The sequence below is a fragment of the Rhinoderma darwinii genome, chromosome 1 (genome assembly GCF_050947455.1).
Source record: "Rhinoderma darwinii isolate aRhiDar2 chromosome 1, aRhiDar2.hap1, whole genome shotgun sequence".
Lineage (NCBI taxonomy): Eukaryota > Metazoa > Chordata > Amphibia > Anura > Rhinodermatidae > Rhinoderma > Rhinoderma darwinii.
In genome coordinates, this window is record NC_134687.1 from 232,303,817 (window position 1) to 232,375,905 (window position 72,089).

Below are 72,089 nucleotides of genomic sequence, written 5' to 3' on the forward strand. Positions count from 1 at the left end.
CGGTCATGTGCATGGCCCCATAGGAATGAATGGGGCCGCAGTTCTCCTGTGGATTTTCGGCGGAATTGCAGCCGCAAAAGCACGTTCGTGTGCATGGGGCCTTAGTCTTCCCAGTTAGATCCAGGGCTTTCGCCGATAGCAGAGACATCACGTGTGGAGGATCGGCACTTGACAACACCTGTGCGATGTTTCGGGGGACTGCCCTCTTTCTCAAGCATACCTTTGACTTAGACTTTCAGTACTCATTTAAATAGTGATCGACTAAGGTAAGTGTAATAAACAACTTTTTACAAGAGAGTGAATGTTTAAAAACATATAAGTAGTTAAAGAGACTCTGTCATCACATTATAAGTGCCCTATCTCCTATATAAGGAGATCAGCGCTGTAATGTAGGTGACAGTAATGCTTTTTATTTAAAAAAACGATCTTTTTTCACAACGTTAGGAGCGATTTAGGTTTATGCTAATGAGCTTTCTTAATGCCCAAGTGGGCGTACTTTTACTTTCGACCAAGTGGGCATTGTACAGAGGAGTGCATGACGCTGACCAATCGGCATCATGCACTCCTCTCCATTCATTTACACTGCACTAGCGATATAGTGTTAGCGATATAGTGTTTAAGAAATGGATTATTTGAAAAAAAATATCATAATACTTCGTTATGTTTCAATAATGAAAAATTATGTTTTATGTTTCTTTTTTAAATAGGAAAAAATTTTCTTTTCTTTATGAAGATATAGTTATAAATCCATTAGTTAAATAATCAGCATATAGAATGTAAATACAGAATGATGTCTAAATATTGGAGCATATAGTATTATTTCACATAATAGTAATTCACAGTTAAGTTATTTAATATATTGATAATTTCTAGCTTATATAATATTAAAATAATATTAGAATAATATCTATTTTGACATAATTTAAAGACTATGCAATAGTCTAGAGGAAATATAAGGCACCGATGTTATTACGAGATTTTATTACAAGATTTTATGTCATCGATGAAAAAATTAATTAAAGGTATACCTCAAAATTGCATCTTTTATTCATACCTGTTGGATTAGCGTATTTTTCGGACTATAAGACACAGTTTTTAGCAAGAATAAATCTTGCTAAAAAGTCCCTTTGTCTTATAGTCCGCATTCAAGGGACCCGGCATCGCCGGGCCCTATGACCGCTTCATTACTTAACCCCTTCCCGACCCATGACGTGCTGAGCCCGCTCTGTACACTGCAGGTGTCAGCTGTGTTTTACAGAGGACACGTTGCTCTAACGGCCAGGAACAGCAATTTCACTGTTCCTGGCAGTTAAAAGGGGTTGTACCATAAAATACATATATCGCCTATCCATGCACATGCGCGAACGGCTCTACATTGATCTCTATGGAGCTGCGGAACAGATAAGCCGGACACAGAATCCAGAAGTCCAGGCTTCTCATGTAGCGCTTTGGGTGACTTTCGGTCCCCTGTTCTCCTTATTGCTGGGGGTCCCAGCGGTCGGACCCCAGCGATCTCACATGTAGCCCCTATCCTGTGGATAGGGGATAAATGTGTTTTATGGCAAACTTCTTTAACTAGTTAAATGCCGCGGTCAATAGCGACCGCGGCATTTATAGGGGTTTTTCTATGAAGGACATTTATGACATATCCACAGGATATGTAATAAATGTCAGATAGATGCAGGTCCCACCTCTGGGACCCGCACCTATCTCTAGAACGGGGCCCCCTAAACCCCGTTCTAGCTTTCTGTGCTCTCCCAGCCACTTGATTGCACATGGAGTTACTGAGACAGCGTAACTCGCTGAGCTACGCTGTTTCCGTAACTCCCATAGAACCAAACAGTAGTTATGGAAACAGCATAGCTCGCATGCTACGCTGCTTCCATAAGTGCCATCATTCACTACCATGAGAGTTAGGGAAACAGTGTAGCTCAGCGAGTTACACTGTTTCAGTAACTCCACATGCAACCAAGTGGCTGCCAGTTCAAGTCCCCTAGGGGAACTCATAAAATGCGTAAGAAAAAAAAAGGTAGATACATTTTCAGTACTGTAAAAAAAAAAAAAAAAAATTAAAAGATCAACAAAAAACACTTTTTCCCCAAGCACAATGTAAAAAAATTAAATAATTTGGTATCGCTGCCTTCATAAAAGTCCGATCTATTGCAATATACCATTATTTAACTCGCACGGTGAGTTTAAAAATGTAAAACATCAAAATAGTTTTTTGGTCACCTTAGCGCTTAAAAAATGAAATAAAATAAAAAAGTGATCAAAAGAACCGTATGTACCAAAAAATTGTGCCAATAAAAATACAGCTCGTCCCGCAAAAAATAAGCCCTCACACTACTCAATCGATGAAAAAAATATAAAAAACTTTTTGGCTCAGAATGTGGTGAAACAGAATAAATTATTTTTTAACAAATAATTTTTTTCCTATTTTCTGTTGTCTAAAACCTGGGAGCAGCTTATGGTCAGGTGCGTCTTGTAGTCCGAAAAATACGGTAATACTTTTCATAGTATGTATCCAATATACTTCTCTTTGTAAGAAATTCCTTCTTATAGATTCATTGCCTGTTATTTCCTCTAAAATGCACCATTTTAAGTCATAGACCTTATGCTTTGCCTCAAATAAATGTTTTGCAACTGTTGTTTCTCCATGTTTTCTTTTTACTATTGTAGTGGAGGTACTTTGATCTTTATTTTTTTGTCCAAAAGTTTTAATTTGTGAACGATGTTCGTTTATGCGTGTTTTTATAAGTCGCATAGTCTGACCTATGTATACTTTGCCACAGGGACATTTTAGAAGATAAATTACATTTTTGCAGTTGCAGTTAAAGTACCCTTTAATCTTAATTGGATGGCCTTTGGTTGGATGACAAATAGAGTCGCCTTTGATAATTGAACTACAGTTTTGACAGGAAAGGGATGGGAATGTGCCATTTTTAGATGTATTAAGAAATGTTTGTTTGGATATAGGTTTTTCTTTAATATCGGCTCTTATAAGTTGATTTGAAATAGATTTACCTTTACAATATATAACTTGGGGTTTTTCGGTAAACATTTTTCATACTTGGGTTCATATTTTAAGTTCACCCCTGTTCACCCATATTTTAAGTTATCCCTGTTCACATGGAATTTTGAGGCAGATTTTGATCTGCCTGCACGCCGTTTGCTGCGTTTTTCGCTGAGTTTTTCGCTCGTGCCCATTGAGCGCCACGGGCAAAAACGCTGCGAAATATGCTTTCTCTGCCTCCCATTGATGTCAAAGGGAGGTCAGAAACGTAAACGCCCGAAGATAGGTCATGTCATTTATTTTTCCTGCGAGCGTTTCCTCCGCCTCCCATTGAAATCAATGGGAGGCATTTTCAGACTTTTTTTGGCACATTTTACGATGCGGTTTCCGCGTCAAAAAACTTGTAAAAATACTCAGTGTGAACGGGGCCTAACATTTCCCAATGTTTATGATAGTTACTTTAATAAGTTTGGAATGACTATCATAAGTGGAAATAAAACGGTGTTTCTTTTCCTCTTTTTTATTTATATCTTTCCTTTTCCGTAAATTTTCTATTTTATAATCTTCAATTTCTGATCTTATTTTTTCTAGCTCATTTCTTCAATAGCCTCTCTCAACGAATTTATCAGTAATTATGGTTTTGTGTTTTCGATATTCTCTGTCTTCACTACAGATATGTCTGGCCCTGATGAATTGGCCTTTTGGTATACCTTTAAATGTTTGGGGGCATGAGCGCTATCTCTTCTCAATAGGTTATTCCTGTTTGTTGGTTTGTAACACAAGGTTGTCATCACATGATTATTTGTTGTTTTATTAATTTTAACATGAAGGTAGTGTATACTTTCAAGATTACATTCAATAGAAAATTGGATCAGATTATGACAATTATTAATGTATGACATAAATTTATCTAAATTCTCTTTACTACCTTCCCATAATAAGAAAACATCATCCACATATTTTAGCCATAATTTTATGCATTCGCTGAAGGGGCCATTGTGTACAAATGAGGTTTCAAAAGAGGCCATAAAGATAATAGCATATCCTGGAGTTGCCATTGAGCTCATGGAAGTGCCTTGCAATTGCAAGTAGTAGTCGTTATCGAACCTGAAATATTTTTTTAGTAAGTATTAGATCTAAAAGACACATAATGAACTTAATCGTTTCATTATTTAAAGTAGCATCTTCGCTATGTTTGTGTCTGACTGCAGACATTTCTTCATTATATGGGATGTTAGTATATAAGCTTTTAATATCCAATGTGCAGAGAAGTTTTTCTTTAGTCACAGTCAGTTTTTCAATTCTATTCAAAAATTCAGTAGTATCTTTTTTTTTTTTTTAATTCTTTATTTTGATGACCGAAAAGGTCCATTTTACAACATACGGGGTATAAATGACCAAGTACAGAAAAAGTACAGAAACCAACATAAGAAGTACAGTCAGCCTTCACATACATATTAGCTGAAATAATATAAGCTATCATTCCCATATAGGGAAGTATTCTGAATAAGAACAAGCCTCCGCCACGTAGGTCCGGATCTTGGAATCCATACTGAAGGACTAAGAGAGAAAGAACAGGTCAGAAGAGGAAGGCCAAGGGGGAATGAAGAACAGGGGAGAATATGCGAGAGGGGAGGGGTGGGTGGGGGGCCTCCATTACATCCGACCGACAAAGTGCGCTAGTCAGGTTGCCTAGGGGTATGCGGATCTCGTATAATGTCTTTGTAGGAGTCTGAGTCCTGAAAAACAATCCAAGAAGCCCATGTCTGCCAGAACTTGGTGCTTGAGTCGTAGATAACTGAGGTCAAGTCCTCCATATGCATAATGTCGTTCACCTGTGATACCCAGAGGGACAATGTAGGAGGAGAAGAATCTTTCTATCGTAATGGCATACAATGACGGGCTGCCATCACTAAAAAGTGAAGCAGGGAGCGCTTATATAAATTCACCGGAACGTCGCAGTGATGAAGAAGGAAGAGGGCCGCGTCCAAGGTTATATCTGTGCCTGTGACCTCAGTTATCACCCGTTTGATGCCTTCCCAAAACGGGGTGAGAAGGGTACATGACCAGAAGGTGTGGAGGAGGGTACCATTGTCCTGCCCGCATCTCCAGCACAAAGGGGATGCTGTAGGAAAGATGTGGTGCAATCGAGCTGGGGTCCTGTACCAGCGAGTCAACAGTTTAAAGCCCGCTTCTTGGTATCGTGAACTAATCGAAGTCTTGTGGGCCATAATAAGTATACGCTGGCTTTGTGTGGGGGAGAAGGAGATACCCAGATCCGCTTCCCATTTAGAAAGATAGGCAAGGAGGGGCAGATCCGGGGGGTCTATGAGAAGTTTGTATATTGTGGACAGTGCGTGTCTAGCCAATTCAGAACCAGTACAAAGGACCTCTAGAGGAGTCCTGTCCCTTTGATAGGAAGTAGGGGATGAAATAGAAGAGCAAAAGTAACGTAGTTGGAGGGAACGCCAGTGTCCTAGCGGCGGGAGGTCAGGGACCTGGGCTATGTCCGCCATGGAGAGCCAATCAGAGCCGTTCAGAAATTGGGCTGCTCGAAACCATCCCGAGGACTGCCATGAGCGGAAGGCTGGGTCCGTCATACCGGTGGTGAAAGAGGGGTTGCCCAGTATGGGATACATTGAGGAGTGAACCGGGAGGAGGGATGACCGAACTGAAAGAAGGGAGCAGCACAACAGTGTTGGGCCTATAGTGGGGTGATGGCGGAGGTGTTTAAGTTGGTTACGATGTAGCCAAGGGATAGCCTGTAGGGGTATAGATGAGAAGCTCTGCTCCAGGTCCACCCACGGTTTAAAACCCTCGTGTCTACACCAATCCACCACTCGAGCAAGATGGGATGCAGTATAATAAGAGCGGACGTCAGGGAGTGCCAACCCACCTGATTCCCTAGATCGACAGAGAAGCGTGCGTGACAGTCGAGGGGTTTTACCGTTCCAAACAAAAGAAATCTGGAGAGAGTTGACAGCTTTAAAAAATTTAATAGGTATAGCAATGGGAAGGGTCTGGAAGAGATAAAGGAGTCTTGGAAGCGTGTTCATTTTGAAGATGGTGCACCGGCCCATCCATGTAAAAGTACCTTTAGACCACCGGGCGCAGTCCGCCTTAAGATCAGCAAGGAGTGGAGGGAAGTTCAATTGGAAAAGATCCTTCAGATCTGAGGGAACACGGACACCCAGGTATTTCAAGGCTACTGGAGTCCACTTAAAACTGAAAGATTGTTTCAGGGTCAAGAGGAGGTGGGGAGGGAGGGAAATATTCAGTGCTTCGGATTTTAGAAAAATTAATCTTGAAGTTGGATAAGTTGGAAAAGCGCTGAAATTCCCGCATGAGATTGGGAAGGGAGACGGTTGGGTTAGTCAAGAAGAAGAGTAGGTCATCAGCATATGCAGCTACCTTGTTGACTGAGTTGTGCGTCTCCAAACCCCTCACATCTGGATTAGTGCGAACATGGCGTAGGAAAGGCTCCAATGTCAGTACAAAGATCAAGGGGGACAGGGGGCACCCCTGCCTGGTGCCATTGTAAATGGAGAACCCTTCCGAGAGGATGCCATTCACGCGGACTCTAGCGGATGGGCACGAGTACAGGGACATTATCCATCCCATCATGTGAGATCTAAGGCCAAGGCGTAAGAGGGTTTCTTCCATAAAAGTCCAGTTGACCCTGTCGAACGCCTTTTCAGCGTCCGTGGACAGGAGCATAAGAGGCGTATTGGATATCTTGGCTTTGTGAATAAGGTTGATGGCTTTAGTCGTGTTATCCCGTGCTTCTCTGCCTACCATAAAACCCGCCTGATCTGCATGAACAATCTCCCCAAGCAGCAGTGCAAGACGAACAGCCAGAATCTTAGCGAACAATTTGATGTCGGTGTTAAGGAGGGAGATTGGCCTGTAACTAGCACACTGTAAGGGGTCTTTACCGGGCTTGGGAATCACCGCAATATGCGCTCTAAGAGCGTCGGGAGGGGTGGGAGACGAGGTGGAGAAGGAATTGAAGGAAGTCAAAAAACGCGGTCCCAATGCTGACAGAAATTTTTTGTAATATGGGAGCGTAAATCCATCTGGGCCAGGGGCTTTGCCCAACCGGGAGTGTTTTAGAGCTTAGGAAAGTTCTTGCAGGGTAATCGGTTCTTCCAGGTCAGAGAGACTATCATCTGATAGAGAGGGGAGGCCAGAATCTGCGATGTAAGCAGAAATATTTGACCTGAAGTCTCTGGCTGACGTGGAAGGGTTAGTTGAATCCGTATTATACAGGGAGGCGTAGAATTCCAGAAATGTGGAGGCTATATCCATAGGTAATCGGACACGTGTTTGGGAAGAGGACATAATCGAGGGTATGTAGTTCTGGGCTTGTTGAATGCATAACGCCCTGGCAAGCGATTTGCTGCTTTTGTTGCCGTATTCATAATAGTGGCGTTTACATTTGGAAAGCGTGGCTTTGGCCCTGGACATCAGGAGAGTTCGAAGTTCCTCTCTTTTATGAAGGAGGGCAATCCGGCAATCTGGATCACGGGAGCGTTTATGAGAGATCTCAAGGATTTCAATCTCCGATAACAGACGGACAGTAGCTGCAGCACGTTCCCTCTTTAACCGGGCTCCGTGTTTGATAAACGTACCCCTAATCACGCATTTGTGTGCCTCCCAGACAATACGAGGATTAGTGGCCTCTGTGGCATTATTCGCGAAATAGTCATCTATGGAGCATTGAATATCTGCGTTGACGACTGAATCCGAGAGAATAGACGGGTTCAACTTCCATTGTGATTGGCGGAGGAGGGGGGAGTGTAGCGAGAGGGTCAGGGTGACGAGGGCATGGTCCGCAAAGGAGATCGTATCAATGTCCGCAGAACGGATGGAGTGGAGAGAATGATGTTTGGTAAAAAAGAGTTCAATTCTGGAATAAGTGTCATGCACTGCGGAATAGAAGGAGAAGTCCTTGTCAGCTCGATGAAGGAGTCGCCAGGCGTCTACCAATTGGTGCTCGTGAAAAGACCTCAGAATACGGCGGAGTTGGGACATCGAAAAGGATGACGACCCACTTGACGTATCTATTGTGGGATCTAGAGCTACATTAAAGTCCCCGCCCAGGACTATGGTACCCTCACCAAATTCCTCCAGGGCATTCAAAAAACCAATGAGGGCTGTGCCCTGACCAGAGTTGGGCAGGTAAAAAGAGGCAAAGGTGTATACTTGAGAGTCAATAGATCCCTTAAGTAAGAGCATCCTTCCCATATCATCACTGCGAGATCCCAGGAGTTCCCAGGGGAGGGATCTGGAGATCAAAATACTTGTCCCCCTTGATTTCGTATCAGGAGAGAAACTATGATATGCATTAGGAAACCAAGTGTTAGACAACTTAAAGGGCTTCTGTTGACACAGATGAGTTTCCTGAAGGAACACAAGCTGTAGGTGTTTGCTTTTCAGCATATTGAAGAGTATGGATCGCTTTCCAGGGCTGTGTAGGCCCTTGACATTCAGTGATCCTATTTTCATGTCCACTTGTATATGTTGCGCCATTTTCGCTGTGGGTTGCGATGGGGGGAGGGGGGAAAGGGGAGCAACGGAAAGACGGGGGTAGAGTAAGTGGGAGAGAAAGAGATAAAGAGAGAAAGAGAAAAAGATCAAGACTATACAAAAGAAAGAGGCCCAAGGGCCGGCTCCTCGTAGGTGCGAAACCTGTGGAGAAAGGGTGTTAAATTTGTGGGGACCTGGAAAACCACGGGGGGGGGAACAATTTCTTCCATCACTCGCCATAGGGAGAGCGACGGAGGCACATACATTTATAGAACCGAAATCAGCGTCTCAGTCCCTATCGGACTGGGGCGGGTTACATAGGTCCTGCGAACCATGGCGTTGAGCAACCCAGTAGCCTGTTCCACATATCAGTAAAGTAGTACCCAACTGAACAATAAAAAGAGGCTACCATGACCGCATGTCGAATGCAGATCGGTCCGCATACCTATCATGGTTGCCTGCAGCATAACGAGCAATATACATGGAAATAGCAACAATATAAGCCTGTGAATATGAGCTATAATAATAATAATAATAATAATAACTCCCCCAGTGTCTTAGAGATGATGTGAGATGCGGGGGGTATTGTTACAAGTGGCATATAATAAGCAACAGATAATATCACACCCCAAAATCACCCACGGATATTAATCATACATGTGCTGTTCTACACGATGGAAGCAGACTAATACGTTGCAACCGTTAGTCGGTCCGAAGTGAGTAATTAAATAGCTGGAGCGGCCATAGTTCCTTAATAGGAAATATGGGCACTTATTGGTTTTACTGAGAGGAACATTAGCTGTAAGAAAGCAAATAAGAGAACCAGAGAGATGCATAAACAGGACGTAACATATTAAGTCCTTGTGAGGCCATAATTGTAGGCAACACCATAAAAAAATAAAAGGATATCAGCGCGTGTGGTCCCTCTTAAGCCTCAGGTGGGAGCCTATGGGACAGATCCACTAGCGGTAGATGTGGCGCCCCAGGGATAGATCTGTTGAGGACGGCGTCTTTGAGGTTGGTCGACTCTCTCCAATGCTAACCAGTCGGGAACTGGAAAGGGGTCGATTTGAAGAAATCGAAAGAGGCCATCAAGATCCGAGAAATTACGTAAAAGGTAGAAGCCAGAGTTATTCTTGACGGCAACGTGGAACGGGTGACCCCATCGGTAGGTAGCGCCTGCCGCCTTGATTTTTTCCAGTAAAGGGTGGAGAAGTCGTCTCATATAGTGTTCGTGGCGAGACATCAGGGTATATAGTGATCGTACTACCCTCCACGGACATAGGACCATGTGACCATGCACCCCGGACAATTGCATCTTTGTCAGTGTAGTAGTGTAGATGGCATAAAACGTCTCGTGGTGTGGACGGATCAAGCGGGCCTGGACGAGAGACTCTGTGGATGCGGTCTATGAGGAAAGTCGCCTCTGGCGGCCTGTTGGTGAGCTTGTTGAAAAGAATAGGGACCCTTCCAGATAGCTCATTTCGTGGGCCCATATCTGGGAGGCCTTTCAGGCGGACGTTGTTCCTGCGTCCCCTATTTTCCTGATCATCCAACTGAAGAGCCAGGGACTGTAAGTGTGTTCTAGTGTCAATGGCAGTCCGTTCCAGAGAGGCCACTCTGGAATCAATAGTAGATACAGTTTGCTCAGTAGAAAGAGCCCTAGAATCAATTCTGTCCACTTCCAGGCGTAGCTCTGCTATGTCTTGTTGATGTGCTTGCTCAATTCTGGTAACCAGGGAATTAAGGTCCTGTCTAGTGGGGAGGGCCTGGATCATTTCCCTCAGCAAATGTAAATCAGCGTGTAAGCCCATGGGCCCATTTTGTACCTCAGGACCACGTGGGTGCAGTACAATGGCGGGCGATTCCCTCATGGGAAGTGTGGTGAGTGGGGATGCAGGGCTTACCGCATTCTGAGCACTGCAGGAGAGAGGATCAGCGTCTGTGTTCATGTCATCAGGTGCAAGGCGCGGCCGAGGAGGAGGAAGGAGGAGAGCCGACATCTCAGTGGCCGGAAGCGGTGTCAGTGCGTCCGCCATTGCTGCTGGGGAGGCCGAGGCTGTTTGTGAGGAGGATAGGAATCGTTCCATACTCTTGCAGCGGCCGGAGGAACGGGGTAAGGAACGAGAGGCTCCAGGGCAAGTTCCCCTGCGTTTTCCTGGCATCGCCTGCCGGGTTTACCCGGTGTTAATCACTGTAATGTGCCTGCTTATCCGGAGCTCCCCCAAGACGCGTGCTCACGGTTCCATAGCTAAGCCACGCCCCCCCCCCCAGTAGTATCTTTTAAAGGAACAGTGTCATCACAAATTATTTTTTTATATGTTAAAGATGTTAGTGCTTTATTAAAAACGTTTATATTCATTTGTGTGTTTGTGTTTTACTTTTTCTTATTTTTACACTTTTTCTTCCCTATGGGGGCTGCCATTTTTTGTTCCATTTCTGTGTGTGTCGATTAACGACACATACAGACATGGAATACGGCAGCCACAGTCCCATAGGGACTGCAGTGTACGGCGTCTGTGTGGGAACTGCGCATGCGCCGCTCCCACACAGTCCTATTCGAAATTGGCGCCGTCCGGCGACATTTTCCTGTGGACCGGAAGTCGCGGCCGGACAGTAATATTACTACTTCCGGTCGCGGCTTCCGGATTTGTGCACTTGCACCAGCGGCAGCAAACGGAGCGGACGGGCCGGAGGGAGCCGCGGCGGCAGGAGCAGGTAAGAGATTTCAATGTATGTTCGTGTTTGTGTGTGTTTACTACTGTATGTAAACCTACTACACTGTGGGTTAGCTCAAAAAATGGCGACACACAGTGTAGGAGGTTACATCGTTCAAACCCCTCGTTTATCCCGGCACTAGCCAGGATAAAGGAGGGGGGGAAGCTGAGAGCTCACTAGAGCGAGGGCTTTTAACCCAATGTTGCAATGCTGCAATTTTGGGAACAGCTCCATCTAGTGACCAAAAATGGGTAGTATTATAAATTAGAAATAATTTATAATATTACCTGGACTCGTGCAAAAAAAAAAAAAAAATTTGAACAGTGTTTAATCACCCACACACTAAATGTTTAATTTTTAAAAAAAAAACATGTTTTTCTGGCCACACATTCCCTTTAAACCCTCAAGGACGCAGCCTTGTTTGGGCCTTAAAGAGGCTCTGTCACCACATTATAAGTGGCCTATATTGTACATAATGTGATCGGCGCTGTACTTTAGATTACAGCAGTGTTTTTTTATTTAGAAAAACTATCATTTTTGACGTATGACCTATATTAGCTATATTATGACCTATATTAGCTTTATGCTAATGAGTTTCTCAATGGACAACTGGTAGTTGTCCATTGAAATGGACAATGCTGAAATGGTAGTTTCAGCAGAGGAAGCGTGATCTCGTTGTAACCTGTCATTTACAGCGAGATCACGCTTCCTCTGCTGTAACTACCACAGATAGAGTAACGAAGTGCAGAGATTGTGAATAGACGTCCCGTGGAATGTCTATTCACTGTCTAAACACTTCAGTATTGTTAATGTGTTAGTATAAGACAGCACATAAGGATCTAGCAGGATCCCTATGCGCTGTGTAAATGAATGGAGAGGAGTGCATGAGGCTGATTGGTCAGCGTCATACACTCCCCTGTACAACGCCCACTTGGTCTAAAGTAAAAATACGCCCACTTGGGCATTAAGCAACTCATTAGCATAAATCTAAAATCGCTAATAAAGTGGTAAAAATTTATCTTTTTTTAAATAAAAAGCATTACTGTCATCTACATTATAGCGTCGATCTCCTTATGTAGGAGATAGGGCACTTATAATGTGGTGACAGAGCCTCTTTAACTGAAACTGCAAAAATGTCATTTATCTTCTGAAATGTCCCTGGGGCAAAGTATACATAGGTTAGACTATGCGACTTATAAAAACACGCATAAACGAACATCGTTCAGAAATTAAAACTTTTGGACAAAAAAAATACAGATCAAAGTACCTCCACTATAATAGTAAAAAAGAAAACATGGAGAAACAACAGCTGCAAAACATTTCTTTGAGGCAAAGCATAAGGTCTATGACCTAAAATGGTCTATTTTAGAGGAAATAACAGGCAATGATGATGAATCTATAAGTAGGAATCTCTTGCAAAGAGAAGTATATTGGATACATACTATGAAAAGTATTAATCCAACAGGTATGAATAAAAGATGCAATTTTGGAGTATACCTTTAATTCCCTTTTTTTCATCTATAACATAAAATCTTGTAATAAAATCTCGTAATAACATCGGCGGCTTATATTTCCTCTAGACTATTGCATAGTCTTTAAATGAAGTAAAAATAGATATTATTGTAATATTGTTTTAATATTATATAAGCGAGAAATTATCAATATATTAAATAACTTAAATGTGAAATAATATGTGAAATAATACTATATACTCAAATATTTAGACATCGTTCTGTATTTACATTCTATATACTGACTATTTAACTAATGGATTTATAACTAAATATTTATAAAGAAAAGATAATTTTTCCAATTTAAAAAAGAAACATAAAACATAATGTTTCATTAATGAAACGTAAAACAAATGTTTTTTTAATTAATCTATTTCTTAAATTCTCATTGCGAAACTCAATGCTTGTTTTTAACTACTTATATGTTTTTAAACATTCACTCTTGTAAAAATGTGTTTATTACACTTACCTTAGTCGATCACTATTTAAATGAGCACTGAACGTCCGACAGGTATGCTTGAGAAAGGGGGTGGTCCCCCGAAACGTCACACATGTGTTGTCAGACGCCGATTCTCCACACGTGGTGTCTCTGCTATCGGCGAAAGCCCTGGATCTAACTGGGAAGACTAAGACAGAATTCTAACCAGGAAACTTCCAGGACTCTAACCTTCAGATTGGTGAAATATTTCATACACATTTGGCAATTGTGATGCTTTTGTTTTCTGTCAATTGACATGAAAAAATATTTAATACACTTTTCTACTTTTTGACACTACTGTCTGGAATACTTCTTATTTTTTATATGCTAGAAACACAATATCACAATGCAAGGATTTAAATGTTTGGAATGCTTGTCGCCGTTTAGTCGGGGAGTTGAGACCTTGAACATTGTGAGTGATAATTTTAAACGAGGATGGAGGGTCAGCCATGACCGAAATGTTCACAGAAAGCACAATTCCAAAGACATTCGACCATCATAAGAAGGGGACAGGAAAGGAGGGGAGAGGAGCAAAAGTAAGAAAGAGAAAACAATCAAAACTAATTATTTTGGTACATATAGCAAGATGTAGAGCAATGCCCAAACAGGGCCAAGGGGGATGTTGAGAGATCACCACCACAAGAACAATATAATATCAGTGATGTCTCAAGATCCCAAGGAGGGAATTCCATCACCCAACGGGAGGGCCAGCTCTCAATAGCTCAGCCCATACCTAGCTGAAGAACAACAGCATAAAATACCACAGTAGTAAAGGCTATATTAACCCCTTCCCTCTTTGGCCACTTTTGACCTTCCTGACAGAGCCTCATTTTTCAAATCTGACATGTTTCACTTTATGTGGTAATAACTCCGGAATGCTTTTACCTATCCAAGCGATTCTGAGATTGTTTTCTTGTGACACATTGGACTTTATGTTACTGGCAAAATTTGCCCGATACATTCAGTATTTAATTGTGAAAAACACCAAAATTTAGCGAAAAATTGCAAAAATTAGCATTTTTCTCAATTTAAATGTATCTGCTTGTAAGACAGGCAGTTATACCACACAAAAATGTTGCTAACTAACATCCCCCATATGTCTACTTTGGATTGGCATCGTTTTTTGAACATCATTTTATTTTTCTAGGACGTTACAAGGCTTAGAACTTTAGCAGCAATTTCTCACATTTTCAAGAAAATGTCAAAATGCTATTTTTACAGGGGCCAGTTCAGTTGTGAAGTGGCTTTGAGGTCCTTAGATATTAGAAACCCCCAATAAGTCACCCCATTTTAAAAACTGCACCCCTCAAAGTATTCAAAACAGCATTTAGAAAGTTCCTTAACCCTTTAGACATTGCGCAGGAATTAAAGGAACAGTGTCACCAAAATTTTTTTTTTATATCAGTTTTATGTTAGGGTTTTATTAAAAACGTTTATATTTATTTGTGTGTTTGTGTGTTACTTTTTTCTATTTTTACACTTTTTCTTCCCTATGGGGGCTGCCATTTTTTTTTCCATTTCTGTATGTGTCGATTAATGACACATACAGACATGGAATACGGCAGCTCCAGTCCCATAGGGACTGCGAACGGGGCCCGTTCCATCCACTATGGTGTACGCCGTGTGTGTGGGAACGGCGCATGCGCCGCTCCCACACAGTCCGATTTAAAATACGCGCCGTCCGGCGCCATTTTCCTGTGGACCGGAAGTCGCGGCCGGGCAGTAAGATTACTACTTCCGGTCGCGGCTTCCGGACTTGTGCACATGGAGCAGCGGCAGCAGACGGAGCGGACGGACCGGAGGGAGCGGCGGCGACTGGAGCAGGTAAGTGATTTCTATGTATGTTTGTGTTTCAGTGTGTTTTACTAGTGTATGTAAACCTTCTACACTGTGTGTTAGCTCAAAAAATGGCGACACACAGTGTAGGAGGTTAGAACGTTCAAACCCATCGTTTCTCCCGGCACTAGCCAGGATAAAGGAGGGGGGGATTCTGAGAGCTCACTAGAGTGAGGGATTTTTTCCCAATTTTGCAGCATAAAGCAATGTGGTTGCTTTACCACATGCAATGCTGCAATTTTGGGAATTGCTCCATCTAGTGACCAGTGCTGGGAAATATTATAAATTGAATCCAATTTATAATATTTCCTGACTCGTGAAAAAAATAAAAAAAATTAGAACAATGTTTAATCACCTACACACTAATTGTTTAACTAAAAAAAAAACAACATGTTTTGCTGGCAACACATTCCCTTTAAGGCAAAGTAGAGGTGAAATTTACAAAGTTCATTATTTTTTTCCAGAAATTCATTTTGAATCCATTTTTTTTGTACCACAGAATGTTTTACCAGAGAAATGCAACTCAATATTTATTGCCCAGGTTCTGCAGTTTTAGTAAATATCCCACATGTGGCTTTAGTGTGCTACTGGACTGAAGCACCGGTCTCAGAAGCAAAGGAGCACCTGGTGGATTTTGGGCCTCCTTTTTATTAGAATATATTTTAGGCACCATGTCAGCTTTGAACAGGTCTTGTGGAACTAAAACAGTGGAAACCTCCCAAAAGTGACCCCATTTGGGAAACTACACCCCTCGAGGAATTTATTTAGGGGTGTAGCAAGCATTTTGACAGGCCAGTTTTTTTGCAAAAATTTTTGGAACTAGGCCATGAAAATGAAAATCGACATTTTTTCAAATTACATGTAGGTTTAGCTAATTTTTTTTCATTTCCAAAAGGACTAAAGGAGAAAAAGCACCATAAAATTTGTAAAGAAATTTCTCCCGAGTAAAACAATACCCCACATGTGGTAATAAACGGTTGTTTGGACACACGGCAGGGCTTAGAAGGGAAAGAGCGCCATTTGGCTCTTGGAGCTCAAATTTAGCAGGAATGGTTTGCGGAGGCCATGTCACATTTGCAAAGCCCCAGAGGTGACAAAACAGTGGAAACCCCCAACAAGTGACCCCATTTTGGAAACTATACCCCTTGAGGAAATTATCTATGGGTATAGTGAGCATTTTGACGCCACAGGTTTTTTGCAGAAATTTTTGGAAGTAGGCTGTGAAAATGAAAATCTACATTTTTTTCAAATAAAATGTAGGTTTAGCTAATTTTTTTTTAATTTCCACAAGGACTAAAGGAGAAAAAGCACCATAAAATTTGTAAAGAAATTTCTCCCGAGTAAAACAATACCCCACATGTGGTAATAAACAGTTGTTTGGACATGCGGCAGGGCTTAGAATGGAAAGAGCGCCATTTGGCTCTTGGAGCTCAAATTTAGCAGGAATGGTTTGCGGAGGCCATGTCACATTTACGAAGCCCCTAAGGGGACAAAACAGTGGAAACCCCCAACAAGTGACCCCATTTTGGAAACTATACACCTTGAGGAAATTATCTAGGGGTATAGTGAGCATTTTGACCCCACAGGTTTCTTGCAGAAATTTTTGGAAGTAGGCTGTGAAAATTAAAATCTACATTTTTTCAAATAAAATGTAGGTTTAGCTAATTTTTTTTCATTTCCACAAGGACTAAAGGAGAAAAAGTACCATAAAATTTGTAAAGAAATTTCTCCAGAGTAAAACAGTACCCCACATGTGGTAATAAACGGCTGTTTGGACACACGGCGAGGCTGAGAAGGGAAAGAGCGCCATTTGGCTTTTGGAACTCAAATTTAGCAGGAATGGTTTGCGGAGGCCATGTCGCATTTGCAAAGCCACTGAGGGGACAAAACAGTGGAAACCCCCAACAAGTGATCCCATTTTGGAAACTACACCCCATGAGGAAATTATCTAGGGGTACAGTGAGCAGTTTGACCCCACAGGTGTTTTCAGAACTTATTGGAAGTAAGCCATAAAAATGAAAATGTACATTTTTTCAAAGAAAATGTAGGTTTAGGTATTTTTTTTTCATTTCCACAAGGACTGAAGGAGAAAAAGCACCATAAAATTTGTAAAGCAACTTCTCCCGAGTAAAACAATACCCCACATGTGGTCACAAACATCTGTTTGGACACACGGTAGGGCTCAGAATGGAACTAGCACCATTTGGATTTTGGAATGGTTTCTGGTCGCCATGTCACATTTGCTGAGCCCCTGTAGTACTAATACAGTGGAAACACCCCAAAAGTGACTCCATTTGGGAAACTGCACCCCTTGAGGAATCATCTAGGGGTTTAGTGAAAATTTTGATCCCAAAGGTTTTTTGCTGAATTAATTAGAATTAAGCCATGAAAATGAAAAAGATTTTTTTTTTTCCAACAAGATGTCGTTTTAGATCAACATTTTTCATTTTTACAAGGAATAGAGAAGAAAAAGCACCCCAACATTTGTAAAGTAATTTCTCCCGAGTAGGGTAACACCCCGTATGTGGTTATAATCAGCTGTTTACGTATATGGGAGCATTCAGAAGAAAAGGAGCGGTATTTATCTTTTGGAGCGTAGATTTTGCTGGAATGGTTGGCGGACGCCATGTTGCATTTGCAAAACCACTGATGTACCAAACAAAAGTGACCCCGTTTTAGAAACTACACCCCTAAAGGCATTTATCAAGGGGTGTAGTGAGAATTTAGACTCCACAGGTGTTTTGCTGAAATTAATATGCAGTGGATGGTGCAAAGTGAAAATTGCAATTCCTCCACTGATCTGCCTATTCACCGCACAATATGTTGTGCCCCTAGAGAATCTTACCCCATAAATTGTTAAGCGGGTTCTCCCAGGTATGGTAATGCCTTACTTGTGGCCATAAATTGCTGTTTGGGCACACTGTAGGGCTAAGAAGGGAAAGACCGCCATTTTGAGCATGGATTTTGCTTGGTAGTAGTTCTGTTTGAGGTATTGCTGGTATTTCAGTTTATAATGTGGTGGCATATGTAATCTGTGCGGAGTATATCAGGGGTATATGTAATCTGTGCGGAGAACATCAGGGCATAATAAGAGGGTATAATAATGGGGTAAATAATACAATTATCCATAGAAGTGCGTTACGATGTGAAGCGATCCGTTATGCGCAGGCCGGTGTCACACTGATAAACGGTTTTCTTTCTTATCCCCCTTTTGTAACGCTCTGCACCTTTTGTGGACTTTTTCTCCTTCATGGTTTGGGAAATTTTGCTGGAAAAGTTTTGCGCTGGTATAATACGGGCGCCCTCGCTTCCAGCGGATGTGCTATGTCCCTTCCCTTTCCTAGTTCCTAAATACTAGGGCCCTGAAACTGAAGGAATGTTCCCCTCCGGCCTGCGCATTGAGATGTTTTTCATCACCGCATAACTAGTGCCATAACTTTTTTGTTTTTCAGTTGATTGAGCGGTGTGCGGGCTTGTTTTTTGCGAGACGGGCTGTAGATTTTATTGGTACCATTTTAGAACACATACGACTTTTTGATCGCCTTTTATTTCATTTTTTGGTAAAGGAAATTACCAAAAACAAGCAATTCTGGAATAGTTTTTTATTGGGTTATTTTTCGGCATCCACAGTGCGCCCTAAATTACATGTTAGCTTTATTCTGCGGGTCGATACGATTACCGCGATACCAAATTTTTATAGTTTTTTTTATGTATTGCAGCTTTTGCACAATAAAATCACTTTTTTTATAAAATCATTTGTTTTCTGTGTCGCCATATTCTAAGACCCATAACTTTTTTATTTTTGCGTGCACAAAGCGGTGTCAGGGATTATTTTTTGCGGGACGGATTGTCGTTTTTATTAGTACTATTTTGGAGTAAATGTGACTTTTTGATCACTTTTTATAGCATTTTTTGGAAGGAGATGTGACCTAAAAACAAAGATTCTGGATTTGTTTTTCATGTTTTTTTTTACGGCGTTCACCGTGCGGGATAAATTACATAATTGTTTTGTAGTTTGGGTCGTTACGTACGCGGCGATACCAATTATGTATAGTTTTTTTTATGTATTGCGGCTTTTGCACAATAAAATCACTTTTTTTATAAAATCATTTGTTTTCTGTGTCGCCATATTCTAAGACCCATAACTTTTTTATTTTTGCATGCACAAAGCGGTGTCAGGGATTATTTTTTGCGGGACGGATTGTCGTTTTTATTAGTACTATTTTGGAGTAAATGTGACTTTTTGATCACTTTTTATAGCATTTTTTGGAAGGAGATGTGACCTAAAAACAAAGATTCTGGCGTTGTTTTTCATGTTTTTTTTTACGGCGTTCACCGTGCGGGATAATTTACATAATAATTTTGTAGTTTGGGTCGTTACGGACGCGGCGATACCAATTATGTACAGTTTTTTTTAATTTTTACGGTTTTTCCCATCATAAAAGACTTACTATGGGAAAAAAGTCAGTTTAGCTTTATTTTTATTTGAAATGTGTGTGTTTTTATTGTTTTACCACATTTTTATTAACTTTTTTTAACTTTTTTGACTTCTCCCACTAGGGGACATGAGGGCCTGATGCCCCGATCGCTACTCTAATACACTGCACTACATACGTAGTGCAGTGTATTAGCGCTGTCAGTTATTCACTGACAGCAAGCCCATGAGGACTCGCCGCAGGCTCCCGTACAAGGCAGACTCGGATGCCATTTTCTGGCGTCCGATTGCCACAGCAACCCAGCGATTGCGTCACTGGGTTGCCGGTCGGGTGAAAACCTATCAGATGCTGCGCTCTATTGAGCGCAGCATCTGAGGGGTTAATCTGCCGGATCGGAGAATAGCTCCGGTCCTGGCAGTTACAGGAGGGTGCCAGCTGTATAATACAGCTGTCACCCCGCGCTGATGGTGCCGGCTCTGCTTCTGAGCCCGCACCATCACTGCGCTGTACCTATACGGCGCTTTGCGGGAACACCTTCCCCGCAGCGCCGTATATATACGGCGGATGTCGGGAAGGGGTTAATGTAAAATGAAACGTTAATAGTAAACAATAGAGGGAACTTGTACGTGGAAAAAGTTCCAGTCACATGATTCCTGTGAGAGTTACATCAGGAATGCATCAAGGACTTGCAAGTTCAGGTAGTCGAAGTCGAAGGTCGGGACGAGGATCTGGAGCTCCAGAGCGGTCGAAGACGAGCTGTAGAAGAAGAGGAAGCATGCGGTGGTGATTTCCGCGGCGGAGATCTACCGTCCTTTGAAATAAGTCCCAAACGTTTCATAATGGCCTCTCCTTGCTGGAGATAAGCAAAACTGTGTGGCCGATTGCGATAGGAAAATGTGAGACGAAAAGGGAAGGCCCATCTATATCTAATCTCCTGTCGTTTCAGAACTTGGAGGAGAGGTTTTAATGAATCGTGCCAGGAGCCAGATCAGCGAAGATCTGTATATCGCAGTTACGCAGTTGTAGTTGTTCAGGTCCTGGAAGCTTTCATGACCTGTTCCTTCAAAGAGTAAAAATGAGGCTTCACCAACACATCTCTGGGAAGTCCATCCGTGCGGGGAGCTGTAAGTGCCCTATGCACTCTGTCAATATCAAAGTAGCGGTCAAGTCAGTGGCATAGCTATAGGGGTCGCAACAGTCGCAACTGCGACCAGGCCCATAAGCCTGTCTGTGCCGAGTCACTCACAGCACAGTGCAGAGGAGGAGAAGGATCCTCCACCCGTCATGGGAACGGGGATAGGTAAGTAATTATGTTATTATTTTTCTATTAGGTACATATGGGGGCATTATACTGGGTATGGAATAGGGGGCTCATATGGTAGCTGCTGAGGGGGCATTATACTGTATGGGGGGCATTATACTGTATGAGACAGCTAAGGGAGGTATTATACTGTATGGGAGGGCTATGGGGGGCATTATACTGTATGGGGGCATTATACTGTATGGGGCAGCTATGGGGGGCATTATACTGCATGGTGCATTATACTGTATGTGGCAGCTATGAAGGGCATTATACTATATGGGGCAGCTATGGGGAGCATTACACTGTGGTGGTCAGCTATGGAGGGCATTATACTGTGTGGGGGGCAGCTATGGTGGAAATTATACGGTGTGGTGGCATTATACTGTATGTGCCAGCTATGGAGGGCATGGGGCATTATACTGTATGTGGCAGCTATGGAGGGCATTATACTGTATGTGGGGCATTATACTGTATGTGGCAGCTATGGGGGGCATTATACTATATAGGGTCAGCTATGGGAGCATTACACTGTGGTGGTCAGCTATGGGGGGCATTATACTGTGTAGGGGGGGTAGCTATGGTGGAAATTATACTGTATGGTGACATTATACTGTATGTGGCAGCTATGGAGGGCATTATACTGCATGGGGCATTATACTGTATGTGGCAGCTATGGAGGGCATTATACTGTATGTGGGGCATTATACTGTATGCGGGCATTATACTGTATAGGGCAGCTATGGGGGCATTATACTTTATGGGAGCATTATACTATATGGGGCATATATGGGGGCATTATACTGTATGGGGCAGCTATGGGGGCATTATACTGTATGGGGCAACTATGGGGGCATTATACTGTATGGGGCATTATAGTGTATGGAGCAGCTATGGGGGGCATTATACTGTATGTGGGGCATTATACTGTATGTGGCAGCTATGGGGGGCATTATACTGTGTGGGGGCAGCTATGGGGAGCATTATACTGTGGTGGTCAGCTATGGGGTGCATTATACTGTGTGTGGGACAGCTATGGGGGGCATTATACTGTATAGGGCAGCTATGGGGCATTATACTGTATGGGGCATTATAGTGTATGGGGCAGCTATGGGGGGTATTATACTGTATGAGGGCATTATACTGTATGTGGCAGCTATGGGGGCATTATATTGTGTGGGGGGCAGCTATGGGGGGCATTATACTGTGTGGTGGCATTATACTGTGGGGGCAGCTATGGGGGAATTATACTGTGGGGGCATTCATGGGGTCTGTCGGGCAAAGCAGGGGGACCATGCTGTATTCTTGCACCAGGGCCCATGAGCCTTTAGCTACAGTGAAAGGAAATAAGTATTTGATCCCTTGCTGATTTTGTAAGTTTACCCACTGTCAAAGACATGAACAGTCTAGAATTTTTAGGCTAGGTTAATTTTACCAGTGAGAGATAGATTATATAAAAAAAAACAAAAACTGAAAATCAGATAGTCACAATGATATATATTTATTTGCATTGTGCACAGAGAAATAAGTATTTGATCCCTTTGGCAAACAAGACTTAATACTTGGTGGCAAAACCCTTGTTGGCAAGCACAGCAGTCAGACGTTTTTTGTAGTTGATGATGAGGTCTGCACACATGTTAGATGGAATTTTGGCCCACTCCTCTTTGCAGATCATCTGTAAATCATTAAGATTTCGAGGCTGTCGCTTGGCAACTCGGATATTCAGCTCCCTCCATAAGTTTTCAATGGAATTAAGGTCTGGAGACTAGCTAGGCCACTCCATGACCTTAATGTGCTTCTTTTTGAGCCACTCCTTTGTTGCCTTGGCTGTATGTTTCGGGTCATTGTCGTTCTGGAAGACCCAGTCACGAGCCATTTTTAATGTCCTGGTGGAGGGAAGGAGGTTGTCACTCAGGATTTGACGGTACATGGCTCCATCCATTCTCCCATTGATGCGGTGAAGTAGTCCTGTGGCCTCAGCAGAGAAACACCCCCAAAACATAATGTTTCCACCTCCATGCTTGACAGTGGGGACGGTGTTCTTTGGGTCATAGGCAGCATTTCTCTTCCTCCAAACACGGCGAGTTGAGTTAATGCCAAAGAGCTCAATTTTAGTCTCATCTGACCACAGCACCTTCTCCCAATCACTCTCAGAATCATCCAGATGTTCATTTGCAAACTTCAGACGGGCCTGTACATGTGCCTTCTTGAGCAGGGGGACCTTGCGGGCACTGCAGGATTTTAATCCATTACGGCATAATGTGTTACCAATGGTTTTCTTGGTGACTGTGGTCCCAGCTGCCTTGAGATCATTAACCACTTCCCCCCGTGTAGTTTTCAGCTGAGCTCTCACCTTCCTCAGGATCAAGGATATCCCACGAGGTGTGATTTTGCATGGAGCCCCAGATCGATGTCGATTGACAGTCATTTTGTATGTCTTCCATTTTCTTACTATTGCACCAACAGTTGTCTCCTTCTCACCCAGCGTCTTACTTATGGTTTTGTAGCCCATTCCAGCCTTGTGCAGGTCTATGATTTTGTCCCTGACATCCTTAGAAAGCTCTTTGGTCTTGCCCATGTTGTAGAGGTTAGAGTCAGACTGATTAATTGAGTCTGTGGACAGGAGTCTTTTATACAGGTGACCATTTAAGACAGCTGTCTTTAATGCAGGCATCAAGTTGATTTGGAGCGTGTAACTGGTCTGGAGAAGGCTGAACTCTTAATGGTTGGTAGGAGATCAAATACTTATTTCTCTGTGCACAATGCAAATAAATATATATAATTTTGACTATGTAATTTTCATTTTTTTTTTTTTTATATATAATCTATCACTCACTGGTAAAATTAACCTAGCCTAAAAATTCTAGACTGTTCATGACTTTGACAGTGGGCAAACTTACAAAATCAGCAAGGGATCAAATACTTATTCCCTTCACTGTATGCCCCTGGGTCAGGTAAATTAGGGAGGAGATGTTTGAAAAGATCATGTACCGCAGTTTCTAAATCCAGGATGTTTTCTGACAGACCCCTTATACGGACATTTGCCCGCCTGGATCTATTTTCCATATCTTCAAGCTTAGAGTGGGCCTCCTCAAGCTGTTGGTAAATGTCGTCGATGCAATCAGAGTGCTGGTTAACAGTTGTCACTGTGTTATCAATTTTCGTCTCCATTGCTTCCATTCTAGACCCTAAAGCATGAATGTCAGCCTTGTGTGTAAAGATCACATCTGAACTTGTTTTTCAAGTTCTTGCTGTAAGAGTTGTGAAAAGCGTGCAATAAGAACTTTGTCACCAGAATATGGCCCAGTTTCAGCTTGTAGCTGCGAGGAGGATAATTGAGAAGATCCCTCCTGCCCAGCCTGGCTAATTGAAAACCCCCTTACCGCATGTTCTGCGGAGGAAGCATTGGAGTCATCATCACCAAACAAATCTGAGGCAGGGCTTGGGCTCTGAAAACATGGAGTACCTCCATCCACGCTGTGTATCGGGTCTGATTTAGATGCCTGCAACTGTGTTGAGTGAGGCGGATCCAGCGCCATTATGGCCTGCTCCGCGTGTGCAATCTGCAATGAAGGCTCCGGCTCAGAAGCTGTCAATCTGGTCAGGATTCTGGACTTTTTGGCATTCCCTTTCGCCATCAAAAGATCCGTCAGGGGAAGCAGGAGGAATTCCGTTGGAATGTGAGCGAGGTGAGTGGCTGGAAATAGCTGAAAATAGCTAGATACTCCCGTTGAGGTGCGGAGCTCTAGGGAAATGCGTCCACCATTAGCCCCGCGCGCATGCGCCTCCTCCAGGGCATTGCTATTTAACCCCTTAAGGACAAGGACAATTTTGGCCTTGAGGACAGAAGAATTTTTTATATTTCCCTATTTGCATCCCGACACTCTTAACTCTTTTATATTTTGTACGACGTAGTTGTATGAGACTTTGTTTCTTGCAGGACGAGTTGTACTTTATGTAGGTACCATTTTTTGGTACAAATACATTATCGTGTAATTTCTATAAATTTTTATTTTGGCGAAAATGCAGAAAAAAATCAGTTCCGCAGCAGTTTTAATATTTATTTTTTTTACACCATACACCGATCATCATAAATAATGTTATACATTTATTGTACAGGTTGTTAGGGTCGTGGCGATACCAAATATGTCTATATTATTTCATGTTTTGGGACTTATGTTTGAAAAAGTTTATTTATTATAAAAAAATGTGTGTTTGTGTATTTTTTTTACTTTTTATTTATATATTTATCATTGTTTTTTTTGTTTTTTTAATCCCATAAAGGGATTTATCATTTTGACTTTTATTTTGTAACTGTAATGTACTGGCATAGATCTATATGCTAGTACATTAGCCTGTGTACTGATTGTACATAGGCAGTTGTTAGGGCATACCTCAGTATGCCCTTACAACAGGAAATATGTTCAGACAGCCCTGGGGTCCTTCAATGGAGCCTGGGCTGTCTGGCCGTACAAGTTATGGGCTTTGATCGCGTCACAGTTTTCTTCTGTGACGCGATCAAAGTGCAGTCCCCTCACCTTGAACGCCGCGATCCGCTTTCATCGCGGCATTCAAAGGGTTAACGATGTTTCTCTCCTCTCCCCTATCAGAGCGGGGCCGTGGCTGTGTATTACAGCCATTGCCCCGCTCTCGATCGCGTGCACAGACGGCTGTCATACAGAACGAGAATGCTCGTCCTAATGCGCCAAGTACTCACCGCTCAGGACGAGCATTCTCGTCCTGTTTCGGCAACCAGTTAATGTGTAATTCTTACTTCATTTTACTTTTTTTATTATTATTATGGTCTGTCCCTCAAAGGTCAGAAAAGACCTTTGGGGGACTTTATTTTATTTATTTTTTCTTTTACACCTTGTTTTTCCAGTGTAACTAGGGCTACAGAGGAAATCAGTCCCGTTATAGAGAATATTGTCACTAATAGGGCTGTGGTCTAGTTAGACCCAGCAGCAGCCTCCCAGCAATGGTATCCGGCACATCCCGACCAGTCACATGATCACCGGGAGCAATAGAGGCAGCAGTGCAGCTGCTGCCTGTATTCTAAACACAGCGCTCATTAAAGAGGCTCTGTCACCAGATTCTCAAATCCCTATCTCCTATTGCATGTGATCGGCGCTGCAATGTAGATAACAGTAACGTTTTTTGTTTTTTTTTAAAACGTTCATTTTTGGCCAAATTATGAGCAATTTTATATATATGCAAATGAGCTTTGAAATGGACAACTGGGCGTGTTTTTTTTCGTATGTCCAACTGGGCGTGCATTGTGTTTTTAACAACTGGGCGTGTTTACTTGTTTTACTAACTGGGCGTTGTGAATAGAAGTGTATGATGCTGACAAATCAACATCATACACTTCTCATCGTTCCCACCCAGCTTCTTTCACTAAAGACACATAGCGTGGGCGTGTTTACGTGTATGACGCTGACCAATCAGTGACCAGTCAGCGCCATACACTCCTCTCCATTCATTTACACAGCACATAGTGTTCTTACTAGAACGATGTGCAGCCACATACACAAGTGTCCTGATAATGAATACACATGATCTCCAGCCTGGACGTCATGTGTATTCAGAATCCTGAGACTTCTGAATCTTTTCTGTGAGATTTCCAGCAAGGGAAACGAAATCTCTTTTACCTCGTAATCTCGCGAGATTACGCGTGGCTTGTTGGAATCTCACAGAAAATATTCAGAAGTGTCAGGATTCTGAATACACATGACGTCCAGGCTGGAGGTCATGTGTATTCATTATCAGGACACTTGTGTATGTGGCTGCACATCATTCTAGTAAGAATACTACCGTGTTTCCCCGAAAGTAAGACAGTGTCTTACTTTCTTTTTATCCCCAAAAGCCCCACTATGTCTTACTTTCGGGGTATGTCTTATATTGGAATTACTGCTGCTCCCGCGGCCTCCACATCCCTCCGCTCATCCCGCCCTAACCGTCCGCATCCCGCAGTTAGTTTATATGCATTTTACCTTCTGTGACGGGCGGGGGGGGGGGTGACGTATGGAGAGGGGGGCGGCGCGGAAGTGGGCAGGAGGCGGCAATACGTGTTTCGTGTTTCCCCGAATACATTTCGTGTTTCCCCGAAAGTAAAACATATGTCTTACTTTCGGGGTACGGCTTATATTAGCCGACCCCCCTGAAACCCCCGATACGTATTACAATCGGGGGTGTCTTACTATCGGGGAAACACGGTATGTGCTGTGTAAATGAATGGAGAGGAGTGTATGACGCTGACTGGTCACTGATTGGTCAGCCTCATGCACGTAAACACGCCCAGTTAAAAACACAATACACGCCCAGTTGGACCTACGGAAAAAAACACGCCCAGTTGTCCATTTCAAAGCTCATTTGCATATATATATAAAATAGCTCATAACTTGGCCAAAAATGAACGTTTTAAAAAAAAAAAAAAAAACTTTACTGTTCTCTACATTGCAGCGCCGATCACATGCAATAGGAGATAGGGATTTGAGAATCTGGTGACAGAGCCTCTTTAAGCTCTGTGTCATTGAGCGCTGTGTACAAGCGACCAGAGAAGAAAGAAGCAGTAAAAGCTACTTCTATCTTCTTTTCAGGGTCCCCGGCAGTCACTGACTGTCGGGCACCCGATATTCAGCAACCCGATCACTTGTGCAGCCAGCTAAAACCGGCGCTGTTGATACACTATGGCGTGGGTTTTAACCCCTTCCCACTGTTAGCATTCTGGGCCCTAATGACCAAGCAATTTTTATAGTTTTTCCATCATCACATTCGAAGAGCAGTAACTTTTGTATTTTTGCGTCAACATAGCTGCATAAGGTCACCATTTTGGGGTACATATTATTTATTGATTAACTTTTATTAACTTTTTTTGGGGGGGAATAGAAAAAAAACCTGACATTTTGCCACACTTTTTTGCGTCCTAAATCTACGCCATTTACCGTGTGGTATAAATAACACAATAACTTTATTTAACGGGTTGTTACGATTGCAACGATACCAAATTTGTATGGATTTTGTATGTTTTTTTTGCGGGACGACTTGTAGTTTTTATTGGTACCATTTTGGAGTAGATGCGACTTTTTGATCACTTTTTATCACATTTTGTTTAAGTCAGGATTCACAGAAAAAAGCAATTTTTCCATAGTTTTTTTATTTCATTTTTTACGGCGTTCACCGTGCGGGTTAAATAATGTAATAGCTTTATAGTCGTGGTCATTATGGATGCGGCGATACCAAATATGTGTAACTTTTTTCCTTATTTAGCTTTTTTAATAAGGGGAAAAAGTGTTTTTTTCACTTTTTTTTATTAACTTTATTTAACTTTTTTAACTTTTTTACTAGTCCTACTAGGGGACTTTAATATGCGATCATCCGATCGCTTTTATAATACACTGCAATACTTCTGTATTGCAGTGTATTACTGCCTGTCCGTTTAAAACGGACAGGCATCTGATAGGCCATGCCTCTGGCATGACCTAGCAGGCATTTACTACAGGCAGACCTGAGGGCCTTTATTATGCTATCGGAAACACAGACACTCGGCGATTTTATCGCTGGGTGTCAGTGGGATGAGAGGGAGCTCCCTCCCTCACTCCAAAACCACTCAGATGCGGCGCTCGCTATATGCAATATGTCACATATGTGCATACATACTGTACAATTATTAAATATATATTTCCATCTCTTTACTCTATTTTGGCAGCACTTTGGACAAAAAATAATAATTTTTGAGCAATTTAGAAGACTTTAATAATAATTTTATACATTTTGAAGTATATTTTGTTTTCCTGCACCAAGCCAGGTTTTCAGAGGCTCATAGGTGTTAGGGTATGTGCACACGTAAACTGCATTTACGTCTGAAATTACGGAGCTGTTTTCAGGAGAAAACAGCTCCGTAATTTCAGACGTAATTGCTCGTCCTCAATGTAAAACGGCTCAAATTACGTCCAAAGAAGTGTCCTGCACTTCTTTGACGAGGCAGTCATTTTACGCGTCGTCGTTTGACAGCTGTCAAACGACGACGCGTAAATTACAGGTCGTCGGCCCAGTACGTCAGCAAACCCATTCAAATGAATGGGCAGATGTTTGCCGACGTATTCGAGCCGTATTTTCACGCGTAAATCGAGGCATTATACGCCTCGTTTACGCCTGAAAATAGGCCGTGTGAACCCAGCCTTAGAATGATGGAAACCCCCACAAGTGACCCCATTTTGAAAACTACACCCCTTAAAGGGAAGGTGTCATGATTTTATTTGTTTTTTTATTATATTGCTTTTAAGAAAATATAAACAAAAAAATTTATTTTTTAGTGTTGTGATTTTAAACTTTTTACTGTGTTATTACTTTTACTTCTCTACGGGGGCTGACATTTTTTTTGTTAATCGACACATACAGAGATGGAATACGGCACATACAACCCCATAGAGAATGCGAACGGGAGCCGTTCCATTCTCAGAAGCGTACGCCGCTCCCACACAGACCAAAGCGAAGCTCGTTCGTAGAGTGAAATCCGGTGCCATTTTCATGTGGACCAGAAGCCGCTGCCGGACAGTAAGATGACGACTTCCGGCCGCGGCTTCCGGCCATATGTTCAACGAAGCGAAGGCGCAAGGAGCATAGACCGCAGGCGGCGGCAGGAGCAGGTCATTTATGTTCATGTATGTGATATGTGTATTATGTTCGTGTATGTTCGTGTGATACTGTCTGCTAAGCCCTGTATCTAATCCTCCTACACTGTGCAGTCGCTCAGAAAATGGCGGCACACAGAGTAGGAGGTTTGAAGACCTTCAAACCCCTCGTTCTCCTGGCACTAGCCAGAAGAAGGGAGGGGGGATTATGTGAGGACACTAGAGGACCCCATTTAGAAAACTAGACCCCTTAAGGTATTTATCTATGGGTGTAGTGAGTATTTTGACCCCACAGTTTTATGCTAAATTTAATGCATAGCAGGTGAAAAATAATAAGATTTCACTTTTTTCATAAAAGTATCACTTTGAAGACCGATTTCTTTGTAAAACGAACAAGAGAATGAAGAAACACACCTTAAAATCTATCATTTTATTTCTCCTGTTTTCAAAAATACCCCCATTGTGGCCCTAATGCGTTGCCTGGACACACGGCAGGGCCCGAAAGGAAGGGAGCAACCGGAGGCTTTCAGGACTCATATTTTGCTTGTACATTTGTAGAGGCTTTGAGCTGCCAGAACGATAGAAACTCCCCATAAATTACCCCATCTAGAAAACTAGACCCCTTAAGGTATTTATCTATGGGTGTAGTGAGTATTTTGATCTAAATTTAATAGATAACTGGTGAAAAATAATAAAATTTTACTTTTTTTCATAAAAGTATGGTGGGATTCACACGACCGGGTCGTTCCCGAGCCCAAGTGTCGGCCGGTAAAATCGGCCATTTTGCCCGGCCGGTTTGCATAAAGTTATGCATCCGTGCCGGGCCGGGCAGATCCGGACAGTGACATCAGCGGCAGCTCCTGAAGGGGAATCCCCATGTGTTCGGGGATTCCGCTTCAGGAGTTTCCCCTGATGTCACTGCCCAGATATGCACCGATGAAATACCAACAGAGAAGGACACAGATACAGAGTAATGTTCAATGTAAGGCAACGTTGCTGAACTATATGGAATCTACTGTATTAGGTCCTAGAATAACCAAGATGACCTTGGTGCATCGATCAAAAATTGACATAAGATGAAATCCAAGAAAATATGACCGATTCAAGCACATAAAGTTTATGAAAAAATATACAAAATTTTATTGACATAAAAACATAACAGAATAAAACTGGAACAGGGATGAGTCACTCAATAAAAAGACATCAAATCAATCACGTACCGGATGTAAATATCAAGTGATTATGTGAGTACTAGACATATTGTTAAAGCAGCAGAGATGATGTAGGTATACATGTAGACCTACGTCTAATGGAGCCGAGGTAAACCTATAGCAAAAGAACCAGTCCAATGTGATCAAGCAACGATGTATGTATGTATTAGCCCAACTGTATGAGGGCATACAACAGTAGTTACATGTACATGCAGGTACGCAAATAGTAATTATCTGAGTAAACCTAGGGAGTTGACATAAACCCTAATGTGAATGCTGAGGGATCAACATTGAAAGGGCAGGTATACAATGCACCTGGGCTCAAAAAATGACAGAGGAATAACATGGAAAACTCAATAGCAGCTGTCTAACAAGGAGAAATAGTAAGACATACCGGTAGACATAGAAGAGGCGTGAAAGCGATGTCTGTACCCGACGCGCGTTTCGGCAACTGCCTTCGTCCGGGGTTAAGGTCAGACTGCTGATATCCGCCCATATATACTACATAGCTCAGGTGTTTGAGATATAAAGAAAGAATGAGGAGGAAGCAGATCTGGATGACGAGATTCGGCGTCTGATGCGGGGTACAGAGATGGCGCTGCCCCACTTCCGGGACCGCGTCATCAGAGAGGGTGTGAGGCGGCGGGACGAAGCCACGCCCCCCACATCCTACTCCAATTGCAGACAGCGGTCGGAAGAGGACAGGGCCACTCCCCCCCCGAAGTAAACATCTGATCAGGATGTTATAAACACCAGCGCACAGCCCGACACCAGCATGTGTTGATGAAGCAAAAGACTCCCAATGAAGATGGTTACGAAACAGTGTATATGACTAGGGATGAGGTGATTAGATAAAGTGAGATGCCTACAGTGTTAAAGTGCGTGATATGTGGACTAAAAAGAAACGTGTAATATGATGAGCCACTAAATAAAACAACGAATGTGAAATGAAATGTGGTGGTAATGGGAAGTGAAAATATGAGACAAAGAAAGATCGATCCAAAGGAGAAATGAAACATAAATAATGAAAAATAAATAGAAAATAGATAAAACTTCCAGTGGACAAGTGAAATAAAATGAATGTCGTGATGTGCGAATGAGTGTGCTGATGATATAAAGCAATGATGGATGAATGAAACCACAATAAATGTTAATATATGCAAGAAAAAGGAATAAGAAAATAGTATAAATTCCCTGCATATGTGATTATGTGTGTAAAAGTGAAAGGGCAAGGTAGTGATTATTGTGTAATACAACGTGTTAAGTAAGAATGAGTGTGGGGAACTGAAAATTGAATGTGTGTGAATACACACATAAGTTAATAGTGGCCTATAAATATTTATATAGGTGTTAGTACAGAATGAACATACACGTGTAAAAACTTTATACACATATTGTATTGGGACCAAAAGTAAACATCAGAAAATTATTTTCACATACAAAAGATAGTACAAAATAAAACACACACATTTGATAAGTGTATTGCGAAAATAGATGACTATTGGTGTCAAATCTGATGGAAACACAAACAGAATATGAGTACAATACATTGTGTGTATGTAATGTGATCTCTACTTGTGAAAAATTATGATGATAATGAAGATAATGGTGATGAAAAAATAATAAAAAAGAAATAAATAATGCATGATACAGTGGGATGAAACATGGAACATAATAGATATAAAGACTACGTGCACAACACCATATTCTGTTTCTTATTTCTTCTTTAGAGGGGTAAAGGATGGTCCAGAGAAGCACCTCCTCAGGTAAGCTCAACAGAAAATATCATGGTTCTATGTATATAGATGGAAAGAGAAAAGAGGGTAGTTAGTGATAAAAAAATGACAATGGGGATGAGGGAAGGATAAAAAGCAAAGACCCACAAAGGAGTCAATGGTTACAGAAACGAAACAAAGCTCAAGGATTCATTAAGTCCGTGAGGAGACATTGTCCCAAGGGTCCATATCCAGCGAGACTCGCATTGTGCGAGTTTCTGTTTCCATCAGATTTGACACCAATAGTCATCTATTTTCGCAATACACTTATCAAATGTGTGTGTTTTATTTTGTACTATCTTTTGTATGTGAAAATAATTTTCTGATGTTTACTTTTGGTCCCAATACAATATGTGTATAAAGTTTTTACACGTGTATGTTCATTCTGTACTAACACCTATATAAATATTTATAGGCCACTATTAACTTATGTGTGTATTCACACACATTCAATTTTCAGTTCCCCACACTCATTCTTACTTAACACGTTGTATTACACAATAATCACTACCTTGCCCTTTCACTTTTACACACATAATCACATATGCAGGGAATTTATACTATTTTCTTATTCCTTTTTCTTGCATATATTAACATTTATTGTGGTTTCATTCATCCATCATTGCTTTATATCATCAGCACACTCATTCGCACATCACGACATTCATTTTATTTCACTTGTCCACTGGAAGTTTTATCTATTTTCTATTTATTTTTCATTATTTATGTTTCATTTCTCCTTTGGATCGATCTTTCTTTGTCTCATATTTTCACTTCCCATTACCACCACATTTCATTTCACATTCGTTGTTTTATTTAGTGGCTCATCATATTACACGTTTCTTTTTAGTCCACATATCACGCACTTTAACACTGTAGGCATCTCACTTTATCTAATCACCTCATCCCTAGTCATATACACTGTTTCGTAACCATCTTCATTGGGAGTCTTTTGCTTCATCAACACATGCTGGTGTCGGGCTGTGCGCTGGTGTTTATAACATCCTGATCAGATGTTTACTTCGGGGGGGAGTGGCCCTGTCCTCTTCCGACCGCTGTCTGCAATTGGAGTAGGATGTGGGGGGCGTGGCTTCGTCCCGCCGCCTCACACCCTCTCTGATGACGCGGTCCCGGAAGTGGGGCAGCGCCATCTCTGTACCCCGCATCAGACGCCGAATCTCGTCATCCAGATCTGCTTCCTCCTCATTCTTTCTTTATATCTCAAACACCTGAGCTATGTAGTATATATGGGCGGATATCAGCAGTCTGACCTTAACCCCGGACGAAGGCAGTTGCCGAAACGCGCGTCGGGTACAGACATCGCTTTCACGCCTCTTCTATGTCTACCGGTATGTCTTACTATTTCTCCTTGTTAGACAGCTGCTATTGAGTTTTCCATGTTATTCCTCTGTCATTTTTTGAGCCCAGGTGCATTGTATACCTGCCCTTTCAATGTTGATCCCTCAGCATTCACATTAGGGTTTATGTCAACTCCCTAGGTTTACTCAGATAATTACTATTTGCGTACCTGCATGTACATGTAACTACTGTTGTATGCCCTCATACAGTTGGGCTAATACATACATACATCGTTGCTTGATCACATTGGACTGGTTCTTTTGCTATAGGTTTACCTCGGCTCCATTAGACGTAGGTCTACATGTATACCTACATCATCTCTGCTGCTTTAACAATATGTCTAGTACTCACATAATCACTTGATATTTACATCCGGTACGTGATTGATTTGATGTCTTTTTATTGAGTGACTCATCCCTGTTCCAGTTTTATTCTGTTATGTTTTTATGTCAATAAAATTTTGTATATTTTTTCATAAACTTTATGTGCTTGAATCGGTCATATTTTCTTGGATTTCATCTTATGCCCAGATATGGACAGAGACATCAAGCGCTCTGTCCAGGAGCGGAATCCCCGAAAACACGGGGATTCCGCTCCTTCAAGGAGCTAAAGTGCGGCTAGCACATAGCAGAGCGGGGAGATACCTCCCTGCTCTGCTATAGTGGCGTCGCTACAGTAGTAGCAGCCGCAGCAGCAGCAGCTGCTGCTACTAGCGGCGCCATCGAAGGTGTCGCCGGGCCAGGGTGCTTTTAACAAGCAGGGGAAGGGAGCCAGCGCAGCGCTCCCTCCACCTGCTGTACACCCCGGCCCTGCAACACAGTGTACAGCGATGCCATTCGTCAGAATGGCATCAACTCCTCCTCCTCACATGCACTCTGCGCTGTGAGGAGGAGGAGATAGAGCGCAAGCGCCGGGAAACCCGGCCATCACTCGGAACACATTCCGGTGATGGCCGTGTAATACCCGGCCCCATAGACTTCTATGGGAGCCGGGCGGCCGGGTGCCCGGGCAAAGATAGAGCATGTCCTATTTTTTGACGGCCGGATTTCCCGGCCGTCAAAAAATCGGTCGTGTGAATAGCCCCATTAGGGGTCTATCATTCCTAATGCAGCCGGGTGCCGGCCGATTTATGAACGGCCGGCACCCGGACGGGAAACCCTGCCGTGTGAATGAGGCCTATCACTTTGAAGACTGATTTCTTTGTAAAACAAACATGAGAATTAAGAAACACACCCCAAAATCTATCACCCTGTTTTCAAAAATACCCCCACTGTGGCCCTAATACGCTGCCTGGACACACGGCAGGGCCCGAAAGGAAGGGAGCAGTTTTTTGCTCAATTTAATGCAAAGCAGATGAAAAAAATTAAATTCCACTTTTTCCATAAATGTGTCATTGTAAAGACAGATTTCTTTGTAAAGCGAACATGAGAATGAAGAAACATACCCCAAAATCTATCTCCCCGTTTCTTGTTTTCAAAAATACCCCCACTGTGGCCCTAATACGCTGCATGGACACACAGCAGGCCCCAAAAGGAAGGGAGCACCTGGAGGCTTTCAGGACACAAATTTTTCTAAAGGTGTAGTAAGTATTTAGACCCCATCATTTTTATACAGATTTAATGCAAAACAAGTGGGAAAAATGAAAATGTACATTTTTTTGCAATGGAGACTAAGGAAATTGACTCCGCATTTTATTTTGCTATTTCTTCTATGTTCAGAAATTTCTCCATTGTGGCCCTAATCTGCACACTGGAAATATGGCTGAGCCTAGAATGCAGGAAGCACCCTTTGGCTTTGAGGGCGCAAATTAATAATTGCCAGGGCCCCATTTCATGCATGCAAAGGCATTGAGATGTAAGAATGACAGAAAGCTCCAAGAAGTGACCCCACTTTGAAAATTATACCCCTTGATATTTATCTTGGGTTGTAACGCAGGGGCGTAGCTAGGGGTTGGGGGCAGGCGGGGCATGTGCCCCGGGTGCAACTTAGAGGGGGGCGCCATGGCCACCTCCTCCTGCACTATAATTGTACCTGTGTCTATAGGACACAGGTACAATTAGAAGCAATGAATGACCGGGCACGTTCCGTGCCCGGCTATTCAGCGCTTTTGCACCAGTGAAGCTACTGGTACCTTTTGTACTAGTGAAGCTTCCGTCGATGAAAGGCGCTGATTGACAGGGAAAGCCATCCTACCCAGCCAATCAGCGCCTTTCATAGACGCTTCGTTCAAACCCCAGGAGACCTGCACAGAAGAGAGCAGGTCTCCATTGCTGCCGGCCGGCGTGGGAACGGGATTAAGGTGAGTTTGATTTTTTTTTAATTGTAACAAAAAAGTGTGTGGCTGTATCTACAGGGGGGACTTTATCTACAAGGGGGGCTTTATCTACAGGGGGGACTTTATCTACGGGGGGACTTTGTCTACGGGGGGGATTTTATCTATGGGGGGGACTTTATCTATGGGGGGGATTTATCTACACGCGGGGGGCTTTATCTACGGGGGGGTGTCTCTACAGGGGGGGCTATATACTGGGGTGGGCTATCTATGGAGCACCATATACAGGGGTGGGCTATAGCTACAGGGGGGCTATATACAGGGGTCGGCGATCTATGGTGCACTATATACAGGGGTGGGCTATATCTACAGGGGGGCTATATAGTATATAGCCCCCCTGTAGATATAGCCCACCCCTGTATATAGTGCTCCATAGATCGCCCACGCCTGTATATAGCCCCCCTGTAGATATAGCCCACCCCTGTATATAGTCCCCCTGTAGATATAGCCCACCCCTGTATATAGTATCCCACAAATAGCTCCACCGACAGTGCTCCACAGAAACCCCACCGCTGTATATAGCCCCCTGTACATATAGTCCACCCCTGTATATAGTGCTCCACAGATAGCTCACCCCTATATATAGTATATACAGGGGTGGGCTATCTGTAGAGCACTATATACAGGGGTGGACTATCTAGTGGAGCACTATATACAGGGGTGGACTATATGTACAGGGGGGCTATATACAGGGGTGGGCTATCTGTGAAACACTATATACAGGGGTGGACTATATGTGGAGCACTATATACAGGGGTGGGCTATATCTACAGGGGGCTATATACAGGGGTGGGCTATCTGTGGAGCACTAAATACAGGGGTGGACTATATGTGGAGCACTATATACAGGGGTGGGCTACATCTACAGGGGGCTATATACAGGGGTGGACTATCTGTGGAGCACTATATACAGGGGTGGGCTATATCTACAGGGGGCTATATGCAGGGGTGGGCTATCTGTGGAGCACTATATACAGGGGTGGGCTATATCTACAGGGGGCTATATACAGGGGTGGGCTATCTGTGGAGCACTATATACGGGGGTGGGCTATATCTACAGGGGGGCTATATACAGGGGTGGGCTATCTGTGGAGCACTATATACAGGGATGGGCTATATCTACAGGGGGCTATCTGTAGAGCACTATAGGGGGAGTTATTTGTGGAACACTATATACAGGGGTGGGCTATATGGGGGCACTGTCTACACGGGGCTCTATGGGGGCACTATCTACAGGGGGCTCTATGGCAGACACTATCTACAGGGGGCACAGTGTGTGTGTGGGACACGGTGTATGGTGCTATTATAATTAGAGGTGCAGTGTATGGCGCTATTATATTTAGGGGCGTAGTGTGTGGTATAATGAGAACTTTATCCTTATTTATAGGTGTAGAAATGTTGGAAAAGTGAGAAGCTGAAGACATCTGAGCGGCAAACTGCAGAAATGGGCTGTGACCGAGAGAAGTCATCATAGAGGTCTGGACCAAATGGAGAAAAAGAACTAGAATCTGAGACGTCACCGGTGAGTCACTTAATGTAAATGTTTATTCTGCCTCTAATCAGTAATGTAGTCACAGTATGATCTGCAGCGAGATGATGGGTGGTATGATTATGCTAGGATTTATTTTTTGTGAAACAGCAACTCCCAGCATATCCTTACCATTGTTCGGGCCATGCTGGGAGCTGTAGGTTTTACGCCGTACATACCTATACAGCAGGGGTTGCACTAAATTGAGCTGTATTTGTGCTGGTGCTGTATATATGTAATGAGCTTGGTTCTGGGGCTGTATTTATGTACTGAGCACTATTCTGGTGTTGTGTAGAGAACTATATTGCTTGTAAAATGTACAAATGTTTTTATGCTCGCGTTATATAAAAAGAAATGTGGAAAAGAAATGACAAGTCGATTGGTAGAGAAAACAAACGCGGCGAGGGGGAAGGAGATGTCGGGAAAGAGGTGGGGGGCGCCAAACTGAATCTTTGCCCCGAGTGCTGGAGAACCTAGCTACGCCTCTGTGTAATGCACATCGTGATGGCAAAGTTTCTTTGGCAAGAAGTAATGGAAATTATTGTGCTTGTGGCTATGTCCTACTAACAAAGCTTGTCCCGCTATTGTATTAGTCCGCAGCAATTATTAACAGTCTGAGTTTGGACAGATTGAGCATGTTCACAGGATACAATAAGACTTACAGAGCTATATCATTTTATTTTTTTTCAAAAGGAATTGGTCGCACAACATCTCTTTAGCCCCATCAATCCCTATATGAGAGATAAATGTTGCCAAGTGACGTGGCGCAACATAACAGATTTCTGCCTGGCAAGGTAGGAACCAAAATGTGCTCAAAACAACCAATCACCAGAAAAATAAAGCCCATAATATATTGATAAGTAACAGATTGCTTATTAGAAATTCACGAAATAAAAGAAAAACATCATGCCACAATTCTAGCTTGTTCCAGGCGCCACTTTATTTTGCAGACGCTTTGAGGTGTTATACCTAAGAAAAATAATTTTATTGAATTAAAAAAAACTCAAGATATTCATCTAGGGGTATAATGAATATTTTAATTTTAGCGTGGCCAATATGATAATGGAAATGGGGTGAAAAGGATCAGAAAATCAAATAATGGAAATGTCTGAAGGGATAAAACAGGAGTGCAAATAAAATCTGAAAAAAAAATTTGTAATCTAGTGAGGAATGATATATTCGGAAACACTCGTGTATGCACAGCCCTGGATTGTCTGGGCAGGACTCACATTGGTAGCCCGTGTCTTTCCTAATACCATTTTTAAAACACACACGGCACCTCTTTTGGGGACGTGTTTTTTTAGCGGTTGGGGGCACTTGGGAAAGGAAATGCTGTCCCGGAATCACCCTGCTGGCCTCACTTGAAGTTGTATCCCTGCCATCCCCACCCTGGTTTCCGAAAATTAGTTTTTTTATGACTTTTTCCTGGTAGTTCAGGTAAGGTCCGTTGTTGTCTGCCTTCCGAAAAATAATAAAAGAATTAGAAAGTGCCATTTGCACCAGATGTATTGCCAATTTCTTGTACCAGACCCTTGACTTCCTTACTGCGCTATAGGGCTGCAGCATTTGGTCGGCAATGTCCACCCCTCCCATGTGCTTATTATATTGCTGTATGCAGAGGGGTTTAGAAATGGTGGTATTCCTCCCACGCACAGGAACAGGGCTGCTTTCATCTGCATGAATTGATGTTAAGATAAAGACATCTTTTTTGTCCCGGTATTTAACAACCATTAAGTTTTCCTTACAAAGGGTTTTCTTTTCACCACGTTTTAATTTAAAATTTACCAGGGTTTTTGGAAGCCCTTTTTGTGTCTGTCTAATTCTGCCACAGGCTACAGTTTTTCTGGCCAATAGACATTGGAACACAAGGGCACACTTGTATAAAAATTATCTATATACAAGTGATGACCCTTATCCAACAGCGGGTGAATTAAGTCCCAAACAATTCTGCCACTTACATTAAGCATGGGTGGGCATTATGGGGGGTGGATTAGACTGTACTTTCCCTCGTATATCCTAAAACAATGGGTAAAACCAGTGCTGCTCTCACAAATTTTTTATACCTTCATGCCATATTTGGCCCTCTTGGTGGGTATATACTGCCGAAATTTTGACCTCCCTTTAAATAAAACCAGGGATTCATCCACAGCAACATTATTATCAGGGGTATATGCCTCTGCAAATTTAAAATTGAAATGCTCAATAAAAGGCCTAATTTTAAATAGCCGATCATGGCTGGGGTCACTTGCTGGGGGGCATTGTGCATTATCATTGTAATGGATAAATCTCATTATGGACTCGAAACGCTTGCGCGTCATCACTGCACGATACAGGGACGTATCGTACAGAACATCCTTCGACCAGTACGATCTTATAGTCGGCTTTTTTTACAAGGCCCATGTTCAATAGTAGTCCCCAATATTTAAGCATTTCTGCTTTGTCAACTGGCTTCCAGTTGTTTTCCCTGCCATGAAATGAATCGGGGTGAGTTAAAATAAAATTGTTGGCATATAAATTTGTTTGAATTAGTATTAGATTAATTAAATCTTCTGAAAAGAAGATTTAAACAAAATCTCCCTCGCTATATCCTGTGGTGTTGATGTTAACTCCTGTGGCAGGTATCAAATCAGGAATTTGGGGAACAAATGTGGCGGCGGACTGCCAATCAGGGTCACTAACACTCGGCTGACTTTCACTAGGCCTGCTCCGCTGTGCTTGGGGCTCATCACTGTCGCTACTAGATGATGAGGATGATGACAGTAAAAACTGCTCCTCACTTTCGCTTGCAGTGTCTGTATCAGGGCACATCATCGCATACGCCTCCTCTGCTGTAAACATCCGGCGAGCCATTATTTTATATCAAAGTCTATATATTTATCCAAAAAAGAGAACGTGAAGCAGCACTCAAATAAAGTGAATTTATTCATCCAACATGGAACCACAACGTTTCACCTCCACTATGAAGGCATGGTTCCATGTTGGATGAATAAATTCACTTTATTTGAATGCTACTTCACGTTCTCTTTTTTGGATATCTAACACATAAGGAGAGGTCACTCCTTTATTTTTGAAGCTTTGCACCAGCCTAGTCAGGCATTTGTTCACAGTGCTGCTCCAATCCTCTGCTTTTTTCTATATATATATTTATATATAATTTTATCACACACTACGTAATGTGTAATGACAAAGTATAAACTATGTACCTCACCAACGCTACACCTATCTAACACAAATTAACGCCCAATCCCTAACACTAAACGCTAAACAATTATTTTTTCTTTATACAAGACCTTAAAACGCACCTAATTAGCCCTACACCTAACGCAAATTAACGCCAAATCCCTAACGCTACCTATAACACGAAACAATTATTTTAAAAAAATTGTTAGATTTTTTTAGTTTTTTTTTATAACAAAAATAAAATAAAAGTACGCTAACTAACGTCCTACACCTGGCACTACATAACGCTACCTTAACGATAAATTCTATATATATATATTTTTTTTTACTATTTTTTTTTATAAAACAAAAATAAAAAAAATGTAACAGGGGTGGATAAGGGGAATGGTGGAGTCACAGGGACATTGGGGAGGCAATGTAAGGGTTAAATTTCTCTGCTTTTTAACTTTTAGACGATGACAGGAGGATCAAGAAGCACAGCTCTGATCTCCTCAACACCACTGACAGGACTGAGGAGATCAGAGCCGAACACCGGCTTTTCCTCCTACCCCACTACGTCTAGTAATATGATTGGTCAGTAACTGACCAATCATAGCGATCGTGGGGCCGGGACGTCGCGATTGGTCTCTCGACGCCTGACAAAACTGATCAGCTGTCTGGGACAGCTGTCAGCGCGGGCTTGTCACTCTGTGTTTACACAGAGTGACAGTTTGAAATACTGACGAAAATGAACGTCCTGGTGCGGGAACTAGCACCCGACAATGACGTTCATTTTTGTCATAGGTCGGGAAAGGGTTAAATAAAAACAACTTGAGCAATAAATTAATTTGACTCATACTAATAAAAAGTATCTGAGATCCACAAACCTGCAATTGGATCTTGTCAGTCTTATTTATCAATCACCTTAGATGCCATGATTTGCCTAAAAAGCACACATCTAAATGCAGAATAGGATAAAAAAAAAAAAAAAGATTCTTATAAAAAGGGAATTAATCTGTCATTAGGTTATGAGATAAGGAATACCTTGTTAAAATACTTTAAAACATATAACTAAACATTAATTTACAAGACACTTAGAATTGTCCACTGAAACAGTTAGGGTATGTTCACACGTAGTCAACCAAAACGTCTGAAAATCCAGAGCTGTTTTCAAGGGAAAACAGACCCTGCTTTTCAGACGTTTTTTTTACCAACTCGCATTTTTCGCTGCGTTTTCACGCCGTTTTCGCGGCGTTTTTTACGTCCGTTTTTGGAGCTGTTTTCATTGGAGTCTATGAGAAAACAGCTCCAAAAACGTCCAAAGAAGTGTCCTGCACTTCTTTTGACGAGGCTGTATTTTTACGCGTCGTCGTTTGACAGCTGTCAAACGACGATGCGTAAATAACAGGTCGTCTGCACAGTACGTCGGCAAACCCATTCAAATGAATGGGCAGATGTTTGCCGACGTATTGGAGCCGTATTTTCAGACGTAAAACGAGGCATAATACGCCTCGTATACGTCTGAAATTTGGCCGTGTGAACATACCCTTATACACACAGAATACATAAATACACCCATACTGGAAAGAAAAAGAGTAGCACTATATGATTGCTATATATTTCCTCATATAAAAACAGGTCTTGTAAGGACAATCATATACAAATGCCATCCCTGCAGTTCCTCCCGTTTGGCTGCAGGAAGATATGTGAAATGTCACTATCTGCCCTACTAGGCTGAAACAGATATCTTTAAGCTACTCCGATCCCACTCAAGGATCTAGAAAATTGACTGGCGGAATATACATTTATGTCCTTGCCAAAAGGACTACTTGTCACTTTGTATTATTTGATGTGATTCACAAAATGTGTATGTACAGGACATAATACATGCTGCCTGTGTAGTATAGACAAAATAAGTTATAAGTAAAATAAGTCTATGTCATGCAAAACTCTAAGTGAGGCACCACATATTCTTTAATTTAGATATCTTTTCTTTAAATTTAAATCTCTAAGGCCTCATTTACACGAGCGTAATATACGCGCGTGCATTTCACGCGTGTCGTACGCACCTATATTAGTCTATGGGGCAGTGCAGACGATGCGTGAATTTTGCGCTGCGCGAGTGCGTTGCGTAAAACTCACGAAATGTTCTATAATCGTGCGTTTTTCGCGCATTACGCACCCATTGAAGTCAATGGGTGCGTGAAAAACACGCATGACACACGGACGCTCCTGCGTTGCATGCGCGAAAATCACGCATCACTTGTTATGTCCATGAAAAAGAGTCTATAAAGCTGGACAAAGCAAACAAAAACCAGGAAGTGCTTGCGTTTTGACTGCGAGTGGGCAAGGCTATTGACTGGAGACAGAAGTTAGCTTCCGCTGACATCTGCTGCCATGCCGCGTGGGATGGACGTGGAGCGCCTCATCGCCCTGGTCCAGGGCCATCATGCAATTTGGGACACTCGCGCGGAGGCGTACCACGACCGCACGGTCAAGGAGGACGCCTGAGAGGAGGTCGCGAGGGAGCTTTTTGGCCAGGAGTGGGAGAGTGGCCGAACCCGGGACCGCAGTCGGTTGGGTGAGTACCAGGCTTTTTCTGTCAATGCAATGTCATCCCTATTGAAGAACTGGGGCCCTGTATGTGTCTTCCGCGCATTTGCCCGATGACCTTTTGTGGGGCAGGCGCATCACCGTGTACCACGTAATTGGCAGTGCAGGGCCCCTCATTTAAGTGAGAGGGCATAGTTCTTATGGCGTGATATTTGTTTTTACTCCAACAGTCAAAGACATCAAAACACGGTGGCAGAGCTGCCGTGACCAATTCCGCCGTGAAATGGGGGAAAAGGGATGCAGCGGAGATGGCGGATCGCGTAAGCGCCCTTATATGTACATGAAACAGCTGATGTTCCTGAAGGACATAATGGAGATGCGCACGTAAGAGATTCTGCTTTTGCATGTGTCTAATGTGTGTTCGCCCATGTCCTGTTTGCCATCGTGTTGTTGTGGGCATTGTTCTATATTCTGTTCTAACGTAATTTTCTCATTATAGAACCACCGACAATTTGGAGGATACGACAGAGGAGACGGACATTGGAGAGTCTCTGCCGGAACCTCCTGCTGCCCATGTCCTGCCCCCTAACCCCTGGACCCTGCCCCTGGCCAGTCTGCACGGGCCGTCGCCTCTCCGGCTGAGGATCTCCCCGTGCGTGCCCGCACTCGCCGGCGCCGTGCTCAACAGGCCTCCACAGCTGGGCAAGTCGATACGCGGGTCCTGGAATATCTGAGGCGAGCCGCAGATGAGGACGGGAACGACGCCTTTGGGCGCAGCATCGTTCCCCTACTCCAGCTGGTCCCCATGGACCGTATGGGCCGTCTGCAAGCGTCGATCGTAACGTTGATCGACGCCTCCAGACCGCCCCACAATCCCAACCAGTGCTTCACGGCCATTGAGCAGTGGCGCAGTTTAGCCATGCCAGCCACCACGCCCCAGATGCCGGGCCCATTCCATCCAGGCCCCCAGATGCCACGTCCGCATCCCTATATGCGCCCTATGGCTCCCCACTTCCCTGCCCCAACATACCACGGGCAACATCAGCACCACTATGCTGGCGAGGAACAACCTCCACAGCTCCAGGTCCAGCATAGTGGTGCTGAAATGCCGGCGTATTCGTCCCCGGGCCACCAGTACCAACACCTTTGAGTGTGTTGGAGGACTGAGATTTTGACGCTATAGTTGATTTTGATGCAGGGATGGCAACTCGCCGTCTTATGTATTTTTTGATGTATATTATACACCATGTTGGTGTTTTTGTTGGTTATGCCATATGTTTGTGTGTTTTCCAAACACATTATTAAAAAAATGGATGTTGATTGGTTAGATTTCGTGTTGTTTTTCATTGATACCCCTCAACACAATGTTTGAGCCACATTTACTTTGGCTATACCCTCTCACACTTCTGGCTTTTGGGCCCAATGCATACACACGTGATATGAGGTTTTAGTTCATCTCTCGGGGTTTGACATGGTTTCCAAGAGGTGCGAACGTTTAGGTGCTGTCATGGAAGCAAACTAAGTACACTTGCAATTGGACTTTCCTAACTTTAGGCCCCACATCATTCTATCTCCAGAAAGAAGGTTGCCAACTTTCAAAAGTCCTGCTCAAACCCCGACAGATGTAAGCTCGCAACCCGCGTCAAGGGTCCTCTTGTTTTGCAAGTCCCTAACCCAACACAAACCCCAAAAAAAACAAAAAACCCTGGCCACATGTGACGTGTGTAGTGAAGCCGCCAAACAACAGAGAACCCTTCAAAGGTCATCACGCACCCATGGGGCGGCTCCTGATCGACACTCAAAATATGCCGGCAAAGTATCCCTCACGCGAAGGCCGGATGAGAGAGATCGGCCGAGAGGAATAACCGGGACAGTGTGGCTGCTGCCTGCATGTGTTATGATATATTCAGCATCAAAGGTAGCATCATTAATGCGGCAGAAGTTATGCAGCCCGACACACGCTTCTATAACACGTGTCACATTCTGCATGGACAATTGCATTGTCGTCAGAAATACACGCCACCTGTTCGACATAATGCCAAAGGCACATTCCACACTTCGACGAGCTCGGCAGAGGCGGAGATTAAGGTGCTAAACCTGCTTCTCCCAGCAAACAGGGGTTGGGCCAGCTAGCCTATTTGTAGGCTGGCTTGCCATTAATCCCCTCTGCGTTTTTGACGCGCGTTGCAAACGCTAGTCGTGCGCGCGTTTAAAACGCAACAACGCTGCGTATACGCAGTCAAAACGCAATGCCAACGCGCGCAATACGCTGCGTTTTATGCGCGCGCAAAACGCACACGCTCGTGTAAATGAGGCCTAACAGTAAGAGCTCATTCACGCGAGCTTGATTCTCGTCCGAGTGCTGTGCGTTAAAAACAACGCACAGCCCCATTGATTTCAAGGCTATTCACACATGCGTGTGTTTTCACGTAGCAGGTGTCCGTTGCGTGAAACTCACGGCATGTCCTATATTGGTGCGTTTTCACGCACCTAGCCGCCCATTGAAGTCAATGGGTGCGTGAAAAGCAAGCACAGTACACAGATGTACATTCGTGTGCTGTCCGTGTTTTACGCATTAATTACATTGAAAAAAAAAAAGTGCTTGCCAGTGCGTGAAAAACACATGCCACTCGCAAAGCACACTGATGCATAACGCAACGCACACGGACAGATTTAACATGCGTTTTTTACGCACGTAAATCTGTCACGCTTGTGTGGATGTAGCCTAAGAAAAATAATGGAAAACAATAACAACGTTAAGTACCCACAACTAACCCATATTTAATTTACTATTGCTATATAAGGTCAATAGATCTCAATCTGTCATCTTTCTGATATATACTACATGACCAAAAGTGTCTATGCACCTGAACATCACATCCATGTGCTTGTTTAACATTAAATTATTTGTTAACATTGTGAAATATGTGCTGTATTGCTTCTTTAAAACATTTTATTCTTTCTCTACCTTTTTTTTCTAGTGTTTAGGAATTTTTTAACTGTAGTTCTAAATTTATGCATGAGAGCATCAAGCAAGCTATATACATTTTTTTCTGCAAAACCAAAAATCATGACCTTGTGTTGTAAATAGGAGCTGCACTGAGGTGTTCCATAGGTGTTGGTGTTACTAGTACTAATACTATTGTTACACTAAAGTCCCATACCAGAATATTTGGCTTGTAGCCTAAAATCATATACCTAAAATCATATACTAACAACATGCCAATTTCCATGTAGTCGGTAGTGCTTGCCAACTAAGTTCTATGTTCCAGTGAGAAAAGTGGTATTCCATGGTGGATCAGACACATCTACTGTATGTCATGGTAGCACCCAGGCTCTTTTCTTGCAGGACAGCACATGGTCAAAGGAAGTACAATAAAGTATTCTTCTATAAGTGCTTACAGCATAGAACTACATGTAATTGCAAACTGAAACTACATGAGCTAGAATGCTCAGCCAGAGCAGAGCCACCGTAGGCAAGGGCCTCTTGTGCCAAATGGAAAATACAGCAAGTGCTTTTATACAGGTCATTGAACTTTCTTCTTTCTGGCAGCACAAAGTTAACTTCCTGCAGAAGTGATCTGTGACAGTGAGGGTATGTTCACACGCTAGCTGGCTTTTACGGCTGAAATGACAGCCTGTTTTCAGAAGAAAACAGCTGCGTCGTTTCAGCCGTAAATGCTCCTCCTCGTAATATACGAGGCGTCTGTGACGCTCGTATATCTTGAGCTGCTCTTCATTGAGTTCATTGAAGAACGGCTCAAATTACGTTGCAAAGTGCCCTGCACTTCTTTGCTGAGGCAGTCAATTTACGCGTCGTCGTTTGACGCGTAAATTACAGGTCGTCTGCACAGTACGTCGGCAAACCCATTCAAATGAATGGGTAGATGTTTGCCGATGTATTGTAGCCCTATTTTCAGACGTAAAACGAGGCATAATACGCCTCGTTTACGTCTGAAAATAGGTCGTGTGAACCTAGCCGGAGAGAGAGATGAGGCACACCTATGTACAAATGTGTATAATTCCAAGCAAGAAAATCTGTGGCATATAACAGTAGCAGCTAAGTGAATGAGATGTTGAAAAATCTCATCCAAATACTGCAGATAATTTCTATTCAAAAATTGACCTGCGGTGCAGATTTTGATTTCCGCAGCATGTCATGCTGCGAACTGGTTGCGTATTTGTTGAAAATTTCCCCTATTGTGTTCAATGGGGAAGTAAAGATCTGCAACAAATACCTTCTGTTGCATTTGCTGTGGAAGAGCTGCGAATTTGCAGAAAAAAAATCTCAAGTAAAAAATTAAAAACAAACCTATTTCCAGTTTAAATTTAAAAAAAAAAAGACCATACTAACCTTACCTGAGTTCCCATAGCGATACATCACTGCTTCTCCATCTCATCTCTGTGCTTTCATACAGACATGGACACGAAATAGGTTATAATCAAGACTATTCGCAAAGCTGCTTACTTTTTTATTTAGATGCTTTGGAGCAGGGGCGTTGCTAGGGCCCTAAAAGATCAGGGGCCCGAGACATATATTAACCCCAAAATTGTTTTATTTTTTTTACATATATATTGGAGATAGCATATCTATAGGACTACTGCTCTTATAGGTACACCGCTGTATAGAATTTAATGCATTGTCTCAGCAAATAGTATCATACATGATAGGCCTAGATACAGCGCCCCAGCAGACAGTATCACACATAATAGACTTAGATACATGGGGCAGCAGACAGTATCACACAATAGACTTAGGGCTCATTCGGACGAGCGTGAATCTCAGCCATTTGCTGTGCGTTGAAATAACGCACAGCACACAAACCCATCGATTTCAATGGGGCTATTCACACATACGTGAGTTTTCACGCAGCGAGTGTCTGTTGCGTGAAACTCACTGCATGTCCTATAATAGTCCATTTTCACGTACCCAGTCACTCATTGAAGCCAACATTGGACGACATCCGTGTGCTGTCCGTGTTTCACGCATCAAATACATTGAAAAAAATCACAAACCACACGGTAGGCTAAGATTAAGGACCCCAGCAGACCGTAACGTTACACTAAGGCCTTATTTACACGAGCGTATTTCACATCCGTGAGACGGCCGTTGAAACAACTATGGGGGATGCGTGACATCGCGTCCCGCAGCGCTGAGCACGGATGCAGTTTTTCATGTCCGAGATGCGCAGCGCTCGTGTGAATCAGGCCTTACCCTCCTCTTAGGCTCCGGGTGCAGCGGATGTCCATCAGGCACCAGGACGTCATCCGCGGCGCACAGTGTCGGGACGTCATGACACGAGAAGACATCAGGACTTCCGCTGTGCTTGGGAAGGAAGATGGGTAAGTATGTGTCGTTACTATAGTAACAGGGGCCCATGTATTTTATTTCACAGGCCCCAGTTACTATAGTAACTTTTATAGATGCGGTGTGGGCGGACGCGGCCTGGTCGCAATTGCGACCCCTGCGGCCTGGTCAAAATTTCAACCGCTGCGACCTGAATGTGGCAGTCTCCGGGGATCCGGGGCTTGGGCCCCAAAGGCCCGTTGCTAGCGAAACCTCAGCATTAGAGTAATAATATATATTTTTGAAATTGACAGAGCATATAATTTTACATTAAAAAAGCTATAAAAATATGTAAATAAGAAAACTATAAATAGTTAGCTATTTTGGTTTTGAGTTTAGTTTTCCTTTTACATGCTGATGGGAATATTAAAAATAGGAATTTGGAAGAGGAAATGAGTTCCTAACCACAGTTGACAAACATGACAAACCTATTATCTGCAATTTATCTGCATCACTAAGGAAACAAAAAAGGAGTTAATGAGTAGAGGCTTTTCTGCCCTATAGCAATAAACATATACCGTATATTGACACCAAAAAGCACATAGTATGCAGCTTTCATTTTGACACCACTAAATGACATAGGTGATATTGACTTGAGATGATTCCTGATCTCATTAGAAAATAACTTGTCCTATAAATTTTCTGAATACTAATGTATAACTGATCCCAGTAGAAAACCTCTGGTGAAATAATGAAGCAATGTATATACTAGTTCATTTTATTTCCCAGTTGAATGAAATAAGACAAATAGTAGTAAATCACTTAAGTGCAAAACAGTTTTCACACTATGGCTGGACTGAGCATATGAAAAGAAAAAGCAAATCCTAAAAAATGTGTGGTTATGTAGGTTCCTATGTTTTATATTCATTGTGTGTCCAAAATCTGACAGTTCATGACTAAAGGCCATGTTACTCGGGTCAATGATGGTTGATCGTATCGTTTATACAGCATGAAATATTATCGTTGTCGGCAGTACATCTACCTGTATAAACATCAGAGAAATGTATGGGGACGAGCAATTGAAGTAAAGATCGCTTGTACCCATGCATTGCTCCTTGTGAAAGGAGTAAATGAGCATCAATCCACGAGCTGTCTGACATGCAATAAAAAATCAATACTGACGGAATATGGATATTAGTATTAACGCAATTTTAAAAAAGATATATCCATATATATAGTGTCTGTATTTAGCTCCATATTTTATCCATATTTGAAGACGGTTGTATGAATGAGGCCTAAGCATGATTTCATATAAAATTAAATGCTTTTTAACGCGGTACATAACATAGCGACCGTGCTGCAGATCTGCAGGTCTGCTCCTTTTCACTTGACTAGGAGCAGAGCTGCAGTACTGCAGCTCGGCCGCTATTCCTTGGCCGGAGCAAAGTGCTTCCGGCATGTACGTCCGATGCACGGAGGCACCGGACCAGCTGATCTGTGAGGGTCCCGGCTATCAGACCCAGGGTCGTAGCTAGGGGGGGCAGGCGGGGCATGTGCCCCGGGCGCAACTCTGAGGTAGGGAAGGGGGGGCGCCGCTGAGCAGCCATACCAAACAGCTGATCGCTGCTGACAGGCGCCCTATATGCCGGGCGGCTGCAGCAGAGATCAGTGTTAGGAGGAGGCAGGAGATTTGCGGCGGCGTTGTGACTGGGGTCGGCGCCGGTCCAGGAGTGGACCAGTCCAGTCACCTGACCTGTCACCTGAGCTCACGTCAGTGACATGAGGTCAGGTGACTCAGTTCAGGTAACTGGACTGGTCCACTCCCGGGCCGGCACCGAGCCCAGTCAGAACGTCGCTGCAAGACCCCCTGCCTCCTCCTAAGGGTGAGTCACGTCAGGCTGAGTGGAGAGTGGTAGTGGTAGGCTAACGCTACCGCTTTCTGCTCTGGTGGCAGTATGGCACTAAGCACAAGGGGGAGGGCAGTTCAGTGGCACTAAGCACAAGGGGGGGCAGGGGTTGTGTGTCACTAAGTACAAGGTAGGGCTGTGCGCAATATCTACAAGAGGCGGCTGTGTGTGGCGCTATCTACAGGGGGGCTGTCTGTGGCGCTATCTACAGGGGTTGTGTGTGGCGCTATTTACAGGGGCTGGGTGTGGCGCTATCTACAGGGTGTGTGTGTGGCGCTATCTACAGAGGGCTGTGTGTGGCGCTATCGACAGGGTGGTGGTATGTGGCGCTATCTACAGGGGGCTGTGTGTGGCTCTCTCTACAGGGGGGCTGTGTGGCGCTATCTAAAGAGGGGCTGTGTCTGGGCTATCTACAGGGGGCTGTGTGTGGCGCTATCTACAAGGGGGGCTGTGTGGCATTATCTGCAGGGGCTGTGTGTGGCGCTATCTACAGGGGCTGCATGTGGCGCTATCTACAGGGGGCAGTGTGTGGCACTATCTGCAGGGGGCTGTGTGTGGCACTATCTACAAAGGGGATGTGTGTGGCGCTATCTACAGTGGGCTGTGTGTGGCGCTATCTATAGAGGGTCTGTGTGTGGCGCTATCTACAGGGGGCTGTGTGTGGCACTATCCGCAGGGGGGCTGTGTGTGGCGCTATCTACAGGGGGGCTGTGTGTGGCACTATCTACAGGGGGCTGTGTGTGGCACTCTCTACAGGGGGCTGTGTGTGGTATTATCTACAGGAGGCTGTGTGTGGAGCGATCTACAGGGGGGGTTGTGTGTGGCGCTATCTTCAATGGGGCTGTGTGTGGCGCTATCTACAGGATGGGCTGTGTGTGGTGCTATCTACGGGGGGCTGTGTGTGGCGCTATCTACAGGGTGGGCTGTGTGTGGTGCTTTGTACAGGGGGCTGTGTGTGGCACTATCTACAAGGGGGGTTTGTGTGGCACTAAGTACTTGGGGAGGGGGGTTGTGTGGCACTAAGTACAAGGGGGCAGTGTGGCACTAAGTATAAGGGGGGTGTGGCACTAAGTACAAGGGGGGGCTGTGTGTGGCGCTATCTACAAAAGGGGGCTGTGTGTTGCGCTATCTACAGGGGGCTGTGTATGGCTCTATCTACAAGGGGGGCTGTGTGTGGCCTCTTTAATTTATTTTCTTTTAATTTATTGTTATGGTAGCTCTCTTATAGAACTATATCGCTTGTAAAATGTACAAATGGTTTTATGCTCGAATTACATAAAAAAATTAGTTAAAAAAAATGACACCTCATTTATTGGTAGAGAAAGCAAACATGGCGAGGGCGAAGGAGATGTTGGGAAAGAAGTTGGGGGTCGGGGGCGCCAATCTGAATCTTTGCCCCGGGTGCTGGAGAACCGAGCTACACCTCTGGTCAGACCCCCACAGATCATGTACTGATGACCTATCCTATATATAGGTCATCAGTTGTCAGAAGCTGGAAAACCCCTTTAACCCCTTGAGTACCCAGCTCATTTTGGCCTTGAGGACCAGACCCATTTTTTCAAATCTGACATGTATCACTTTATGTGGTAATAACTCCGGAATGCTTTTACCTATCCAATTGATTCTGAGATTGTTTTCTCGTGACATATTGTACTTTAGTTTAGTGGAAAAATTTGGCCGATAAATTCATTGCTTATTTGTGAAAAACACCAACATTTAGCGAAAATATGAAGAAATTATGATTTTTCCAATTTTAAATGCATCTGCTTGTAAAACAGATGGTAATACCACACAAAATAGTTACCAATTAACATCTCTCATATGTCTACTTTATGTTTGCATCGTTTTTTGAACATCCTTTTATTTTTATAGGACGTTACAAGGCTTAGAACTTTAGCAGCAATTTCTCATATTTTTAAGAAAATTTCAAGGGACGAGTTCAGTTCTGAAGTGGTTTTGAGTGCCCTATATATTAGAAACCCCCATAAAACACCCCATTTTAAAAACTGCACCCCTCAAAGTATCCAAAACAGCATTCAGAAAGTGTTTCAACCCTTTAGGCGTTTTACAGGAATTGAAGGAAAGTAGAGCTGAAATTTTCAAATTTCATTTTTTTTTACAAAATTCATATGTAATACATTTTCTTCTGTACCACAGAAGGTTTTACCTGAGAAACGCAACTCAATATTTATTGCCCAGATTCTGCAGTTTTTAGAAATATCCCACATGTGGCCCTAGTGCGCTAATGGACTGAAACACAGGCCTCAGAAGCAAAAGAGCACCTCTTGGATTTTGGGGCCTCCTTTTTTCAGAATATATTTTAGGCACCATGTCAGGTTTGAAGAGGTCTTGTGGTGCCAAAACAGTGGAAACCCCCAAAAGTGACCCCCATTTTTGAAACTACACCCCTCAGGGAATTTATCTAGGGGTATAGTTAGCATTTTGACCCCACAGGTATTTTGCTATATTTTCTGGAGTTAGTCTGTGAAAATGAAAATCTACTTTTTTTCTGGAAAAACGTAAAAATTTCTAATTTTTGCAAGAAATAAAGGAGAGAAAGCACCCCAACATTTGTAAAGCAATTTCTCGCGATTACGGAAATACCCCATATGTGATAATAAACTGCTGTTTGGACCCATGGCAGGGCTCAGAAGGGACGGAGCACCATTTGGATTTTGCAGCTCAGATTTTGCTGAATTGGTTTCTGGGGGCCATGTCGCATTTGCAGAGTCCCTGAAGTACCAGTACAGTAGAAATTCCCCAGATGTGATCCCAATTTGGAGACTATACCCCTGAAAGAATTCAATTAGAGGTGTAGTGAGCATTTTGAGCCCTCAGGTGTTTTATAGATTTTATTAGAATTGGTCCGTGAAAATGAAAACATTTTTTTTTTCCAATAACCTGTAGCTTTAGCTCAGATTTTTTCATTTCCACAAGGAATACAGGATAAAAGACACCCCAAAATGTGTTACACAATTTCTCCTGATTACGGAAATACCCCATATGTGGTTGTAAACGGCTATTTGGACATACGGCAAGGGTCTAAACGGAAAAAGTGCAATTTCGTTTTTGGAGTGGAGATTTTACAAAATTTTTTTTGACGCCATGTTGCATTGCGCTGAGGTACGAGTACAGTGAAAACTCCCGAGAAGTGACCCCATTTAGGAAACTACACCCCTCAAGGAATTCATCTAGAAGTGTAGTGAGCATTTTGACCCCCAAAGGTTTTTCAGAAATTAGTGCACAGTGGATGTTGCAGATTGAAAATTGACATTTTCCACATATATGCTATTTCAGTGCCCAATGCGTTGGGCCCAGCTTGTACCACTGGAGACATACGCCCCATAAATTGTTAAGCGGTTCTCCAGAGTACGGTAATACCCCATATGTGGTCATAAACCGCTGCTTGGGCACACTGCCAGGCCCAGAAGGAGCGCCATTTGGCTTTTGGAGCGCAGATTTTGCTTGGTAGTAGTTTTGTTTAGTGTTTTACTGGTGTTTCAGCTTATAATGTGGGGGCATATGTAAGCTGGGCGGAGTACATACATTTTTTGCGTGACACACTGTCGTTTTTTTGGTACCATGTTTGGCTACACGCGACTTTTTGATCACTTTTTATTCCATTTTTTTGGAAACAACGTGACCAAAAAAGGAAATTCTGCTATTGTTTTTTATGGTATTTTTTTTACGGTGTTCACCGTGCGGGATAAATAATATGATATTTTTTTAGGTCAGGCCGATACGAACGCGGCGATACCTATTATGTCTAGTTTTTGTGTTTTTTTTTCATTTTTTTTCTAATTATAAAGGGCTTGATCAGGGAAACAAGGCGATTATTGTTTTTATTACGTAAAACTTGGATTTATTTATTTATCTAAAACTTTTTTTTAACTTTTTTTTCACTTTTTATTTTACACATACTAGGGGACTGGAAGATCTGATCTTCTGATCCCCTGTACAATACACTGCACTACTTCTGTATGTACTGATGTAGTGCAGTGTATTGTAACTGTCACTTTACAACTGACAGTTGAGCCTATTACGTCCTGCCTTGGGCAGGACCTAATAGGCTCCCGTACCTGGCAACCAGGAAGCCATTGCTAGGCTTCCTGGTTGCCATTGCAACCATCAGAACCCCGCGATTTTTCGTGGGGGGGCCAATGGGGTGCAGAGGGAGCCCCCTCCCTCTGTATCAATCACTTAAATGCCGCTGTCGCTATTGACAGCGGCATTTAAGGGGTTAAACTACAGCGATCGGAGAGGACAGTGATCGCTGTAGTTGCAGTGGGATGTCGGCTGTATATTACAGCCGACATCCGATGAAGATGGAGCGAGCACAGCTCCTGTGCCCGCTTCATCCTCAGGGCGTTACTATACGCCCATTTTCGGGAAGGGGTTAATAAAAATAGTGGGGTTTTTTTTTACACCGCTTTCTCTGATCTCCTCACGTATCTCACAGAAGTGAGGAGATCAGAGAAAGTGACAGGAGCTTTCTCCTGCAGACGACGTCACAGACGGCTGTGATTGGTCAGTCTTCAGAGACTGACCAATCACAGCAATCGCCGGCATTGGGGACTGCTAATTGGTCCCCAGGCCGGTAGCAGAGACGGTTAGCTGTCAATGACAGCTGCCGCCGCTGTTCTGTCACTATGTGATTTCACATAGTGACAGTTTATTCCTGCGCCGTAATAGTACGTCGAAGGTACGCTGGAATAAGCGGCCAGCGACGTACTATTATGTCGAAGGTACGCAAGGGGTTAACAGAAACCTGTAAAAATGACAATATACTGCCATACGTTAGTATGATCGCTGGTTCAAGTCCTCTAGGGGGGCTAATAAAGTGTGTAATAAAAAAAAAGTGAAAAAAAGTTTTTAGTAGTAAAGAAAAAAATTATAATTAAAGGTTAAAAAAAAATCCTTTTCCCATTTTTCCCCTAAAGTAACGTAAAAAATAAAAAAAGTTAACAAAACTGGTATCACTGCATCGGTAAAAGTCTGAACTATTACAATATAGCATTATTTAATGCACACGGTGAACGCCGTAAAAAAATAAAAATTTAAAACGCCAAAATCGATGTATTTTGGTCAACTTAGCTCTAAAAAAAATGTAATAAAAAGCGATCAAAAAGTTCTACGTACCACAAAATTGTACAGATAAAACCTACAGCTCATCCCGCAAAAATAAGCCCTCACACCGCTCAATCTGTGAAAACATAAAAAAAGTTATAGCTCTCAGAATGTGGCGACACAAAACATTTTTTTTTTAACAAAAAAGTTTTTTTATCAATAAAAGTAGAAAAATATAAAAACCCTATATAAATTTGGTATCACCGTAACCATATTGAGCAACAGAATAAAGATAAGTTGTCATTTTTACCGCACGGCAAAAGCCATAAAAAGGAAACCCAAAAAACAATTGAGGAATCACAGTTTTTTCCAACTTCAGCCCGCAAGAAATTTTTTTCAATTTCCCAGTACATTATATGGAACTATAAATGGTACCAATAGAAACGACAACTCCTCCCGCAAAAAATAAGCCCTCACACCGCTCTATTGACAGTAAAATAAAAAAGTTATCGCTCTTGGAATGCGGGGAGTGAAAAACAAAAATTAATAATAAAAAAATGGCTCAGTCCCGAAGGGATTAAAGTATTTTTTTCCACCATAGTTTTTTATGGCATATTGCCTAGTCTATGACCAGACAGCATCTCTCCTTCCTGAGAAGCCAAGAGAGGTCTACATCCAAATTGGCAAGGATCTATGTTGACCGCAGCAGCCTCTCCGTTCTAATGATCAATAGGGGTCTCGTGTTCTGACCTGTCTGTATGGCATTGTCCTTATTAGGGTATGTTCACGCGCCCTATTTACGGACGTAATTCAGGCGTAAAAAGACGCCCGCCTCAAAGAAGTGCATGTCACTTCTTGGGACGTAATTGGAGCAGTTTTTCATTGACTCCAATGAAAACCAGCTCCAATTACGTCCGTAAAAGACGCCGCGAAAAACGCGTGCACTTGTCAAAACGTCTGAAATTCAGGAACTGTTTTCGCCTGAAAACAGCTCCGTAATTTCAGACATAATTGGCATTGCCGTGTGAACATACCCTAAGGGTATATTCACACGTGGCAGACTTGTGGCAGAAATTTCTGCGACTGAAAATTAGTTATATACATGTGAATGGGGTTGTTTCTGCAGCATGTGCATGGGTTTCTGAAAGCCCTATTCAGATGAATGAAACTGTTGCAGAAATTTCTGACAAATCTGACGCGCGTGAATATACCTTTTATATCAAAGGAGTATGGCAGCATAACTATAAGACAAATCCTTTAACACATGATACTTTTAGTGTGAGTTCACACAGTTTTTTGCAGGAGGAAAATCTGCCTCAAAATTCCATTTGGAATTTAGAGGCAGATTTTCCTCTGCCTTCACGCCGATTTTCGCTGCGTTTTTTGCCCGCGGCCATTGAGCGCCGCGGGCATAAAACGCAGCGAAATACGCTTTCCCTGCCTCCCATTGATGTCAATGGGAGTTCAGAGGTGTAAACGCCCGAAGATAGGGCATGTCCCTTCTTTTTCCCACGAGCCGGTTTTTCCGCTCGCGGGAAAAAAACGCCTCTGCCTCCCATTGAAATCAATGGGAGGCATTTTCGGCAATTTTTTGGCGCGTTTTGCGGCGCGGTTTCAGCGTAAATAACTCAGTGTGAACTCCCCCTTAGATACGCCACCTCAGCAGTACATTTACATTACATTTACATTTACATATTTACATATTACTTTTTGATTAAATTTAGAGGTGTTAGACCTGGAACCTGTATCCATAAATGTTTGTCCCACATCAGCCCTGCCTCTTAACAATTTGCCCCTATCATAAACCCTAATCTATATATGATAATACAGTCACACAGTTACAAAATAATACCTAGCACTATACATGGACCATCACATGTATTAAACTATACTAATCACACACTGTCAGAGGAGGAATAAACATTTACATTCAGTGACTCACAGGTGTCCCAGACCACCATGATGATTTCTCCGCAGAGTTTGCAGCCAGACATCTTCGGCTTATCGCTTTTCTAATACATTCTTACCTTCTCTATACAAACTCGCAATTCTGCTGCCCCTTCAATAGAGCCATCCTGCTGCTGCTCCCACTACTGTGCAGCCAAGTGCCCCCAAATACTGTATTGCAGAAATATTAGTGCTCTACAGATAGTCCCCGCTAAATATACTACCTGATACTGATAGTTCCCCTAAAAAGATTTTTGCCAAATAGTGCTCCTGACAGTCATAGGGCCACATAGTGGCTCCCAAAAAACATTGTGACAAGGTGATCGTGCCCATGACAGTAATAATGTCCACTAATTGATCAGAAAAATATAATATTCTGCCAAGCCAATATAATATTGTGCCAAGCATCACTCCAAACAGTAATAGTGCTCTCCTAGAGTGCTCCAAAAATAACTGAGTGCACACATAGTATTAGTGCTTCCCCAGAGTGCCCTCATATTTATAGTGCTTACCCCACAGTGCTCCCATTAGTAATAAAGCTTCCCCAGAGTACCCCTATCAGTAATAGTGTTTCCACAGAGTGCCCCCATTAGTAATAAAGTACCCAATCAGTATTAAAGCTCCCCAAATGTCCCCATTAAAAATAGTAGAGATTCGGGGCAGTGGGCATAAAATCTGGGGCATATGCCTTGGCTGCCTGGTCCTAGCGATGTCGCTGAAAAGGTGTTTTAACTAAAAAGATGAGGTTGGAAGTATTGGGTTTCACAAGTGCTTTGCCCATTAAATAAAGGCGCAAAAAGCCTGGTTACTAACAAATGTATTTTTCTCAAAGAAGATTGGTTAGTGTGAACCATGCCTTAAGGCAAACAATTTTCAGGAGACCTCAGAAGACGTGTTATAAAACCGCATGAACCTGGAAAATGCTACAAAACATTGTTAAAGACCTGGGTGTCGATTTATCCCCAGTTAGACAAATTTTCTACAAATCGGTTGTTGCAATTATCCCTAGGACTGGGCGTCCTTTTAAGATCACTCTAAAAGCACAACAGGCAATCCTGAAAGAAATGAGAAAGACCCAAGTATAACAGCAAAAGACTTACTGAAGGCTCTAAAAACTGCAAAAACCTCTGTTCATGTGTCCACTAATAGAAAAACAGTGAACAATAACACCAAACCTTTGGATGTGTCGCATTTTTAACAAAAAACATATGTTAGTATGTTAATATAGTACAAGCTTAACTTATAAATCATTTAAAACTATTAAAAGCAAAGAAACAAAATACAAAGTTTCTGCTGTAGACCACCAATCGCCGTAGTTGTATGTCAATTGTATACAACTGTAATTGCATGATCTGTGCAATGATAAGTCGTAAATACAGTATATTAGTGCTACAAGATATCCTTGGGTCTTGTTAAAGCATGTTGAAGTAATTTACTAACACAAGCATAAACTGCTAGCTTCCTGTCACACTAATGAAACGATCCTCCATAGATTTCCCTGATTACTAACGGAAAAATATAGGTTAAAAGAGAAAAGCCTTTCATTTGTAAGAAGGGAGTAGGAACCATATGTTTACTCTATAAATACAGCTAAAAACATTATTATGAGAGTAAGACAGGTTGGTGAAAAGAAAGAATTTTAATTTGTAAATATGTTTCTTATGCTATACCTTTATATGTATTTATGCGACGGCAAAGGAAACTACAAATACACTTGACTTATAGTATGTAAAATGTGTGAGTACCAGAGAGCACTGGAGGATAATGTAAAACCATCTTAACATTCTAGTTCAGTCAATAGTGGCTCTTGCAACATGACAATGACCCAAAACACGCCAGTAAATTCACCCAGTAATGGCTGAAGCAAACAAAAAAATAAATGTTCCTTGTATGGTTAATTAAAAGTTTGGGTCTAAACCCCACCCACTAACTGTGGGAGAATTGGGATGGGCTGTGCATGCAAGAAACCCCCTGAAACATCGTACAACTGAGCAAATTCACCATGGATGAAGGGAAAAACAATGTCAGTTCTATGTCAAAGACTGATAGACAGTTATAAAAAATGCCTGCTGGAGGTCATTTTGCCAATGGGTGCAATACCAGCTTTTATACTTGCTTATATTATTGAGCAATACACACACACACACAAACACATATACACTGTATGGACAAAAGTATTGGGACAACTGCAGGAGTTTTATAATAACCCAGTCTAAATTCATAGGCAATAATATGGAGTTGGTCCCCCCTTTCCAAAAACAGCATCCACTCTTCTGGGAAAACTTTCTACAAAGTGTGTGTGTGTGTGTGTGTGTGTGTGTGTGTGTGTGTGTGTGTGTGTGTGTGCGTGCGTGCGTGCGTGCGTGCGTGCGTGCGTGCGTGCGTGCGTGCGCGCGCGTGCACGCGTGTGTGTGTGTGTGTGTGTGTGCAATTGAGTTAGCATGGTGTTGGCGACTTTTATGTCCTATACGTCTCAAAAGTCGGCGACCACGTTCTGTAACTTTACGTGATCTGCCACTTTGTGGCTGAGTTGCTAAACGCTTCCACTTTGCAATAATACCACTCACAGTGGATCATGGAATATCTAGGAGTGAAATAATTTATAGAACTGATTTGTTGCAACAATGGCATCCTATTACAGTACCATGCTCAAATTCAGTGAGCTCTTTAGAACAGATGCATGGCTAGGTGCTGGATTTTTAGTGCACGCACGCAGGCCTTTAACCCCTTTAGGACACAGTCTGTTTTGGCCTTGTGGACACACCTGATTTTTTCAAATCTGACATGTGTCACTTTATATGGTAATAACTCCGGAACGCTTTTACCTATCCAAGCGATTCTGAGATTTTTTTTCTCGTGACATATTGTACTTTATGTTAGTGAAAAAATTTGGTCGATAAATTCAATATTTATTTGTGAAAAACTTCAAATTTTAGCAAAAATTTGCAAAAATTAAAATTTTTCTACATTTACATGTGTTTTCTTGTTAAACAGATAGTAATACCACATAAAATAGTTACTAGTTAACATCCCCCATATGTCTACTTTATGTTTGCATCATTTTTTTTCACGTACTTTTATTTTTCTAGGACGTTACAAGGCTTAGAACTTTAGCAGCAATTTCTCATATTTTCAAGAAAATTTCAATAGGCCATTTTTTCAGGGACCAGTTCAGTTCTGAAGTGATTTTGAGGGCCTTGTATATTAGAAAGCCCCCATAAATCACCCCATTTTGAAAACTGCACCCCTCAAGGTATTCAAAACCACATTCAGAAAGTATTTGAACCCTTTAGGCGTTTCACAGGAATTAAGGCAAAGTAGAGGTGAAATTTACAAATTTCATTTTTTTTGTCGAAATTAATTTGTAATTAAAAAAAAAAAAGTTTTACCAGAGAAACGCAACTCAATATTTATTGCCCAGATTCTGCAGATTTTAGAAATATCCAACATGTGGCCCTAGTGTCCTAATGGACTGAAGCACAGGTCTCAGAAGCAAAGGAGCACCCAGTGGATTTTGGGGACTCCTATTTTTAGGAATATATTTTAGGCACCATGTCAGGTTTGAGGAGGTCTTGTTGTACCTAAACAGTCGAAACCCCCCAAAAGTGACCCCGTTTTGGAAACTACACCCCTCAAGGCATTTTTCTAGGGGTATAGTTAGCATTTTGACCCCACAGTTTTTTTGCAGAATTTAGTGGAATTAGTCTGTAAAGATGAAAATCACCTATTTTTCTGTGGAAACTGTAAAGGATTTGCCAGACACAGTTCTGTGTCGACGCCCGTGGGCAATCAGTCTGCACCTGCTCCTATGTCTGTGAGACTGACTCCATCTTCCACCACTCAGGATGGCAGGCTTAGGTGTGGGAGAGCCTATCACAGCCTGGCCAGACAGATCTAGTTCCCGCCCACTGTCTATTTATACCTGCCTTTCCTGTTCCTCCTTTGCCTGTGATTCTTCTATGCTTGTTTCCTGGCTTGCTGCTGCTGCTTGTACTACTGATCCTCTGCTTGTACTACTGATCCTCTGCTTGTTATTGACCTTGGCTTTCTGACCACTCTCCTGCTCAGAGTTCTGTACCTCGCTCACTCCTGGTTTGACTCGGCTCGTTCACCACTCTTGTTGCTCACGGTGTCTCCGTGGGCAGCTGCCCCGTTTCCCTAGCTTCTGTGTACCCCTGTATGTTTTGTCTGTCTTGCACTTACTGAGCGTAGGGACCGTCGCCCAGTTGTACCCCGTCGCTTAGGACGGGTCGTTGAAAGTAGGCAGGGACTGAGTGGAGGGTAGATTAGGGCTCATCTGTCTGTCTCCCTCCCTTGTCATTACTTAATCAAAGGCCCATATACCTAGTCTACCCTGGTCCCTGACACATCTATGGACCCCCTTGAGACCCTGGCTCAGCAGATGCAGGGCCTCTCCCTACAGGTCCAGGCCCTGGCTCAGAGGAACAATCTGCGTGATGCTTCCCTGGTAGTGCCCCCCACCTCACCTCTTGAACCCCACCTCAAGTTGCCTGACCGGTTCTCAGGGGACCGGAAGACTTTTTTCTCCTTTCGGGAGAGTTGTAGACTCTATTTTCGCTTAAAGCCCCACTCCTCAGGTTCTGAGAGCCAGCGGGTGGGTATAATTATGTCCCGGCTCCAGGACGGGCCCCAAGAATGGGCCTTCTCCTTGGCTCCTGACGCCCCTGAACTTTCCTCCGTTGATCTTTTCTTTTCTGCTCTCGGGCTCATTTATGACGAGACTGACAAGACTGCCTTTGCCGAGAGTCAGCTGGTGACCTTACGTCAGGGTAAGAGAGACCTGTAGAGGAGTATTGTTCTGACTTTAGGAAGTGGTGTGTAGCTTCTCGGTGGAATGACCCTGCCTTGAGGTGCCAGTTTAGATTGGGTCTGTCGAACACCCTGAGAGACCTGCTAGTTAGCTATACCTCTGCTGACTCCCTAGATCAGGTTATGGCTTTAGCGGTACGACTTGACCGACGTCTCAGGGAACGACGACTTGAACGTTTTTGTGCCTTCTCCTCTGACTCCCCCATGATGGCTCCCGAGGTTCCGTTGCTTCATTCTTCCACGGAAAACTCGGATGAACCTATGCAACTCGGGGCCTCCGTGTCCCCCCAACAACGTAGAGAGTTCCGCAGGAAGAATGGTCTCTGCTTCTACTGTGGGGATGACAAGCATCAAGTGAACAACTGTCCTGGGCGTAAGAATAAGCAGCCGGAAGAACTTCCGTGCCTAAGTGATCATCGGGGAGGTCACTTGGGCGCACAGGTATATCCCGTAAAGATGAAACCTAATAAAATCTTGCTTCCCTTTCAGGTCTCTTTTGGTGGTAGGTCTGCTACCGGCAGTGCCTTCGTGGATTCAGGGTCTTCTGCTAATATTATGTCTGTGGAATAGGCTATGTCTCTAGCTATGCCATTGATTGATTTGCCTAAACCTGTCCCGGTACTGGGTATCGACTCCACTCCTCTTGCTAATGGTTATTTTACACAGCATACCCCTGTTTTTGAACTCCTTGTTGGCTCCATGCATTTGAAGCAGTGCTCTGTACTGGTGATGCAGGGATTATCGTCCGATTTGGTTTTAGGCCTTCCCTGGTTGCAGTTGCATAGTCCCACGTTTAACTGGAATACTGGGGATCTTACCAAATGGGGTAATGAATGCATGACGTCATGTTTTTCTGTTAATTCTATTTCTCTCCCTAAGGAGGTGAACACTCTACCTGAGTTAGTTCAGGACTTCGCTGATGTTTTCTCTAAAGAGGCCTCCGAAGTGTTACCTCCTCATAGAGAATACGATTGCGCAATCGATTTGGTACCAGGAGCTAAGCTCCCTAAGGGTAGGATATTCAATCTCTCTTGTCCTGAATGTGAAGCCATGAGAGAGTATATCCAGGAATGTCTGGCCAAGGGTTACATTCGCCCCTCTACTTCTCCGGTAGGTGCTGGCTTCTTCTTCGTAGGGAATAAGGATGGTGGTCTTAGGCCGTGCATCGACTACCGGAACTTGAATAAGGTCACTGTAAGGAACCAGTACCCCCTTCTTTTGATTCCTGATCTCTTCAATCAGGTTCAGGGGGCCCAATGGTTCTCTAAGTTTGATCTACGGGGGGCTTATAACCTTATCCGCATCAAAGAGGGGAATGAGTGGAAGACTGCGTTTAACACGCCCGAAGGTCATTTCGAATACCTCGTCATGCCCTTTGGGTTGTGTAATGCTCCCGCGGTCTTCCAGAATTTCATAAATGAGATTTTAAGAGACTATCTGGGGGTATTTCTTGTAGTGTACCTTGATGACATACTTGTGTTTTTCCAAGGACTGCTCCTCCCACATTGAGCATGTCAGGAAGGTGCTCCAGGTCCTTCGGGAAAACAAACTGTTTGCTAAGACCGAAAAATGTGTGTTTGGGGTGCAAGAGATACAATTTTTGGGTCAAATCCTCACTCCTCATGAATTCCGCATGGACCCCGCCAAGGTCCAGGCTGTGGCGGAATGGGTTCAACCTGACTCCCTGAAGGCGTTACAGTGCTTCCTGGGATTCGCTAATTATTACAGGAGATTTATTGCTAACTTCTCGGTCATCGCTAAGCCTCTTACGGATCTCACTCGCAAAGGTGCTGATCTCCTCCACTGGCCTCCTGAGGCTGTCCAGGCTTTTGAGGTTCTTAAGAAGTGCTTTATCTCGGCCCCAGTGCTGGTTCAGCCCAACCAAATGGAGCAATTCATCGTGGAGGTTGATGCCTGCGAGGTGGGAGTGGGTGCTGTCTTGTCCCAGGGTACCAGGTCCCTCACCCATCTCCGTCCCTGTGCCTACTTCTCCAGGAAGTTTTCGCCCACTGAGAGTAACTATGATATTGGCAACCGCAAACTCTTAGCCATTAAATGGGCATTTGAAGAGTGATGCCACTTCCTAGAGGGGGCTAGGCACCAGGTAACGGTCCTTACCGACCACAAGAATCTGGTTTTCTTAGAATCTGCCCAGAGGCTAAACCCGAGACAAGCTCGATAGGCGTTATTTTTTACCAGATTCAACTTTTTGGTCACCTATAGGGCTGGGTCTAAAAATATTAAGGCTGACGCACTGTCGCGTAGCTTCATGGCCAGCCCTCCTTCAGAGGAGGATCCTGCTTGTGTTTTGCCTCCATGTATAATCATTTCCTCTATTGATTCTGATTTAGTCTCCGAAATTGCGGCTGATCAAGGTTCAGCTCCCGGGAACCTTCCTGAGAACAAGCTGTTTGTTCCCCTGCAACTCCGGCTAAGGGTACTTAGGGGAAATCACGACTCTGCACTATCTGGCCATCCAGGCATCCTGGGTACCAAGCACCTCATTGCCAGAAACTATTGGTGGCCTGGGTTGCTTAAAGACGTTAAGGCCTATGTCGCCGCTTGTTAGGTTTGTGCTAGGTCCAAGACTCCCAGGTCCCGACCAGCGGGCTTACTATGTTCTTTGCCCATTCCCCAGAGACCTTGGACCCATATCCCCATGGATTTTATCACCGATTTGCCTCCATCTCAAGGCAAGTCGGTGGTGTGGGTTGTAGTAGATCGCTTCAGTAAGATATGCCACTTTGTGCCCCTCAAGAAACTACCCAATGCTAAGACATTAGCTACCTTGTTTATCAAACACATCCTGCGTCTCCATGGGGTGCCTGTCAATATTGTTTCTGACAGAGGGGTACAATTTGTTTCATTGTTTTGGAGAGCCTTCTGTAAAAAGTTGGAGATTGATCTGTCCTTCTCCTCGGCTTTCCATCCTGAAACTAATGGCCAAACGGAGAGGACTAATCAGTCTCTAGAACAATATTTAAGGTGTTTTATCTCTGACTGTCAACATGATTGGGTCTCATTCATTCCCCTCGCCGAATTTTCCCTTAATAACTGGGTCAGTAACTCGTCAGGGGTCTCCCCCTTTTTCTATAATTTTGGGTTTAATCCACGGTTCTCCTCCATTTCACCTGGTAGTTCCAACAATCCCGAGGTAGATGTCATTCATCAGGAACTGTGCACAGTCTGGGCCCAGGTTCAGAAGAACCTAGAGGCGTCCCAGAGCATACAAAAGACTCAGGCAGATAGAAGACGTTCTGCTAACCCCTTGTTTGTGGTCGGGGATCTGGTGTGGCTATCTTCTAAAAATTTGTGCCTTAAAGTCCCGTCTAAGAAATTTGCTCCCCGGTTTATAGGGCCGTACAAGGTCATTGAAGTCCTTAACCCTGTCTCCTTCCGACTGGAGTTGCCCCCGTCTTTTCGAGTGCACAACGTCTTTCATGCCTCCCTCCTTAAACGCTGCTCCCCGTCCTTGGCTCCCTCGAGGAAACCTCCGGTCCCTGTTCTCACTCCTGAGGGGGTAGAATTCGAGGTGGCCAAGATTGTGGACAGCAGGATGGTCCAAGGCCCCCTCCAGTACCTGGTCCATTGGAGAGGATACGGGCCTGAGGAGAGGATTTGGGTACTCGCCCGGGATGTTCACACTGGGATATTGCTCAGGAGGTTCCACCTTCGTTTCCCCAATAAACCAGGTCCACCTAGAAAGGGTCCGGTGGCCCCTCATAAAAGGGGGGGGGTACTGTAAAGGATTTGCAAGACACAGGTTCTGTGTCGACGCCCATGGGCAATCAGTCTGCACCTACTCCTATGTCTGTGAGACTGACTCCATCTTCCACCACTCAGGATGGCAGGCTTAGGAGTGGTAGAGCCTATCACAGCCTGGCCAGACGGAGCTAGTTCCCGCCCACTGTCTATTTATACCTGCCTTTCCTGTTCCCCCTTTGCCTGTGATTCTTCTATGCTTGTTTCCTGGCTTGCTGCTGCTGCTTGTACTACTGATCCTCTGCTTGTTATTGACTCTGGCTTTCTGACCACTCTCCTGCTCAGCGTTTTGTACCTCGCTCTCTCCTGGTTTGACTCGGCTCGTTCACCACTCTTGTTGCTCACGGTGTCTCCGTGGGCAGCTGCCCCGTTTCCCTGCTTCTGTGTACCCCTGTCTGTTTTGTCTGTCTTGCACTTACTGAGCATAGGGACTGTCGCCCAGTTGTACCCCGTCGCTTAGGACGGGTCGTTGAAAGTAGGCAGGGACTGAGTGGAGGGTAGATTAGGGCTCACCTGTCTGTCTCCCTACCTTGTCATTACACAAGATGTGCCATGCTGATAGATTTTTACCCAAAAAGACTGAATGCTGTCATAAAGTCAAAGGGTAATTCAACAAAGTATTATTTTAAGTTTGTTTTTCAATACAATTGTACAGATTATAGGTGACATTGAAGGTGGAAAAAGTTCTGAAATTATTCATCTTGGACTGATTTTTTAACATGACAAAAACCTGGCATTTTAACAGGGGCGTGTAGGCTTTTTATATCCAATGTATATATATATATATATATATATATATATATATAGTAGAAAAAAAGCAGCACTTCATCGAATCTAGGGTGCCATGCGTACTTGACCTTTATCCAGGGTCCACAAGTTACACAAAAACGAATAAATGGCAGCACTCCGGAAATATGTTGTCAAAATATAGAAAGTGGCTTTTTCATCCATGTGGAAGATAGCTACGTTTTAGTCCCCTCACAGGACGCTTTAAAAAGGTGTGAGGGGAAGAAACGTGTGTGTATATATATATATATATATATATATATATATATACTAATTATACTATGTTATTGGCCTCTGCAACTTTCTAATTTAGATACTTAAAGTGTAACTGTAAAGATAAGAAAAACTTATTTACAAGTGTTTTTTTTTCAATATATAACACCTAAATGGAAGCATTAGCCTGCTATGCTGTAGTCTTCTTCCCCCTCTTTCTGCTACTCCGTCGCTTTTACTTCGGCAGTCCCAGCTTGTTGTCAGTATCCGTAGCCAGCAACATCAGACATTTGCTACAGATTTTATGAAAAACGGTTGCTGAGGGGCAGGCACTACGTTGACGTGCACACTCCCGAGCCTCCTCACTTTAAGGCCCCATTTACAGAACCGCTCTGGATTTTTTGGGTGCCCGTTGCGGTCGATGGCGGCCTGACCTGTTGATTGGCTCTCTGTCGCCTCCAGTGGACACCCAAAATGTATATAGTCCCCTCGATTTTTGTTAACTTCTTTGATATATATTACTACCCTCCGTCTCTGGTGGGGACCCGGTCGGTGGCTGCCATTGGTATGTACCTTGGCTGGCTCCTCTGCGCTGGTTCCGGGTTGCGATTATTGCCCTTTATCTCTCCTCCCGTGTCAATGGGGACCCGGTCTGGGACTGCAGTGTTTGCATTGTCACAGCCTGAGCCCTGGTACCCGTTGCCCATGCGGGCGATCCGACTGGGTACTGCTTTTGGGCATTTCTATTGAGAGGCTCCCTAATTTGGGATGGCGGGAGCATATATAAGCTTGGCTATTTTGGCCAGCCGTACTAATTTGTGTCTTCTCTCCTAGGGTTTGGTTTATATCTAAGGTATGAATCTCATTGGGAGGTTCTTCGTGATCTTATGCTTAAAAATTGGTCACATTTGACATTAAATCCTAAAATGTAAACCATAGTGGAAGTAACTCCCAGAATGGTTCCTAGAAGGGCTCCAACTCTCAAGGATATTTTAGTTAATTCTGAATTTAAGAGAAAAACAAAAGATAACCAAGCTTGGTTAAAAAAATCGACCAAGTGGGCATGTTTAAATGTCCTGTCTGTAGATATGTCCTTAAAATAGACAGATTCAGTAATGCTAAAGCGGGGAAGTAATATCGAGTACAGAACTTCATTAATTGTCGCTCTTACATGGTTGTATTTTGCATTATTTGTCCTTGTCTCAAGATGTATATAGGTAAAACCAAACATGAACTTGAGATACGTACACTACCGTTCAAAAGTTTAGGGTCACTTAGAAATTTCCTTATTTTTGCAAGAAAAGTACAGTTTTTTTTCAATGAAGATAACATTAAATGAATCAGAAATACACTCTATACATTGTTAATGTGATAAATGACTATTCTAGCTGCAAACGTCTGCTTTTTAATGCAATATCTACATTGGTGTATAGAGGCCCATTTCCAGCAACCGTCACTCCAGTGTTCTAATGGTACATTGTGTTTGCTATCTGTGTTAGAAGGCTAATGGATAATTAGAAAACACTTGAAAACCCTTGTGCAATTATGTTAGCACAGCTGTAAACAGTTTTGCTGTTTAGAGGAGCTATAAAACTGACCTTCCTTTGAGCTAGTTGAGAATCAGGAGCATTACATTTATGGGCTCGATAAAACTCTCAAAATGGCTAGAAAAAGAGAGCTTTCATGTGAAACTCGACAGTCTATTCTTGTTCTTAGAAATTAAGGCTATTCCATGCGAGAAATTGCCAAGAAACTAAAGATTTCCTACAACGGTGTGTACTACTCCCTTCAGAGGACAGCACAAACAGGCTCTAACCAGAGTAGAAAGAGAAGTGGGAGGCCCCGCTGCACAACTGAGCAACAAGACAAGTACATTAGAGTCTCTAGTTTGAGAAATAGACGCCTCACAGGTCCTCAACTGGCAGCTTCATTAAATAGTACCCACAAAACGCCAGTGTCAACGTCTACAGTGAAGAGGCGACTCCGGGATGCTGGCCTTCAGGGCAGAGTGGCAAAGAAAAAGCCATATCTGAGACTGGCTAATAAAAGGAAAAGCACACAGACATTGGACAGAGGAAGATTGGAAAAAAGTTTTATGGACAGACGAATCGAAGTTTGAGGTGTTTGGATCACACAGCAGAACATTTGTGAGACGCAGAACAACTGAAAAGATGCTGGAATTGTGCCTGACGCCATCTGTCAAGCATGGTGGAGGTAATGTGATGGTCTGGGGTTGCTTTGGTGCTGGTAAAGTGGGAGATTTGTACAAGGTAAAAGGGATTTTGAATAAGGAAGGCTATCACTCCAGCTAGAATGCCAAAGGTCTCCAATGCTGTAATTGCTGCAAATGGAGCATTCTTTGACGAAAGCAAAGTTTGAAGGATAAAATTATTATTTCAAATAAAAATCTATATTTCTAACCTTGTCAATGTCTTGACTATATTTTCCAGTCATTTTGCAACTCATTTGATAAATATAAATGTGAGTTTTCATGGAAAACACAAAATTGTCTGGGTGACCCCAAACTTTTGAACGGTAGTATATATATATATATATATATATATATATATATATATTCATATACACACACACACATACACACACACACACATATATATATATATATATATATAGATAGATAGATAGATAGATAGATAGATAGATAGATAGATAGATAGATAGATAGATAGATAGATAGATAGATAGATAGATAAAACTTTAATGTATCCCCTAAGGGAAATTATTTAGTCTTACACAACTGCAATATTATTTGTACACAGTCGGACAATTACAACACAACATATAAAAATAAATGATTGACATATATTAAAAACAAAAAACCTGAGACAACACAGACGAATACCTACTACCCTTTAAACAAAGAGATATTATAAAGTGCGATTGCAATTGGTATACCCAGGCGGCCCCTCCTTAGAAATGAACCCCTCCCCCCATCCCAGCTCATTTTTCTGTGATGGATTTTCCCCACCATTGTAGTCTATGAAAGCTGCGTCTATATAAGCCGACCACCCCCTATTCCAACCAACGACCACTTTTTAAAACAAGTTTTTTCCAGTGAAAACCCTTTTGAAAAGACCACAAGCAGGACTTCCGTGCACTCTTTAATCATCTAAACGCGGGTCCGTGCCGCACCTCATAACTGGACTGGAGCAGAATGAGAGAGCTATTTATTTGTATGCAGTACATGTTTGCAAGTTTGGGTGGTTGGCTCAAAAATGTTTCACTGTTTATATATTCAGGTTTTGAAAACACAAGCAAAACTATGTGCACATAATTGTTGGGCCGGGGGCTTGTTTTGATTTTCGTCTAGGTTCCTATTTCCTCCGAAACTAGCTTTGCGGATCTTAACAATGGTGAGGGAATAAAACACAGATGGGGCACATGTATAAAAAAATTTATTAGACCGTAAAAATGGAGCAACATTTACCAGACCTATGCCAAATTCTTAAAAATAGGCAAATTTGATTGAAGTAGTAGATTTTAGAGCATGTTCAAGTCTATTCTGTCAAATGGAAATGTAGTGTCAATTCATTTTTGCTTGTGTACACCTGCTCTGATCTGGTAAGTGCTGTAAAAATGTTGTATGCACTTTGTAAATTTGAATCACAAGTTGAACCATCCCCATCACTGAAAACTGCATGCATCATATGTCCTAGGGGGAGCTACACTAGGGGAGTCACTTGATGAGAAGGATCTGGGTGTAATTGTAAATCATAAACTAAATAACAGCATGCAGTGTCAATCAGCTGCTTCAAAGGCCAGCAAAATATTGTCGTGTATCAAAAGAGGCATGGACTCGCGGGACAGGGATGTAATATTACTTTACAAAGCATTAGTGAGGCCTCATCTAGAATATGCAGTCCAGTTCTGGGCTCCAGTTCATAGAAAGGATGCCCTGGAGTTGGAAAAAATACAAAGAAGAGCAACGAAGCTAATAAGCGGCATGGAGAATCTAAGTTATGAGGAAAGATTAAAAGAACTAAGCCTATTTAGCCTTGAGAAAAGACGACTAAGGGGGGACATGATTAACTTATATAAATATATGAATGGCACATACAAAAAATATGGTGAAATCCTGTTCCATGTAAAACCCCCTCAAAAAACAAGGGGGCACTCTCTCCGTCTGGAAAAAGAAAGGTTCAACCTGCAGAGGCTTCTTTACTGTGAGAACGGTGAATTTATGGAATAGCCTATAGCAGGAGCTGGTCACAGCAGGGACAGTATATGGCTTTAAAAAAGGCTTAGATAATTTCCTAGAACAAAAAAATATTAGCTCCTATGTGTAGAAATTTTTTACTTCCCCTTTCCCATCCCACTTCCCCTTTCCCATCCCTTGGTTGAACTTGATGGACATGTGTCTTTTTTCAACCGTACAAACTATGTATATAACTATGTATGAAACAAAGGCCCTGTTCACACTGAGTTTTTCTAGGCGGTTTCTGCTGCAGAAAATGGCCGAAATTGCTTCCCATTGATTTTAATGGGAGGAGTTTTTTTCCCCACGAGCGGAAAAAACGCGAGTGGGTAAAAAGAAGAGACATGGCCTATCTTGGGGCATTTTCCACCTCAAAAACCCCATTGAAATCAATGGGAGACTGAAAAAATGCAGCGAACGGCCGTGGCTCTTTTTTACGTGTTTTTGGCAAAAAATGGTCGAAGTTTCCTTTGCCTGTTAAAGAAAGAGGTAAAAAAACGCTGCAAAATTTGCGGCACAAAACGCGTCAGAAAACACCTGTGGTGCAAAACCTCTTAAAAAATATGGTGCTTGGTGTCCAGGTGTCCTATCCTCCCAGTATAATGTCCTTCACAGGTAATGTGTACTACTTCTAACTTTTCATAGCTTTTTTCTGATTAGGTCTCTTTCATCGTAAGTTAGTACGGTTGCTTATACTTTATGG